At 39.3% G+C, this 72,089-nt stretch overlaps 3 protein-coding genes and 2 non-coding genes across 6 annotated transcripts; 4 read left to right on the top strand and 1 right to left on the bottom strand.

The window, feature by feature from the left end:
* The first annotated feature begins 23,490 nt into the window (after positions 1–23,490).
* On the top strand, positions 23,491–25,305 carry LOC106371597 (prostaglandin E synthase 2). Its single transcript, XM_013811677.3, has 6 exons — positions 23,491–23,934; positions 23,999–24,133; positions 24,205–24,283; positions 24,350–24,444; positions 24,635–24,802; positions 24,879–25,305. The coding sequence occupies exons 1-6, from the start codon at positions 23,631–23,633 to the stop codon at positions 25,037–25,039; spliced, it is 942 nt and encodes a 313-aa protein (XP_013667131.1). The 5' UTR covers positions 23,491–23,630; the 3' UTR covers positions 25,040–25,305.
* Positions 25,306–34,815: 9,510 nt separating this feature from the next.
* Positions 34,816–37,101, top strand: LOC125584438. The gene is made up of 2 exons (XM_048752913.1): positions 34,816–35,161; positions 35,234–37,101. Exons 1-2 carry the CDS (start codon positions 34,816–34,818, stop codon positions 37,099–37,101), a joined length of 2,214 nt encoding a protein of 737 aa, XP_048608870.1.
* On the bottom strand, positions 35,341–35,447 carry LOC125589461. The gene has a single exon (XR_007325653.1). It is a non-coding gene; the product is annotated as a small nucleolar RNA R71 (small nucleolar RNA).
* Positions 37,102–47,667: 10,566 nt separating the features above from the next.
* On the top strand, positions 47,668–53,123 carry LOC111213417 (GDSL esterase/lipase At5g42170-like). Of its 2 annotated transcripts, none has more exons than XM_022715168.2 (6): positions 47,668–48,018; positions 48,572–48,763; positions 48,860–48,990; positions 49,086–49,310; positions 50,372–50,624; positions 52,794–53,123. In XM_022715168.2, exons 1-6 carry the CDS (start codon positions 47,835–47,837, stop codon positions 52,985–52,987), a joined length of 1,179 nt encoding a protein of 392 aa, XP_022570889.1. In that variant the 5' UTR covers positions 47,668–47,834; the 3' UTR covers positions 52,988–53,123. The 2 variants fall into 2 exon arrangements, with proteins under 2 accessions (XP_022570889.1, XP_022570890.1); XM_022715169.2 differs by lacking the exon at positions 52,794–53,123 and adding an exon at positions 51,119–51,772.
* A 15,753-nt stretch (positions 53,124–68,876) lies between these two features.
* Positions 68,877–68,982, top strand: LOC125589561. Its single transcript, XR_007325731.1, has one exon. It is a non-coding gene; the product is annotated as a small nucleolar RNA R71 (small nucleolar RNA).
* Positions 68,983–72,089: the final 3,107 nt, after the last annotated feature.

Genomic DNA, 72,089 nt, shown 5'->3' with positions numbered 1-72,089 from the left:
GATATTCATGATAGATTTGTATTCATTGCTTGTTTTAGCCTTGCTAACTAGAACTTGATCATAGGATTGCATACTCAAGCACCCTTGTTATCCCATCTTGACATCTATCTGTCATAGTAGGACTGCTAGAGAGGGCTAACTGCCAATTTAGTATCTTAGTAGTGCATATCATACTCGCGCATAGGCCTAGCTAGAACCCGTCGATCGATATCCTCAACTGACAATCGATCGACGTTGGCAAAGGTGTATCGGTCGACGTCTTAATAGACCATCTATCGACACTCTCTCGTTGTCGACATACTAACCGTTGAGACACGAGATCTAGTCTGTTAACCAGTGAGACATGCGACAGCTGATCACTGAGTTAAGCGATTGAGCTCTAATATATCATGCATGCAACAAATAGGCATCTATAGGTATTATAATCTCCAACACCTGAATAGTGGCCCTGCATCTAATATCATTTCCAACCAAGTTACTTTATTATTTATTTCGCTTGTTACTATTGCTATTTCATTTAAACATTTACAACCCTTAGAATTAATAAACACTAGATTTAATTGTTCACTAGCTCCTTGTGGATTCGATCCCTAAGTACTACATCTGAACCTCTTTTGATGAGAGTAACACTCCTTAGGGTAATTTGAGTGGTATCAAATTTGGCGCCATTGCGGGGAGCTTTGATCGCCATTAGACTTAGTTTTATTGATTCTTATTCTTTTCTCTATCCCTTTTCTAATAATCTTTTTCTTGTCTTTTCAGGTGCATGCCCAGCGGTACCAGAAGCAACAAGGAGAAAGACTTGCTGTTCTCAGACGATCCTGCTCATTTGGAACGCACCATCTGTAGAGGCCAACGTTCCACATCGCTCGACGCAACAACTTCGTCGTCGATCGATATGCACAACAAACCGTCGACCGATACCAGACCGTCATCGTCGATCGATCCCAATCGTTCGACAACGATCGATACTACACCGTGTACGTCGATCAATACCGTGTCGTCAAAAATGGTAAACATTATTATTCTAACACAGGACGAGAACGAAAACCTGTATGACCAGGCCGGTCTTCTGCGTAATGCAACAGGTCAGAAAATAGATGCTCAGGGGACTGTAATCCATGATGCTGATGCTACAGGAGCTGCTCAACCTGTAGATGAGGACGCTCGATCGAAACCAATGGCCGACTACAATCGCCCAGATGAGTACTATTCCAACAGATCAGCTATTCGACTTTCGTAGATCCAGAAGCAGAATTTCGAGCTGAAGCCTCAATACTACACTCTCGTGTCGCAGATACTCTACTCTGGGTTACCGCACGAGCATCCTATGGACCATTTGGAACGGTTCGAGGATCTAATTGCTGCTATTCGGATGGAAGGAGTCCCCGAAGATTACCTGCTGTGCAAGCTCTTCAGATACACGCTGAATGGAGAAGCGATGCACTGGCTTATGCAGCAACCCACAGGATCTCTAACATCCTGGGCCGACATCAAGAATGCTTTATTACGAAACTTCTTCGATGAGGCGCGCGCTGAAGAACTTCGAAACAAATTTCCACATTCTCGCAGGAGGCTGGAGAGTCCTTCAAAGATGCGTGAATTAGATTTAGGTTCTTCCAGCGAGACTGTCCACACCACGGATTTAACGAAGTGCAGCTGTTAAGCACTTTCTTCCGAAGTCTCGCCTTACAGTATCAAATGGCCCTTGATACGGCGAGTGAAGGAAACTTCACTACTCGGAATCCGTTGGAAGCTGTGAGACTTATCGAAAACCTTGCTTACAGCAGCAGCACCAAAAACACTGACTATGAACGGAAGAAGTCTGTAGCCTCTATTGGGAAGTAACAGATGGATGAAGTAAGAGCTAAGTTAGATGTGGTGCACGAGCTTCTTAGGAAGCAAGTCTGTTTAGCTGAAGGAGAAGTAGCAGATACGGAAGGAGAAGAAAATGTGAACTACATCGGAGGTACCGGATTCCAGAAATTTGGAAACCAGCGCAGAAACAGAAACTTCTTTGGAAATGGTCAAAAAAATAACCAAAGTTCACAATTTCAAAAACCCTTCAACAACAGCAAGAGCTACTCAAACTCGTATTACCAAAATCCACCACCCTAGACTCAGGAAATCAAGATTGAAGAGATGCTTGATCGAGTACTGTTGGGACAACAACAAATCACCGTGGATTTCAACGGTAAAATAGACTCAGCCTACAACAATCTGAACACCAAAATCGAGACCTTAGGGACTCAGGTGAGAAAACTTGAAACGCAAGTAATTCAGACGGGCGAGACTATAAAGAGGCAAGAAGCTTTCGCTAGAGAGGTAGGAGCTGATAAAGGAAAACACCACGTAAATGCCATCATAGATGATGATTTCTGGCAACTGGTGAGAAATGAAAAGCTTGAGGAAGGAGACTTCGAAATCAAAAGCTCCATGAGTCTCGGCGGATCCCAATGGTGTCGACCGATGCCGATGAACTCGCATCGATCGACAGACCATGATGAAAATCGATGGACGGATTACTCCAGTCATCGATCGACGTCGTCCGCTGAATCGACTGATTGCAATGCGGTTCGAATTTAAACTCATGAAGAATTCGCAGCTAAGCATCCTCACCCACCCACCCCTTTCTATGATAAAATCGATCGATCGGTTGAGCCAACCATCGATCGACAGAGTGAGTCCGACGTCGATCGTCACAACACACTTCCCGTCGATCGACGGGCACCTCTGACATACCGAGTGCGGTTACCTTCAATCGATAATAATTACATCAATGCACTCAGACCACCACCTAAACCATTAGCTAACCCACCCGAACCAAAACCCAACCTTTTAAATAGTTCACCAGAACCAGTTCAAGAAAATCAGGAAACTGAAGGGAGAAGGTTTAGGAGAAGAAAGGAGAAAATTCCTAAGAACCTTAAGAGGGAAGCTAACGATAAGGAGATGGATGGTTTCACTAAAAGAGTCCTCAGAATCCCAATCGAAAAACCTTTTGATGAAGCTTACTTCACACACCGGTTGTGGATGTTCTTCAGGGAAACAAAGGTAACTGAGAAGGACATTAGGAGAATGTTTCATCAAGCAAGAGAGAAGATGAAACACATGATCACATTGACGAAGAAGAGTGATCCTGGGAAGTTCGCAATACCATGCGTCGTCAAGGGTGTTGAATTTCCCCATTCAATGTGTGACACAGGAGCATCAGTTAGTATCCTCCCTAGGATCATGGCAGACCAGCTTGGTTTGACCATTGAACCTGCAACAGAATCCTTCACCTTCGTGGATCTTTCAGAGAAACGATCAGGAGGAATCATAAGAGATCTGGAGGTACAGATTGGTAATGTCCTTGTCCCTGTAGATTTTCATGTCCTAGACATCGAGCTTAACTGGAACTCTTCAATTCTGCTTGGAAGATCTTTCCTAGCTACAGTAGGAGCTGTATGTGACATGAACAAAAACAAATTGTGTCTGACGCTCATAGACCCCAACATCCACTACGACCCCATCCGACCTAAGCGAAAGGTCATTAATTCTATGGATTACGGGAAAGAACTTGGCTTCATTTGGCGCATGCCATTGTGGAGCAGAGTACGAATCGGAGTACAAAACAGAGTACTCGGAATCGATCGACACCCCAACCTTTCCATCGATCGATTCCAATGAGTCAACGGTGACCGATGACCGCAACAACACGTCACTCGACGTTAGGCACCCAGTTGACCATTTCACTCCACGTAATCATTGTTACCAATACTTTGCCTTCCAACCTCCAAGCAAGAGAGGACATGATGATTATTCCATAGGCAGTTGGGCAAACAGTGGTTTCCATGAAAGTTTTGTAGTTGACACTGTAATTACTTCATCTAGCGAGGAATATACAGAGGAATACGATGAGGATTATTGGAAAGAACGTGCAATAGAAATGTCTTTGCAGGATGAAAGACTTGAAACACATAAGTTCACAAACAAGTTTCCAACATCGATCGACGCTGTGCACTCCACATCGGTCGATACCCACCCTCGTCCAGCAAAACAACCGCTCACATCGATCGACACCCATAAAGGAATATCGATTGATATTCGCGCCGCAGCGAAAATTCAGGAGCAGGAGAATATTCCCCCTCCAACTAGGTTTATAAATGCCTATATAAATCGTTTTGCACCCCCGAAACCACCTCCACACACCAGAGCAGACACACAAGCAAAAAAGATGAATACTCTTTGGCGCAGCATACGAACTGGATAATCAGCTCAACCAAGGGATTTAATAATCCTCCTTGGGACCTGCTTCGTTCAATCAAGGGATTCAAAGAATCACTTGAGACCGGCTTCCTGTTTTGATGAATTTAATCGAATCAAGAACAAGGGTTTCAGAGGAATCTCTCTAGAATTAAAATATATCAAAAGCTGTCTTACAAATTAGCCTAATGGCTTCTTAAATAGAAAACCTAAGCGAAAACCCTAACTTATCGAATAAGTTAATACCCGACAATAATTAGTAAAGCCCAAAAGAAAGCCCATAAATATGTTTCTTTAATAAACGTGTAGAAGACGTAAGATGCGCTGCATCAGGTCCCTCCGGGTTTAAAAGATTCGACCTCGAATCGAAAAGGGGATGGCTGCATCCAAACAAGAAAAGTGTCTCTTGTTGATACTCGTCTGTCTTTTTCCAACGATCTCCTGCTTTTTTTTTTTTGTTAATCTCCCATTACCTATTATGCATTCCCTTGAGTCACAATCAACATTATTCAGAGCAATAAATGTCGTGGAGTTGTAATTGCAACCCATTCGTTGTCTGCTGCCCACTGTAACTCCTAACTTAGAAACTCCAGACTGAAACTCACTTGAAAACAAGATTTGCATAGAGGGCGTAATGGATTTTAGCACTGACGTCTCTCTGTCCCTGCGAATTTGTTCCCGGTGAAGAAGATGAAATTGTTGGTCGTGATAAACAAACGTCACCTTGGTCACAAAACTAGAAACAAGGAAACCTGCAGTTGATTGTCTCACAGCCTGTAAAAGTATATGTTGACAAAGACTAGCTTGTCTCCTGTTCGCAAGAAATTGCGTAAAAATCTGGTCCACCTCAACTAGCATCATGATCTGTTCAACACTTGTTACTTGATGCAGTGCAGTTGCTTCCATTAACCTCTTGATAGGTATAACAAAGTCTTGAAAAGAATTCAACGCCACACTGATACGAAGACAACCACGGCTAAAATGTTGAAATACACAAAGTGGAGAGCCATAGTCCATGCTACTCTTTCTTGCAAGATAAGGCTTCATGGCTAACTGAAAAGCAACACCAATCACCATAACTGATCCAAAACAAGCCTTTTGGAGAATAAGAAATTTCGTGCCATTGTAATAAAATCCCATAAATATGAGATTAATAATACTTAGTCTCCTTGTACAAGCTTGACACAGTGATTCAAGTTGAAATCAATTTCCATGGAAGAACACAGACAACATCTTTGCAAACATAGAAAGGAGAGATGACACCTTCTTGTTAATCCACGGTGGCCAAACAAACTTAGACTTTGCATCGCCAGTTACGACATACGACATGAAAATGTCAAACAGAGACAGTAATCGTTGCAGAAACGAAAGAAAGTGATCAGTAGCCTTTTGGAATTTCACCAGGTTCACGACGAGAAGGTTCACAAAAATATCTGTCTTAGAAGCCACAATACTGAAGAAAAATTCAAATCTGAAGCAGATTTTGTACTTTCCTCTGATCACAAGAAAATCTGCGCACTTGTATATATCAAATACTTGATGACGGTGAGACGCTGGTACGTCCGTTTCGTCCCAAAAAATACTCGAGGTGGCTTGCAGAATGAAGTGATTGTTAAGAACACCTGATTCTACTTGTTTATAAAACCATTCAATGACCCACCGTTTTTGTGTGCCATCATCATCTATGTTTATTGTCATGATCCATGCGAAGATACGCAACCATAAGCACAACAGTTGTTGAAAAACAGAGACATCCATGTGAAAGTAGAAGTCAGAGCTAGAGACAAATAGCACACATGATGATACCATCTCTTCATGCACTTGTCGGAGATAAATGATGCTCAATGGGTCCGTCGGTGCGCAGGTCAAATGCATTTGTGCAAATAGACCTTGACTTGAAACACGCTTGTTACGTACAGGTTCTCTATTAGCAAAGATCACACTAGAGATGTATTTCTTCTGAAATTTGGGAAATACTAACCCCAGTGACACCCTTTTGAGTATAGATGACGTTTCTGATGAATGACGATGTTGAGTCCCCAAACCATGAGCGTTCATTGTGTTTTTCTTATCACTATCATCACAGGAATCTGCGCAAATGCCTTCCTCCAGATCTTCCTCATCACAATTCTTCTCATTTTCTTCTTGGGAGATTATTCTGCAAATAAGATTTAAGCTGCCAATGCTCTGTCCAAGGGATGCATCTCCATGGTTCTCATGAATATCAAAAGTGAATCTCCTCACTGACCGGCGATCTACATGATCCTGATGTTGAGGGAAACTTCTCTCGCAATAGCTAGTATGCACATCCGAGATGTTTAAAAGCGCCACGTTTTTTATAAACGTCTGGTACAATACTGTTTTGTCCACCTGACTTACCTCGAACAAAAACAGTTTGTAAACTAGTTGTATCTCCTTGATAACCGAGACCAGTTGTTGTCTTCTCTACTCTTCCCATGCTCAATATTTTGTCTAAAGTCGCGGATCCTTTGTTTAACATACGGATCTTCTTGTATATCTCATTCAACTCACGTTCCAGATTCATACTTTTCTCTTTCTCACACACAAGGGCCTCTTGAAGTTTAACTATCATGTTTTCCAATGTATGTTTCTTCGAAAGAGATACTTCACTCAAATAATCTCTTTGATCCTGCTTGATTTTCAGAATACGACCTCTGGTTTTCAACAAATCCATGTTCTCTTCAGCACATTCTGAGCCACTATTTGATGGAAGATTGTATCGTATAAAAGGATCTGCATATTCATGTACTGTGCTACGAAGACGATCCGGTGGTTTACGAACGATATGTCGATGACAATCTTTTCTCCATACACCATAACTCACATGTTGCTTCATCGCATGTACATATGTATTTTCGTCCTTAACATCCAAGACTAGAATACATTCTTGTTTAAGGTCTTCAAAGGAAGCTTCTTTTGTCGACAATTTGTTAATCCCAAAATAATTTTTGCTCTGGCCAGATGTTTCAGACATCGTTTGTAAGGGATAAGTTGTATCCTTGAGATCAAAGCTCTCTGTAATGCCTTTACTTTCCCCAAAATTTTCCTGCAAACATATGTTCGCCAAAATATGTTTGTTGCGAAGGCATCGTAGTGTCTGCATCATAAATTGGATTGTCGTAGAACACTACTGCATCAATTGCTCTTTCCACTCCCAATAGTTCTGGCTCGTCTTTGTCAATCACGTTAAAAATCGGATCACTTATCTGATTACTCAAATAGTCCTTATTGCCTTTGAAGACGTCTTCATCGCATACTTCATAACTCGGATCAATAATCTGCTCTGACAAATATTCTGCGTTTTCCTTTTTGTCGTATTCATCAAACACATCAAAAATTGGATCACCTATTTGATCGACGAAAGAGTACTCATTGCCTTTAAACTCATCTTCCTCAAAGAGGCTGCACCTTGGATTAACAATCTGTCCAGAAAAAAATTCCACGTTCTCTTCCAAGTCATCATCCTTATCATCATCAGTGTCATCTGAGTCTGTCTTTTCTTTATCAATTTTCACTATGAGAGGAGCAGCTTTCTGCAACACATTGTTGTTAATAAACGTTGTGAGTTGTTTCATCTGTTCTTGGAGATCTGCTATAGTCTGAGACAGCATCTCGCTCTCTGTTAACGGAGGGTTTCGTCGCTGTTTAGCCATCAAGAAGGAACGTCGCTCGGCTCTGATACCAACCTGGCGCAGCATACGAACTGGATAATCAGCTCAACCAAGGGATTTAATAATCCTCCTTGGGACCTGCTTCGCTCAATCAAGGGATTCAAAGAATCACTTGAGACCGGCTTCCTGTTTTGATGAATTTAATCGAATCAAGAACAAGGGTTTCAGAGGAATCTCTCTAGAATTAAAATATATCAAAAGCTGTCTTACAAATTAGCCTAATGGCTTCTTAAATAGAAAACCTAAGCGAAAACCCTAACTTATCGAATAAGTTAATACCCGACAATAATTAGTAAAGCCCAAAAGAAAGCCCATAAATATGTTTCTTTAATAAACGTGTAGAAGACGTAAGATGCGCTGCATCACTCTTCCTTCTACATCAACAGAAAAATCCATGAAGAGCAATCATCTCAAGAACACAAGTTCTGCAGAAATTACTCTGCCATCGATCGATGCAACTGTATCTACATCGATCGATACTACTCTAAACCCTAATCTTTCTAAATTAAAAGATTATGCAAAAATTGATTACGGTTTTCTAACACCTGATGAATTTGGTATTTTCAGGGACACAGATGGCAACGCACGTGCAATGGATGGAAGGATCTTACAAGTATCCAGAGCGGACATAGCAGATATCCTTCAAGTAGCCAATGGACCTGACAACCTATTCTCACAGCAACGTGGCACTCCAGACGTCATTCAAACAGATCCTAACAACCACGTAGGAGTCGCCACAACAGAAATCAATCCAGATCTATCACACCAACCAAAAGGGCAAGCATCGATCGACGGAACAACCGAGACATCAATCGACAGGGTAACACCAACGTCGATCGATAGGGATGAGCCGACGTCGATCGATAAACAGTATGAATTTGGGAACCGCGCTTTTGACATGTACGGAGACAGAAAGTTCACTTGGGAACAAAGGGACGAGTATGGAGTCTACAGAGATGAGTGTGGACACGCACGAGGCGTAGCTGGTGAGATGATACCTGTCACAAAGGACGACATCAGGAAATTACTGGAAAGAGCATCTCTTTTTGAAGAGAGCCACATCTGTCTTCCAGAACATGCCACTTCCTTCACACTCACAAGACTGGCACCAGAACTCTACACCAAAGATGAAATCAATGAGATGGTGTTTGGTATTTGTGGAGCTCAGGAGAAACTGGGAGATGAGCTCAAATCATTAGTAGAAGATACACATCAACCTTTGGATAGAGGCTACAATGAGCTTTTCAGAAGTATGGCAGAAATGAGGACAGAAATTGAGAGTTTACGTCAGCAACTTGAGAAGGAAGCTACGACCTCAACATCGATCGACGCACCACATGCACCATCGATCGACGTCAGTCTTCCTACAGCCCATATCGCTGCAGAACAGCAATGTTCAGCACAACACAAGGATGAATAGGAAGTCTCATACATCGACACAAGGATAAATGACGTGTACTACCCTCTCAACAACAACGTGGACTGGCTAAGCACTAAAATCGAGCTACTACAGCAAGATCTGGACACCATTCGCAAGAAGGACCAACAACCAGCCACATCGATCGACATGTGTACATTCACATCGCTCGGCGCTAAGGTCTCAGCCATGAATGAGAGGCTGAAGACTTACGAGGACATGCATGACCGTTTTATATCACCAGTCATGATAGATTTAAACAAATTGTCTAGTCAATTACTTCATGTCCAAAGGGATATTGATAACATTACTAATCAATGTTTTTTGCAGGCAAAATCAGCATCGATCGATAGGCTACGAGGACCTTGGATCGATGGCAAGAAACCTGTGGAGTTACTTCCTTACACAGCAGCAGAGGTTGACAAGATCACATCCAAGATCTACACTGCTATAGACACCATGGAGGAACGATTTGACAAACGCTGCGATGACATCTACTTTCCATTCGATAACAAAATCAGTGGACTAGACAACCACGCAGAATGGTTACAGAAAGAAGTCAAAGCCATTCAGAGGAAACTCGCAGCTCAACACCAGATATCAGCATCGATCGACAGGACACGAGCGAAATCGATCGATAGCAACTCGCCGAGATCGACCAATGAACACCTAATCGCATCGATCGACGCCGAGTCTACACCAATCGGCGACCAGCTGATACACAAGACAGTAGAGTCAATGCAAAAGGAACTGACAGAACTTTCAGCATACGCCTATGACAACATAGGCTGGCACCAGATCAGCATTGACAACGTTCAAGAAAGGCTACAGAACATCTCCAAAGTGCTTGAGAAGATGGATGACAAATGGACAAGAAATGATGAGGCCACAAGAAGCTTCATTGCATTTTGGTCCAGAATATGCAGAGATGACGTGGATGCTTGCTTTCCAACAAGCAGCTGCTTCTCCACCCAATAGCCTATCAATACCACAGTCAATCTAAATGACTATAACCAAGCGCTGAGTGGGAGGCAACCCACTATTAGGTGTTTTATTTAGGTTTTATTATCTAGCATTTATTTACTTTCGTTTTACTTCTTTCAGATTTAGGAGACCCAAGTAGGAGGACCTGAATATCGACCGCCGACGAGACGTCGACATCGCTCGACATAGACAACCACACGACGATCGATGTAACACTTACACATCGATCGATATCTAATCCGGTCAGATGTATCTTCCTTACTTGTTATATTTCGTACATCATGAAATAATTCATCATAACTCCGGCTGAGTTATACTGGGACAGTGTAACTTAAGTCTAGGGGGAGATTTACTGATATAATTTATTTTATTCTTATATAAAAAGGAATTTTAATAAATTATGCTTAGCTATTGAAAATAAGGACTATAACCTTATATTGATTTAAACTGAATATCTAACCAATCTTTAGCACCATTTTAGATTTACTGATTGCAGATAGCACTAAAGATGCTAAAGCAGATCAACCTATCAACTACACACTTGCCTTGAACCGTATGAAGTAACAAAAGCTGATTTCCAACACTAAACCTGATATAACCGCTTGTCTTGGGGCTTGGTATACATGGGATCGGATTCTTCAGACAGGTGTAAAAGGTAACGTCTGGTGTAGATTATTTATCACATTTTTTCTCTCTAAATTTCGACCCTAGATTAGTTAGTGAGTATTTAAAAAAATAAAAAATAAATAAATAAGATCTATTGTTTAATTAGGATGAGTCTGAACAGGACTTGGTGGCTAAAACTATTAAGGCTTGATTCATAAAGACTCCAATAAAATAGTTCAAAATGGGACTTGGAGGCGGCAATCTTCAAGGCTCGCTTTCGCAAAGAACTCTTGGATATAAGTCAAAAAGAAGTGAACAGAACTTGGTGGCAACCACCATTAAGTTTTGATTCATGGAAGTCCGTCCAATCTTGGTCACTGATCCTGCAATGGAAGCAGACTTTGACTCAAGAGAGAAAATTAGAGAGAGAAAAACTAGGAACTAACTTTTACCTGCAGCTCCAGATACCTGTCTGAAATCTTTGCGTCTTGTGATCGATACTCCCAAGGTAAAGCATTCACTTTATATTTATTCTAAGAAATGAAATCAGTAGAGGGGATGTAAGACGTGAATTGATGAGTTGTGTTATGTTAGAAATGGTTGCTAAGCTAGGATATTCCATAGCGTGCTTATGTGATTAGGACTTTTTAAATGTGGTTGCAAAATTGTTGAGGAAAAGATTTCTTGCTTTAAAATCTTAAGTCCCTAATATTTTCAAATCTCTTTCAGAGAGACTGCCTGTATGTTTTGCTTGAGGACAAGCAAAAGGGTAAGTCTGGGGGAGTTGATATACCTTTAATTTGACCCGTTTTCATCCATGGTATATAAGTATTTTACTATATATATCTATGTTTTCTACTCTTCTAGGTATGTTTTCAGGTTCAGGTGCATTTCGGAGTAAAGCTATGACTTTGGAGCATTTTGGAGCTTAAAGGACATTTCACCCGAGCTGACCACGTAGAGGTCGACGAGAGGAAGAACAATCGATCGATGCGCATCAGTGCTGACGATCGATACCAGGAGATGCCTCGATAGATGAAGATTTATATCGATCGATGTACACAAGTACCATCGATCGATGTCGAGACACCAGACACGCGACATTTTGGATTCAGCAGATTTAAAAACCAAGGCCAAGCCAAATTACCAAAATGCCCTGACGAGTTTTTAACCTAGTAGATTATATACTGCCTAAGTGTTTTGACGGCAGAAGAGAGCTTTTTGGTAGAGACCTTTTTGTAACAAGTTTTGGAGAGAAGATCACTTGTGATTGGAACTCCTTGTTATCATTTCTTTTCATCTATACTCTGAGTTTCTATTTCTTTATTGTTATGAATTGCTTTGCTATGTCTGAGTAGTTCAGTTATTAGATCCAGGGTTCAGATAGGTTTGTGGAATTAGTCCCAAACTATAGATCTGCCTTGTTGTGATATTCATGATAGATTTGTATTCATTGCTTGTTTTAGCCTTGCTAACTAGAACTTGATCATAGGATCATAGGGTTATCTTCTTCTTCATTTGTACTCTGTTTCATAGAGATTGTATTTTGATATGGTGAGAGACGTGAGTTAGGGTGGGTGAGTGAAGATCAAACTTGGTGATAGTATAAGTTCGATCGTGTCGTCTTGTATCATGTTTCTCATGAGGCGTACCTTGGCTTAGTTAACAGCCTTGGGAACTCTAACTTCTCTGTGTCTTTTACATTCCTGCACATAACACACAGAAAAAAACTAATCAATCATCAACCTAAAATGAGCTAGATAACGTAAGAAGCAAGTTTAAATCACTACAAGTGCTATCAGAGCCGTGTTATACGGTTCAGGGAGTTTCAGATATGTGGTGATCAGGGTTTTCTTTCATAGATCTGATCAGATTATGGAATCTCTTCCTGATCAGCTTTGTGTTAGGGTCACTAGTTTCAGATTTGAAAATCTGTGTGGTTGACTCTGGTGTTCGTTGGATTTCTGGTTTTCTTGGTTTTCTCTGCGGGATTCTTGTTGTGGTGGTCTTCTATTTTCTCGTGATTACAGGTCCTGATCAAGTTTGTGGTTGTTGAGCGATGGAACCTACCAAAGCGAGGTTCGAGGTGGAGAAGTTTGATGGTGAAGGTGACTTTGCGTTATGGAAGCACAAGTTGCTTGCTCAGCTGGAGATTCTCGGTTTAGATTATGTTCTACAACCGAAGGAGGAGGATGTGACAGGAAAGGGGGTTGAAGGGTCTGACTCAAAGGAAAAAACCGATCCTAAGTGGCTTGATAAAGATCGAAGGGTAAGGAATTTTATCACTATGAGCTTAAGTGATATGGTGCTAAGAAAGGTCATAAAAGCAAGGACTACTTTGGAAATGTGGACGGCACTAGAGTCCACGTACCAGATCAAGCCCCTACTAAACCGATTCTATCTCAAGCAACGGTTCTACAGCTATAAGATGGATGAAGAAAAGAATCTAGACAAGAATCTTGATGTCTTTACCAAGCTTGTACCAGATTTGGCTAGTCTGGATGTTGAGTTAAGTGAAGAGGATCAAGCGGTGATACTTCTAAACAGCTTACCACGAAGGTTTGAACCCTTAGTGCACACCCTCAAGTATGGTCGAGACCAGGACACTATCTCAATGAAGGACATTACTCGTGCTGCTTACTCCATTGAGTTAGATATGAAGGCAAAGGGTACTCAAGGGACATCAACTGGAAATGAGGGCTTGTATTTTCAGACACCTCGTGGTAGATCTGAGAAGAAGACTAATCCGAAAGGAAAGCAAGGAAACAAGAGCAGATCAAGACCTAAGACAATGAAGAGAACGTGCTAGGTCTGTGGTGCTGAGGGTCATTTCAAGATAGACTGCCCCAAGAGGAACCAACAACATAACTCGGTAAATGCAGAAGCAAGTATTGGAAAGGCACTAGACAATAAGCCTGTTATGCTGACTGCTTCAAATCAAGCAAATAGAGAAGGTTGGGTGTTGGATTCAGGATGTTCTTATCACATGACGTATCAGAAAGACATCATGTTTGATGTTGAAGAAATCAATGGAGGAAAGATCTTAATGGGAAACGATACCTATTGTGAAGTAACTGCTATTAGAAAAGTGAAGATTTTGAATCACAAAAAGGTTATTGTTACCCTGACTGAAGTGAGATACTCAGCTACTGCTAGGAGAAATTTGATCTCTCTTGGTCAGTTAGAATCTCTTGGCTGCTGGTTTAAATCAAAGGATTTTAGGCTGAATGTCTTTAAGGAGAACAACCAAGTTTTGGCAGCTGACTATCGAGACACCTTGTATTTTCTGGATGGAAACGTGATAGTTGCAGAGACAAATTCAGCAGAAGGGGTTTTGGATCAGACATCTTTGTGGCACAGCCGCCTTGGTCATATGAGCGTAAAGGGTTTAAGGCTTCTGGTGAAGAATGGTTTTCTGAAAGGGGTCGATGGGGAAGACAAGCAGGAGTGTGAACATTGCGTTCTTGGGAAGTTTCATCGACTGTCTTTCAAGAAAAGGAAACACAACTCAGAAGAGCCATTGGCTTATGTGCATTCTGATTTGTGGGGATCACCCAACGTCACACCCAGTTTATCGAAGTGTCAATACTACATCTTATTTGTGGATGACTTCTCGAGGAAAGTCTGGGTATATTTTCTGAAGACTAAGAATGAAGCATTCTCGAAGTTGTGGAATGGCTAACTCTTGTAGAAAATCAAAGTGGGAAGAACCTTAAAGTTCTAAGAACAGATAACAGTTTGGAATACTGCAACAAGACTTTTGATAAGTTCTGTAAAGGGAAAGGGATTCTTAGGCAAAAGACGTGTCCATACACTCCCCAACAGAACGGAGTAGCTGAGAGACTAAACTGTACGATTCTGGAAAAGGTTCGAAGTTTGTTGAGTGAGACTGGTTTGAGTGAGTCATTCTGGGCTGAGGCTTCATCAAATGTGGTATATATGATAAACATAACTCCTTCTATTCCATTGGAGTTAAAGGTTCCTGAAGAAGTCTGGTCAGGTAGAGTACCTGAGTATAGTCACATGAGAAGATTTGGTTGTCTAGTATACTATCATGCGGACCAAGGAAAGTTGAAACCTAGAGCGAAGAAGGGTGTTTTCTTGGGCTATCCTCAAGGAGTAAAGGGATACAGAATCTGGAGCTTGGAGGACAAGAAAATCATTGTGAGTAGGAATGTGGTGTTTCATGAAGCTGTGATGTTTAAAGACATTGAGAAGTCTGAAGAAAGTTCACTGAGGGTTCCTGATCCAGAAAAGGAAAAACAGAAGCGAGTTACGTTTGTACTCCAATTGATTCTGGTATAAAAAATCTTCCTGAATCTTCATCTTCAGGTGGAGTTTCCTCTTCAGATAGTAAGAATCAAGATGAGGCTGAACAAGAAATGGTGAATATTGAAATTTCAGATAGTCTTGAGACTTATGTTTTAGCTAGAGACAGACAAAGAAGAAACATAAAACCTCCAAGTAGGTTTGATGACAGTGATGTCGCAGCTTATGCCCTTGTTATGTTTGAGCTTATTGAAGAAGAGGAACCCTTGACCTATGGAGAAGCCATTCGTAGCAAGAACAAAAGGAAGTGGATAGCTGCTTCAGATGAAGAAATGGATTCGTTGGAAAAGAATGAAACTTGGTCTCTGATTGACAGACCTGAAGGAGAAAGGACGATTGGCTGTAAATGGATATATAAAATCAAACCAGGAATTCCGGGTGGAGAAGACAAAAGGTATAAGGGAAGAGTTGTAGCAAAGGGATATTCGCAAGTCGAAGGTATTGATTACAACGAGGTTTTCTCTCCTGTTGTTAAGCATGTCACTATCAGGCTGTTGTTATCTCTGGTGGTTCATCAAGATCTAGAACTAGAACAGTTGGATTTAAAAACATCATTTTTACATGGAAGCTTGGATGAAAGGATTTTGATGGAGCAACCCAAAGGTTATAAAAAGGGAAACAAGGTGTGTTGGTTGAAGAAGTCAATCTACGGATTGAAACAGTCTCGTAGACAATAGAACAAAAGATTTGATGAATTTATGAAGGCACAAGATTTTGAAAGGAGTTTGTATGATTCATGTGCCTACTTCAAATCCTATGGAAATGGAAAGGTGATTTATTTGCTTCTCTATGTTGACGACATGTTAGTTGCAGCAAAAGATTTAACTGAAGTGAAGAAGCTTAAGGAGTTGTTGAGTAGTGAATTTGAAATGAAGGATTTATGCTGTGCTAAGCGAATTCTTGGCATGAATATTCATCGCGACAGGAAGAAGGGAATGTTAACGTTATCTCAAGAGAATTATCTATGCAAAGTTTTGCGGAATTTTATGAAGGAGGAGTCTAAACCGGTCACTACTCCTATGGAGTCTCATTTCAAGTTGTCTAGTACTAAAGCTGAGCTAAGATCATAACTACAGAGAGTCATGGAGAGTGTACCTTATTCTAGCGCAGTGGAAAGTCTCATGTACTCGATGATTGGGTCTCATCCGGATATCGCCTATGATGTGGGTCTAGTTAGCCGTTTTATGAGTGCCCCTGACCAAGAACATTGGAATGCGGTTAAATGGCTGATGAGGTACATAAGAGGAACAACAGATTTGGTTTTAACATTCAAGCAAGGATATAAGTTTGAAGTTAAAGGTTATTGCGACAGTGACTATGCGTCTGACCTGGATCGCAGAAGATCGATTACGGGTTATGTGTTTCAAGTTGGTGGAAACAAGGTGAGCTGGCGGTCTGGTCTTCAACATATTGTAGCTCTATCTACAACTGAAGCCGAATATATGACGTTAGTTGAGGCAACAAAAGAAGGACTTTGGTTGAAAGGTATTACCTCTGAGTTCAGGATTGAACAGAAGAAGGTGGAGATCTTCTGTGATTCCCAAAGTGCTTTATCTTTGGCTCAGAACAGTGTAATTCACGAGCGAACTAAGCACATTGATGTCAGGCTTCATTTCATCAGAGATGTGGTTGTAGATGGATTGGTAGTTGTGTCGAAGATCGGGACTCTTGAGAATCCAGCTGATATTCTCACGAAGTCTGTACCGGTACAGAAGTTTGAGGAAGGAAGGAGTCGACTGAGAGTACTCAGTGGCTCGAGCTAGAACGGAAATCGATCTAAGGATTCTCTACCAACAAGGTAAATTGTTTGGAGAGGATAGAGAGAAGGAAACTGAAAGATGCTTTCTCGGTTTGGTAGGAAATAGAAAACCAAGGTGGAGATTTGTTGATTGTGGTTTACTATTTCCCGGTTAAGTTTGGACTAAAGATTGAATATTTGGGCCAAGACATAAGTTGAATGTGGAGGCCCAGAAGGAGGTTCATCTTCTGATAAGTCCAGGAAGTATACACCGCGTTTTGGCTGGTCATGCGGAGAGTGTGATGCATCGAACTGAGGAAAGGTTGTTGGAGATTCGTGAGCTGGACAAGTCAAGTGGTCAGTGAAACTATCCAAAGAAGCAGCATATAAAAGGAGAGCAGGATAAGGAGAGTCGGGACGGCACAAACCTATACGTCAGAAGATCTAAGAGGCTTATTGAGAGGGTGAGAGAAACACGTGAGGAACGGGGGGTTATCTTCTTCTTCATTTGTACTCTGTTTCATAAAGCTTGTATTTTGATCTGGTGAGAGACGTGAGTTAGGGTGGGTGAGTGAAGATCGAACTTGGTGATAGTATAAGTTCGATCGTGTCGTCTTGTATCTTGTTTCTCATGAGATGTACCTTGGCTTAGTTAACAACCTTGGGAACTCTAACTTCTCTGTGTTTTTTACATTCCTGCACATAACACATAGAAAACAACTAATCAATCATCAACCTAAAATGAGCTAGATAATGTAAGAAGCAAGTTTAAATCTCTACAGATATATAAACTAATATTGCATAACTATATAACAACTCCATTTTTTTTGGTACCAATAAAAATAAAAATAAATTCAAAAGTAATAGAAAACATACAACCCAAATTCATACTCTTATAGTTGTAATGTTTTCCCCGACACTTACGTCAACACATACACAAATATGTATAAAAAAGGCCAATTATATAGTGATGACAAGTTCCAAAATCCCTTCAATTAAGGTCGGTCTGACTAATAAAAAAAGGTCGGACTGACGAATAAAAAACCAAATTCAAACCGTCTACGTGGAACTCCACATGTTGTCACATGACCCTATTATTTAATACATAAACACCTTTCAAACAAATGAAACTCATACCTAATGAGATACCTTCTCACAGCAATAAAATTTAGCAACAGAAAATAAACAACTATCCTTTAAAACATTTGCATAAAATAAAGTAAAATACAACAAATAAATAAAACACATTCACGGAACCCCATGCGTAGCACGGACACATCCCTAATACAAATATACTCCCTCTGTTTTTATTTGTTGGTAGTTTTAGCAAAATAGATTTGTTTCACATTATAAGATATTACAGAATCCAAAGCAATAAAATAATATAATTAAAAAACATTTAACTAAATAGTGGTTACTTTTTCCAAAAAGTTGAACACAACTTACAATGAGTAAATTTTAAATTTAATAGGTAGTTAACTACTAATATTTACTAGTTACCAAAAATTGTGTCTTCTAAATTCACTATAAATAACAGATCTAACGTAACTGTTTTCTTATTCTATCAGAGTTTCTTTTGATTTGGCTCCATTGTAAAATTTGGAGTTTTTAGTTCAAATTAGTTATACAAAAATTGGCTCCAAAATTGTTTTGTAAAAATTGGCTCCAAGATTTTGTTGTAAAATTCTTAAAAGCTCAAAAGTGTGATTTTTGGTATTCTTGTTCACTTTTTTAATTTTTCTATTCTATTTATTCTTCTTAAGAATAGCAATAGACTCACTCTTTAATTAAATTTTTCAGACAAAATAAATGTGTTATAGTTAAAGCAACATGTGTTTTCATTGCTGATTTTTAAAAAGTTAAGAAGTCTTAATCTGCGTGCTTTTATATTAAACTACCTACAAATAAAAGCAGAGGGAGTAAAATATATTGTTAAACAATAATAAATATTTGATATTGTAAATTGACAAAACACCTGCGTGGACTGCGCATATCAAAGGCTAGTTTAAATTAAGAAAAAACAAACATACTTAAATATAGGTTCAATAAATATCTCAATAGCATGTCATCCCCTATATATTAAAAGAGAAGTCACTTTAATGATTTCTGGTGACGTGTCGTTCATAGGTGAAGTTTCAAGAAAATTGTTATAATTTGATTGGTCGATGATTTTTAATTTTTATTTATTTAATTTTGATCTAAAATTTAAGGTAAGTCTAAAATTATTTAACATCACTTGCCATATAATCTACAGAATAACAATTTATGGAAACTGATTCTCGAAATTATAGAAAGATTAATAATGTTTTATTTATTACTTTTAATATTTATAAACTATAAAATATAATGAATGAAATTTTATATAAGATAATTATAATTATTTTATACTCTACTTGATGAATTGTATTCGAATATAATTATATAATAATTAATTTAAATATTAAAAAAATCAAACATGTTTATTAATATTATTTTTAAATTATTTATCGTTGTTTAAAGTATAAATTTATCATAATTTAAAATAATTTACAGAATGTTATAAATTATTAATAAAATTAAATTTACTTTATATTGAATATTTATTTATTGTTAAATATTTTTTAGAATTTCTTTTTGATTTATTTTTTCCATCGACACTACTAAAAAGGAAAGCCCTCTAAATACTTACCTTATTTTGTAATTTCAATATATCAATTAATTCATCGATCCCACTATAATAGGAAAGTACCATTGAATACTAATTGCAAGGGAAAACATAATTTAATGACCAATTAACATCACTTTCCAAATGACTTACATAATATTATTAATAACTATTTATGATAACTAATTATCGAAAGTATGGTATATAAATCCATTTTATTAATTCAAATAAATATTTTGGATTCCAAATGACTTACATAATATTATTAATAACTATTTATGGTAACTAATTGTCGAAAGTATGGTATATAAAGTCATTTTATCAATTCAAGTAAATATTTTGGTTTATTATTTTATGTAGTCTATAGATATATTAGAATATAAAGTCATTTTATCAAATCAAATAATTTATTTTAATTCATCGATCCCCTATAAAAGGAAAGTAACATTGAATACTGATTGAAAAGGAAAAAATAATTTAATCCCTCTATTAATATTACTTGCGCAACAATATTAGTTAATACATGTAATAATTAGTTTCCTTATTACAAATGGAAAGAATTCTCTTGATTTTGTTGATTGATTTTTTAGAATTTCTTTTTCGATTCATTTTAATCATCGACACTACCAAAAATGAAATCACTTTAATACTTAACTTTTGTGTTTTCTCGATTCAAAGAACATCTTTTTACGATCATTTCTCTGTTTAATTCATTAAATACTCACTAAATATTTTAGATGTTAGAGAAACGAAATTAATTGACAAGATATTTTCTCTCCTAAAATCATGCATTTAAAACTTAATATTTATGGTGAGACTTGTCAACCAAAATTCTGGTGCAATTTATTCACGAGATGTTCTCCTTTAGCTTTATTAACAAAATATTCCAAAAATAATATTACCTTATAAGTATAAGATTTATTGAGAATTTATTAAAGAACATTCTACTTCTTAGCTTATCATACAAGCTAAATCAATGAGAAACGTCTACCAATTTACTATAAATAAGACATTCACAGTAGAAGAAACGAAATAATTGAACTTTGTATTCTGAACTTTTAATGTTAATAATGTTCTGAACTTTTTTTTTTCTTCTTATTTTAGAACATTAAGCTTTTATATTCCATGAGAGCTGATTTTTCTTTTGGTTTATAAGCAGATACCCTATTATGACGATTTCTCCACTGAAGCTATATATGATTTGATTGTACACCTCTTTGATATATCATTTCGATAACATCTTTGTTCCTCAATCTGGTATAAAAATTTTACTCAATTTGATAACATCTCTCAGCTAAATCATTTCAATAGCATCTTTTTGTGCTGCAAATATTTTTCTTTTTTTGATTTGTAGATTTATATTATTGTTTAGAATTATAAGCTTATATATACACATATTTGTTTTTTGGTTTGCTGATTGTGATTTTGTTTTATATTTTTTCAGAGATGATTTGAGAGAAGTGGTCATATTTCAGACCTATAAGAGTTTACCATTCCGATCCTGCAAAAGATGTGCACTTAGAATGATATTTTCTCTACTGTACATCAAAATTGGATAATCAATTATATTTTTAAAATATCTATAGTAGGATGGTATTTTCTCTACTGAAATAATATCTTATTTCCCAATCTCATGCTTTAATATTTAAACTTTAAGGACAAGATTTGTTAATTAAATCATTAGTGTAAACTACTCCCGAGATATTCTCCTTTTTATATTTAAAATATAATTTTATTAACAATATATTTCATAAATAATCCTAACTTATAGGTAGATACATTTTTAAAATTAATTTGAGAACATTCTATTACATAGCTTATTGTGAAAGCTAAATATTTTAGTAAAGTCTAGCATTTTACTTATCTTTTTTGTTTTTTCGATTCAAATAACATCTTTTTGAGATCATTTCTCTGTTTAATTCATTAAATACTCACTAAATATTTTAGATGTAGAGAAACGAAATTAATGACAAGATATTTTCTCTCCTAAAATCATGCATTTAAAACTTAATATTTATGGTGAGACTTGTCAACCAAAATTCTGGTGCAATCTATTCACGAGATGTTCTCATTTAGCTTTATTAACAAGATATTCCAAAAATAATATTACCTTATAAGTATAAGATTTATTGAGAATTTATTAAAGAATATTCTACTTCTTAGCTTATCATGTTTTTATAAAAAAAACGTCAGTAGATCAAATTAATTTTTACATGTTCTTTCAGGCTTGAGTTTATCAGAAGATCAAATTAAGAGTTTATCTTTGGCGGAGATTGAATCAATCATGCGTTTGAACGGAAGCTCATTTACATTGTTTAAGTTTTGAAACGTGTTATCAATAGTATACTCTTCTATTGGTTAAGATGTGGCTTTTGTTAGATTTTCTATTAATTAATTTTTTTGTTTTACTTTTGTGGAATTCGCGATATTGTAATGTTGTAAATCAATAATAAAGATATTTTTCTCACTATTAATAGGTGAGAGAGAGAGGGAGGGAGAGAGAGGGAGGGAGAGGGAGGGAGGGAGAGGGAGGGACGGAGAGAGAGAGGGAGGGAGGAGGGAGGAGGAGAGGGGAGAGAGAGTGGGAGAGAGGGAGAGAGAGGAGAGAGGGAGAGAGAGGAGAGAGGGAGAGAGAGAGAGAGATTAGTGTTTACGGTATATCCAAAAGTTTTGAGTTTATTGTTTATGATTTATCCGGTAAAGCCAAAGGGTTAGAGTATACTCAAGGGTTTAAGGTTTACCAAGAGTTTAGAGTTTAAAAATTAATGAATGTAATTTGTATATTTTACAATAAAAAATAAAAACTAACAGCAAAGTAGATTGCATTATATCTTGAATTAAATAATGTTAAGAAGATTTATAGTTTTCAACCACAAATAATGAATCATAACTATGTGATTATTATACATATAATATATATTATGCATATACATGTCATTGTATGTAAAAATTAACTAACCATGTAAAATTAAACTAATCATAATATTAATATCCGCATATGCGATAAAATATCCGCATATGCGATACAATATCCGCAGTCACTCCATAGGGAGCTGGATATTTAATCGCCGAGTTAATAGTTTTGATAAGCTGACAGAGTCTGATTCGAAAATCACCGGCTACAATTCGTATCTTCTCTTTGCTCAACCCATTTCTAACATTATTTATTCCATATCTATTACATATTTTGAAATTTTTATTCCATATTTTGAATTTTTATGTCCTTAATTACATTTTGAAATGGTAAAAGAGGGTTTCAATGGGAATGTAGTGATAATATAAAATATGTTACCTCTGAAACTATACACTATTTATTCCAGATTTTGAAAATAAAATATCTTCTTAAACATACAAATTATTTTGGAACGTTGCAATTATACGTACACACAATAAATACCTCTTGATACTGAAGTTACTTTGTTCCATCTCGTCCATGTAAAATATTGAGTACCAACATTTTTTTGTACCTGATGCTTTTTCACAAGGGCAGTGGTATTATGATATAAAATTCGTTACTTATAAAACTATGTACTACTTAGTTAATAATTTGAATATGTCTATGTTCGCACAGAGTGCGAGCCGGCCACCTAGTTATAAATAAGTGATAAAACTAAGGAGTAATCTAATTTTGTACTTCCTTTTTAATAGATTAGATTACACCCAATAACATAAAAAAACAAAAATTAAATAAGTAACCAAAAACACTCTCTCTCTCTCTCTCCGCTTTTCTGTTTTTATCTCTCTTTAGCATCTGTCTGAAAAAGTATTTTTTTTTGTTTATTTAAATAAGTTCTATTTAAAATATATGTTTTTTTTGGGTCAAAAATGTTTTAAATGTATATTTGCAAAGCATACAAAGAAACGAATAATCTGGATCGTGGACACATCTAAAACCCTAAAAACCCATTTGGTTGAATAACCCGCCTCCAAAGCGAACAATCAAAGATCTCATCTCATTTTCCCCCAGGAGCTATGAGGAGAGTTACCGGACTCGCTGCGCGCACCATCTCATCCTCCGTCGCCGTCCATCCACGCCTCGCTCATACCACAGCGATGATGACCACGATTCCTTCTTCGGAGCCTCCGTCCCCGAGATTTGGTGGTCTACCCACGCCGTCTTTTGCCGGCGGAGTCGCTGGGATTGTTTTCTTTTCCGCCGCTGCCGCATCGTCCCTTGGTCAGGAAGTCCACGCCAAGGAGATGTCCCATAAATTCAACCCTAAAGAGGTGGTTCTGTATCAGTACGAGGCTTGCCCTTTCTGCAATAAGGTCAAAGGTAATGAATGTTTAGATCCCGATCCAGTTTCATGGGTTCTCGTCTGATTGGTTATTCTCTGTAGCCTTCTTGGATTTCAACAAGATTCCATACAAGATTGTTGAAGTGAACCCTTTGTTTAAGAAAGAAATCAAATGGTCTGATTACAAGAAGGTGCCAATCCTTACTGTTGACGGTGAACAGTTGGTTGATTCTTCAGGTTTGTGCCCATCCTTACTAGGACCACATACATGCTTGCTCTGTTGAGTAATCTTTGTTTCTATTGTGCAGTGATTATCGATAGCTTATTCCAAAGGATGCACCCTGGAATTTCAAAGTCTGAAGATGATGAAGAGACGATATGGCGCAAGTATGATTCTTTTTCTTTCTAATTTTTGGTGACCAATGCAGCTGATAATGAATTTGCCTTTGATAGGTGGGTGGACAATCACCTTGTGCATATTTTGTCACCAAACATATACAGGAGTACTTCAGAGGCTCTAGAGTCCTTTGACTACATCACCACCCATGGTATGGTTACAGACTTACAGTCTTGTTTGCTTGCTCTTTTTGTATTTATATCCTTTTGGATTATAGGTATTGGTCAGTATGTTATAACCAGATGAGTTCTTGGGATTCCTGTTTTTATATGATCGTACAGCTTGTGTAGGAGAGTGTACATCTTGTCTAAGTCCTAATATATTGCCCTGGATAATTATAGGAAATTTCAGTTTCACGGAAAGATTAGTGGCAAAGTATGCAGGAGCAACGGCAATGTACTTTGTGTCAAAGAAACTGAAGAAGAAATATAACATAACAGATGAACGTGCAGCTCTTTATGATGCTGCTGAGACATGGGTCGATGCCTTGAATGGGCGTCCATTCCTCGGTATATCCAACTTTACAACGCAAATTCATAGTCCTCACTTTCTTGATTGGTCCATAATTGTAGCATTTATTTACAGGTGGTTCAAGACCAAACTTAGCCGATCTCGCAGTATTTGGTGTCTTGAGGCCTATAAGGTACCTTAGATCGGGTAAGGATATGGTGGACAACACGCGCATAGGTGAATGGTTTTCTCGTATGGAGAACACGGTCGGAGAGCCTTCTGGGATCAAAGAGTAAAGGAGTTTGCTTTGATTTATATATCTCTAATAAGAAAATGAATTGCATAATATTTCGCGTATTTCATGGCCTAATAATATCTTACGTTTTAGAACTAGAGAAAGAAACCAAAGTAAAAAACTTCTCTTGTGAATGGGGATTTAAAGTACTGTGACATGCATGGTTTTGTCATTCTTGCTTTTGCTAAAAAGTCGTTTGTTGGATTTTCTCTTATTGAACTGTTGAATCAGTAATACAACATTTATATTACAAAAATTTATACTGAACTATTGAAAACCAAAAAAGATTTGTGATTTTGTGTGGAAGCGAAATTTTTTTTTTCTTGTATTTTTCAATTGCTTTTGATGTGTTTTAATCTATATCCCATAATGTAATAATATTATTTCTCAACTCTCAACGATTCGACAACATTCGAGAATGGGAATATGGAAAATTGGCTCTAAAAGGCAAAGTGGGGGTTTACTTCTCCCAATAGACCAATACTCGAAAATTAGTTAACCAATACTGGGAATATGGAAAATTGGTGAAATTTTTACATTATAAAACACATTATGTCTTTTATTTTACAGGATCAGACATTTTGCACATGCCGTCCACTTTATCTATGTGCAATATCTCACATACCTTCAAAACTAATCTAACCAGAGACTCCATTTTCCAGTATCTAACTATAGTTAACCCACCCCCAACAACACATGTCTTAAATTAGAATGTCAAAAAAAAAAAACAAAACCACAATCTCTTTCCCTACGATTTTTGAAAGCAGATCATTGCGGTGGAGACCATGGCTTGACTGTATCCTAAACTCAGCAACTAGAAGTTTGTGTTCTCAACTATGTATTCTAATGTTTGTCTTATCCATCTATCTGTGTATCCAAACTCAGCACCTTATGCTTTGTCACCACTCATGATGTTGCTCTTAACTATGTCTTCTAAATTATGTTTTTTTGGTCATTTATCTCTATTTGTTGTCCAAACTCAGCACCTTCGGCTTTGTCTCTACCAATGCAGTTAATCTTAACTATTTCCTACAACTCGTGTTAATACTGTTGACCAAACTCAGAACCTTGATGTTTAGTCTTTCCAACAAAACTTCTTTTAATATATTTTCTACCAAAACATTTATACACCCTTTCCCGTCCACATCCAAAGTAACCACAAAATCTTTGTCATATTTTACATTTCCAAAATCTATATACCACATAAACCATCTATATTATTCTCTTCGGTTATTTATTAACTAATATTGTCTCTTGTATTATAGTTTTTCTTAACCTTCATATCCTTAGCTTCCGAATGATTAAAACATCATCTCCAAAAAAACTCCTAAAAACATCCATGTTTTAGTTTCAATTACGCAGTTCAAAATAACAGAAGAATAAAACATCCTTCCAAAACAAACAAGAACGTTTCAGAAACAAACATCATTCCAAAACAAACAAGGACGAAAAAACATCCTTCAGCTCTCCCATTCCAATAGAAAAGACACCCTCCATGCACGACCTTATATGGGGACTGCGCAGTTTGTTCGGTTATGTCCTTCACACCTGCACCTTCCACATTTGTTCTTCACAAGTTTCTTCTTAGCCTCCTGCAAACCCCATCAAAACCACAATACCAGTCTAAGTCAAGTACAATATTACTTTAGCTACTTACTTAGAAATTACTAACACTCACCCATATTTCCCCTGTCGATGGTATACGTGTTTTCCTGCGCCTTCCTGGTTGTCTCTTCGTATTAGGAGGATACAGAATCATACTGCTGACTTCTTCAGGTATATCAACGTCCCTTGCATCACCCTGGGGGCTGATAACACCTGAGTATATCTCCCTCCACATACTCGTTTTATACCAATGTCCACACAATGTGTCGTGAGACACACCAAGACCATCAGCTGCAAGCATAGCATGCCCACAAGGTATTTTGATATTATCAAAATACTTACAACTACATTTCCTCTCAGCTAGCATTACCTTGTCTGATCTGCCAAACTTTCCCAAAATCTGGCTGCTCCAGCTACTCACTGCATTTATCTTGCTGCCTCTAATAGTGGCCATGTTTTTCGTCATCTGTTTGTCAACTTCCACGCTCACCAAACCTCTGTGTCTCTCTGCCTTCTTACTTCTCGCACTGAACCACCTGGTCATCATTCTTTGAATGAATGTTACCAACTCCATTATAGCAGCTCCCCTACCCTCCAACAACGCCTTGTTAAGTTGTTCAGCTATATTGCTCGTCATGATGTTAAACCTCTCACCTGGGAAATTCGCTCTAGACCAACACTGAACTCCAATTTGACCCAAATAAACCCCACAAGCACTGTTAGTCGCTATTATTTTAGCATAATAATTTCTGAATTCCCCTAGACTGTGCACCATTCCTGCGGATGTAACCATCTTCGCTAGGTTCTTTCTTGAGAACCGGGAGTTAACATTCCTAGCAAGATGAACAATGCAAGCTCCATGCTTAGCCTGAGGATAAATCTTGCTCACCGCATCAGATATGCACACCGCCCTGTCAGAAATTATCGCTAAACTAGGTGAGTCCCCAAGAATTCTCTCTAGCTTCTGCAAAAACCATGTCCATGCATCCTCATCCTCACTGTCCACAACCGCAAATGCAAGGGGGAAGATCTGGAAATTAGCATCTTGCCCACTTGCGGTTAACAACACTCCTTTGTACTTCCCATTAAGGTGTGTGCCATCTACCACCAATACATGTCGCAGCTTTCGAAAACCACTTATCGACGCCCCAAATGCTAGAAATAAATATAGAAACCGTTCGTCCCCGTCTTTGTCCACATCTGTTTCCAAATCAGCAATAGTCCATGGATTTGCCAGTTTCAACATATACAAATACTCGGGCAGGTTCAAGTAAGAGTCCTCATCAGAACTACGCAACCCCAAAACTGCTTTCTCCTTTGCCCTATAACACTTCATGTATGACGCATTCACCCGCAGATCCTCCAAAACAAGTTTTTGCAAATCCCTAGCTACCAAAAGCTTACCCATATCTCCAAACTTCGCTTTGTAACCCGCAGCAATCACATGTGAGGTCGCTTTATTCTTGTACCCATTCCTAAACTCTATTGGACAGCTATGATCTAGTTGTGCCTTCTTTATCTCATAGTAACCACATCCCCTAACTTTATGGGCCGTTACTCTCCAATCACACCGGCTATCAGGACACTCAACAACAAAAGAATTTATCTTTGTCTGTGTCTGAGTGAACTTGAACTGCTTCTTTATCGCATATATGGCTAAAGCAATCTGACAATCCTCTTTGCTTCCAAACACCTTACCAACTTCTATCCTACTGTCAAACTCATCCACATCCATGTCTGGTATTTCAGCAGCATCCCATTCGGTATCATCAAAAAGCGGTGGGATGTCAAACTCTTCATCATCGATGTCCTCAAGTTTTCGTTTTGGCACTTCACCCCTGTTAACATCCACCCCTGCCTTAGTACGACCTCCCATCCAAGGATTATTGTAATCATGTGGTTCCTCCACTTTCGCTTCTCCTCCACTACCACCTCCTCCACTACCACCACCTCCCTCTACGTAGTGGTCAAAACAGCTTCCTGTATCACAGAAGTAAGTGCGCGGTCCTTTCTTTTTGGTCAGCCCCTCAACAATCTCATCCTCGTTAAAAACTACATTCACCGCATCAGAACCCCCGAAATCACCCTTCAGTAATGGACTCCAGAACTCCTTATCATAACCTCTTGGCCTCAGTGGAATCTCGTCCATCTCCAAGTTCTCTTCTTCATCTGTTGCCAAATTGCAACTGTTATCTTCTTCTGTTTTGCTGCTTTCTCCTTTCCCACTTTCACCTATGAGTTTCTCCTCAACTCTCTCAACTTGCCGCACAAACTCGTCGTCGTCGACAATGTTAATTACTCGAGTCTTCGACGCAGCGGATGTCACGTTGCCTTTCCTCGAAGCATAACCAACATCCTTTCTCCCCAAAAACCTCGACTCTTCTGCGACACAAATCCCATTCCAGAGTCATCCACAAATTCGTCGTCCACGCAAGCAGCTTTGAGTTCAAACTTCGCAAACAGATTCATCCCCTCTTTCACTTTCTGATGTTCACAAAAAAACTTCACAGCCCCCGAGTTTGTTATCAAAACAGGTGGAGTTCTAATCCCCGTTGCAAGTTTGAAGCTTGTTGGTGGCCAGTAGCTTAAAGACACACGGTGACGGGCCTCATATACTCTGAACTCACGCAGTACATTCCCCTCCAGCTCCTTCACCCCAATACCCTCGTACATCTGAACCGTACGACCCATACGATTCTTCTCGAAGATAAAATCCCATTTCCCTCCTTCGCCACAAACCCAATCGCCACTCAAAACCAAACATTGCTCCTCCATCTAATACCCCTGCAACAATTATGGTAAACACTTTAACTAACATTGTGTTTAAGCTAAAGACAAATGGCTGATAAAAAAGCTTACAAGAACTAGCGACTATCAGAGCTCGGAGTTTCAAAAACAACCGATGAAGGCTGCATTTATTATAAAACCTACTTTCCAAACAGCATACAACACAAACCATTGGATTCAATCTCATTTGACGGTTGTAAATTGTCCCCATTATCCTGAAACCAAACGTAATAACTCTTCCTAGGCACAGAAAACACAACGTTGTTGTAAAGTCGTTTTCAACTTTAGAATAAAAATATTATATTCACTAACTCACCTCTTTGTCTCAGTTAAGGAAACTGAGGACACTTTGGTCCGGAATAACCACACAAACTAGATAAAGTGTCACAAATGCAACTTGTGCCTGATCTTGTTAAAAAAGACAAAAAGTGTCCCAACCCGTAATGCACTCAAAATTGGTTAACCAATACACGAAAATTATATTTTATCAATGGAAAACAGTATTTATTTTTGAAAAACGTAAATACATAAAATATATAGAAAACAACAAAATCATATGATCAAATGTGTATTTTTTTCGTAACCGTTTTTTAAATACACTAACTTTTACCCTATATATTTTTTGTATGGTACAATATTTATTATAATGTTTGATGTATGTATGCTCTACCAAGAGATGGAATACTTTTGCTTTTGTCCTATAATTTGCTCTTTTTTGTACCGACTGATTAATATAAAAAATATTACATAAATGATTATACATCCGACAATTTTACATTTTTAATGATTCATAAGAATTTACGTCTAGTTGCACAATTCTGAATCGTCTTATAAGATCTACACTTGAAAATACTCTTTCCACGGGAAAACGGCCAATTCATACATCAACAGTTCAATACATGAATTTTGGGCCTGTGCAAAAACATACATCAACATAATTTCTATTCAAAATTCATACATCAACTAACACTCTTAGGTCAATACATACATGAACCATGTTTCCGTTAACTTTATTCTAACGGTGTATTATGTGGACTTAAACGTGGGTTACGTGGATAAAATGAGTTAATTACGTGGATTATCAAACCGAAAGGAATAGAAACGATGTCATTGTGGGCTTTGGAAAACGACGTCGTTTTGTGTTTTCTGGAACAAAATTTTGAAGTCGCGAGAAGAAGAAAAGAATCAGAGTTTCAGAGAGAGAGGAGAGTAAAACGTGATTGAGAGAGAACCACTAATGTCTACCACATCGAACCCTAATTCCTCATATGGTACATGTAAACAATCGTTTTTGTTATTAATCAAGTTTTGGGTCTATATATAGGATGTTTAATTGAGTTATCATTGAGCAGCTATGAGCGAAAATTGGAGGCAAAATTGGGTCTATATATAGAATGTTTAATTGAGTTATCATTGAGCAGCTATGAGCGAAAATTGGAGACCAACGTCCAACTTCTAGGCTGTCTTGTTCTTGAAAATACGATACCAAAAGAAATGATCCATAATAATAACATTCCTTAATAACCTGAGACCTGAAAAAGAGCCAAAATTCATGTTAGAAGATTATCACAAGACCAATGCTGTTAGAAGATTATCACAAGACCAATAAAATATAATAGGAGAGCAAACCTGAATTTAGGTTGTTGGCTGACTTTCTCCCTGATATACCTTGGATTTGACCCGTTTTCATCCATGGTATATAGGTGTTTTACTATATATATATATCTATGTTTTTTACTCTTCTAGGTATGTTTTCAGGTTCAGGTGCATTTCGGAGTAAAGCTATGACTTTGGAGCATTTTGGAGCTTAAAGGACATTTCACCCGAGCTGACCACGTAGAGGTCGACGAGAGGAAGAACAATCGATCGATGCGCATCAGTGCTGACGATCGATACCAGGAGATACCTCGACAAATGAAGATTAATATCGATCGATGTACACAAGTACCATCGATCGATGTCGAGACATCAGACACGAGACATTTTGGATTCAGCAGACTTAAAACCCAAGACCAAGCCAAATTACGAAAATACCCTGACGAGTTTTTAACCAAGTAGATTATATACGGCCTAAGGTTTTTGACGGCAGAGAGACCTTTTTTGGTTACAAGTTTTACTTTGAGAGAAAAGAGAGTTTTGGAGAGAAGATCACTTATGCTTGGAACTCCTTGTTATCATTTCTTTTCATCTATACTATGAGTTTCTATTTCTTCATTGTTATGAATTGCTTTGCTATGTCTGAGTAGTTCAATTATTAGATCCATGGTTCAGATAGGTTTGTGGGATTAGCCCCAAACTATAGATCTGCCTTGTTGTGATATTCATGATAGATTTGTATTCATTGCTTGTTTTAGCCTTGCTAACTAGAACTTGATCATAGGATTGCATATTCAAGCACCCTTGTTATCTCATCCTGACATCTATCTATCATATTAGGACTGCTAGAAAGGGCTAACTGCCAATTTAGTATCTTAGTAGGGCATATCATACTCGCGCATAGGCCTGGCTAGAACCCGTCGATCGATGTCCTCAACTGACTATCGATCGACGTTGGCAAAGGTGTATCGGTCGACGTTCTAATAGGACCATCGATCGACACTTTTTCGTTGTCGACATACTAACCGTTGAGATACGAGATCTAGTCTGTTAACCAGTTATTATATATACAGGCGTAGATGGTTTCTAACTGTCCGAAAAAGGTTTGAACAAAAGACGCAGAGACCATTTATTAACATAGAAAATTTGATAGAAGAACCAGAAAACACATACAAAATTTGATAAAAGACCTAAGTAATAAAAAAAAAAAATGAAAGGAATTTTGACCAAAAAAAAAAAAAGAAAGGAATCAGAAAGTGAAAAGTAAACTAATTAGCGTTTAAGCATGCTACCATGAAATCACGTTGCTACTTCCTTGTGTTGTAAACATTTTTTTCTTTCTCGGCGGTGCAATCTACACATCAAGCTACCGTACGTCGTTCTCAACACAAACTTTCTCACCGCAACATAGCCTCCTCGCAAAACTTACAAATGTAAACATGAAAATCAGCGTTTCTTTGACTATATACTTATACGAATCTACATACGTATAAATATATGTTCCATCCATCCTATAGATGGAACATATATTAACATTTATATATATTTATTCTCCCACATACGCATCTTTTATTCAAGTTGGTATCAACATGATTTTGGAAAGATTTTACCTACTTCCATTGAATATCAGATCTCTTATAAATATATGTTCCATCCATCCTATAGATTTTTCAAAACTAAAATCGCCAAAAGATTTGTGTTTTTTTTTTCAATTACCTTTATTTATGTTTTTTTTTCCTCTTCCTGAACGGTCACATTAGATTATCAATATTTCAAAAGGGGCTGGATGAGGATATGTGATTATTTTGTGGATCATGAGAGCTCAACTTAATTCACAATTTTTTTGGGCTTCACCGTGTAATATAACTGGCTGATATCAAAGCCTAATTTAATTTCCTTTCAAAACCACTTTAATTAGTATGTTTTATGTAATTATGTGTCAAAAATGTGATGTAGTTCTTTAACACCAAACAAACATCAAACATGCAGCATAGATAAGAAATACTGAATTTTGTATTTTTGTTTTGCTAATTATATTAAAAAATCTGAACATCAAACATATTATATGTTTATTCTAAATTTATTGACAAGAAAATTTATCCTACTTAGCTAAATTTAAGTCTTGCATCAATTCCAAGTTCAGCTTTACAAACACTATTCAATATATTTAGCAAAACAAAAAAAATCTATAATTAACATCTGTCCATTTTACAAAACACTATATATTAAAACTTCAAATGATCTTATATCTAATCAAAACAAAAAACTTTATGCAATATTTATAGAAATAAATATCAAAAATATCTAGTGAAGTGTTTTTAAAACCGGACCGACCAGATTGTTGAACCAGGTTCGACTATGAACCGGTTATATAGTCAGGTTTGGTCTAATAACTGGTTCGACCATGGACCGGTGATATGTGGTGTTTTTAATACCAATACATGTGCACTTTGAGCTCATTTTCAGTCCTAATTCGTGTTTAATTTACATCATTCCAGGTTGGGAACAGGTGAAAGAGTAAAGGAGAGAGTTTCACGAAGTCAGATGCTGTTTTGAAGGATTCAACGTGGAACAGTCATTTAGAACAACCCAAGGGTTGCTCCAGAAGAGATCAAGCATTAGACTGTTCCCGATCGTTAAGGAAACTTCCTATTCTGGAGTTTGCCCTAGTTTCGACTTTCTCTTTCTCTTATTCCCCTATCACCAGCGCCCCCCTATAAAAAGGGGAGGCTATCGTTTTCTTAAGATTACACTAGTTTTTACAAAGAAACCTAGATTGCTTTTTTGGATTCTACGCAACTTGTAAGGGAGAAGGCTCCATCTCTCATTCTCACGAGAAGATTACCCTGAACCCTTTGTCTTCTTACTTATTTTATATGCAGTATTATTCAGAAATCTTGTCTGTGTCATCCTGCTTTATGATTGAGTAGTAGGCTAAGCTTGCTTAGGGTTGTAGGGTGTTAGCCGCATGAACTGAACACAAATAAGTGATCTCAAATATCTTCATTCATATTGATCTTACTGCCTGCATTGAACTGATCACTTAATGTTGGATCTATGATTTAATCCTCTAGCTAACCGTTAGGAGATGAGTCGACCTATATTGAATGAGCTTAGTATCCCTAATCAGCGAGAGTAGATATTAGGGTATTAAGTGAACTAATCAGATCTCGCATCTAAAGCTTGCTTTCGCGTCTTGTTCCAAGCGAGAGTTTAGGATTCAAGACCGACACGCATAGGGAACAAGATCACGATAGTGAGTTGTTCCAGCTGAGTGATCTGAGTTCTAGACCGCATTTCATCGCACTTGAATAGTTGTTCAGTTCTGCAATTAACATCCGATCATTGACCCTAAGCTAGCTTCATTTAAATTGAATTCAAATTACCTAGGCATTCTTGTTACTTTTGTCGCAATTAATTCTCAAAACCCACTTGTTTCTCAGCTTGATATTAAACTCATAAGAGTAAAGAGTAAACTGGTCCTCTGGATTGAATCTCAAATACTATAATTACCACTGTTAACTTGACAGTAGCAAGGATTCATTTTTAGTGTATCAAGTTTTGGCGCCGTTGCGACGGGGACTAAGCTTTTACCTTTATTTTTCGGTTTAATATTTAGTCTGAGATATCTAACTTGCTTTACTTCTTTGTTGGAACAGATGATCCAAGTGCATGACCAGTAGACATACTCGGAGCAACGCACAAGGACCACTACATCAGCTGACTAACGAAGAACTCGCAAGATTAGAAAGACAGAACCGTCAACAGCCAAGAACAACCGACACCAACATGGGTGATCATGGCAATATGGATGACCTCACTGCTGCATTGGCACTCATTCAACAACAAATGCAGAATCAGCAACAGCAGATGCAGCAAACCATCCAGAATCAGCAACAAGCTGCACAAGAGCAAGCAGCCGAGAACGCTGCGCGAGAGGAGCGTGGTGCTCTTATTGGGGAGCGAAACCTTCCGAGGAATTTTGCTACTAACCGCTCTCCCATCAACCCTCCACCCTGTACTCGACAGGATTATGAGATCAAACCTGCACTGATTGGTCTAGTACAGAAGAGCACATTCAGTGGCCTCACTTCAGACATACCAATGGACCACATAGAGGCCTTTGAGAGGATCTGCAATTTCTCTCGCTCAAATGGAGTGCCACCGGATTACGTCAAATGAACGCTGTTCCCATTTTCTCTTGAAGGGAAAGCTGCACGTTGGCTGCAATCTCTCCCAACCGGTTCTCTAACCTCATGGGACCAGGTTCGATCAGCATTCCTGAGCCACTTCTACACAAAATCCAAAACCGCGGCTCTAAGGCATAGAATCTCCAACTTCAAGCAGAAATCTGATGAACCCTTTTATGAAGCTTGGGAGAGGTATAAAGAGTACCAGAGGGAATGTCCACACCACGGGTTTGATGACGATTACATATTGGAGGTGTTCTACGATGGAGTGAGCTATGAGTACCGGAACACCCTTGATTCCTCTAGTAACAGAGACTTCATGACTCAGACCACTCCTGGTGCATTCGCGCTGATTGAGAACATGGCTTCTAGTTCACTCAACAAGAACAAGGAGCATGATCGCTCTAAAAGTGTGAACAGCATAGACGATATAGCGGCGAAGATGGACCAACTGCTGAAGGGAAACCAGAGCCAGGTCTTCATAATGGAAGAAGCAACTCCTGAGAAGAATGCGGGGGATAAGGCGTTTGAAGCTGAGCAGGCAGGAGACGATCAGCAGGAAGTGAGTTACGTAAATGGACAAGGGTGGCAGCTGAAGAATTATCACCCAAACCCTAACGTAAGGAACAATCCACAACTCTTCTGGCCTAAGCAGGACAAACAAGTTGATCCGGCGCAGAACAACAAAGGCCAGTATTCGGGATATCAGAAGAACTATCAGCCCCGAACATATGTTCTAAGCCAACCGCAGAGCAATCAGCCTCAAATACAGAACCACCAGAACACTCAAGTCGCTACCTCCACCCCTGTCGCTGTTCCGCAAGATGAAACTAAAACCATGCTGCAGCAACTCCTCCAAGGACAACAGCTCCAAGGGAAAGCGCTGAACCAGGTCACCACTGAGATCAATACTAGGATGAACCATATGTTCGGAGACCTGAGCACCAAATATGATAATGTCGCAAGCCATATGAGACAGATGGACATTCAGATAGCTCAGACTGCCGAGAGTGTCAAGAGACAGCAAGGTACTCTACCTGGTAAAACAGACAAAAACCCTAAGGAGTGCAACGCGGTTCAGCTAAGAAGCGGGAAGCAACTTTCCGAGCCAGAAAGGAGAAGGTTCACCGCGGCTGAGAAAGGCAAGCAGAAAGAGTTAGAACAACCTCCAGCCGACCAAGCAGATGAGGGGAATACAGAGCCGGTAGTTGAAACAGTCTCGCCAGGCTCAGAACAACCGTCTGAAGCAGTGCGCCCGATTCCAGAGGCTGTTCCTCCTCGCGAATACATTCCAAAAGTCCCTTACCCTGTTCCAGCGAAGGTCACTCGTAAGGACAAGGAGGAAATAAAATGCAGGAAGATGCTGGAAGATCTAACCGTCCGACTTCCCTTGATGGATGCGATTCAGATGATGCCCTCCATGCGTAGCTTTATGAAGGGGTTGATCTCAGGCAAAATATCAGAGGAGAGTGAGTTCATGACAGTTTCCAAGGAGTGCAGCGCAGTGCTTCAGAACAGGCAGATTAAAAAACGAGGAGATCCCGGCAAATTTGTCCTCTCTATCCAGATTGGGAAGACAGTTTTCGCCTGCTCCTTGGTGGATCTTGGGTCCAGCGTGAATCTCATGCCGTACTCTGTAGCTCTACGACTCGGATACACGCATTTCAAACCAACTAAGATGTCCTTGGTTTTCGCAGACAGATCAGTCAAATCCCCTGTTGGTATTCTAGAGGATCTCCAAGTGAAAGTAGGGAACACCACTGTTCCAGCAGACTTCGTTGTTCTGGAATTGGAAGAAGAGTCTAAGGACCCCCTCATCTTGGGAAGACCATTCTTATGTACTGTCGGAGCTATCATTGATGTGCGACAGGGAAGATTGATCTGAATCTTGGGGACATAGTTATGCAATTGAAATGGATGAGTTGCTAAAGAAGCCGATGTTGGATGGCCAAACCTTTGAGGTCAATGAAGGATTGATCCGCTCCAACCACAAGAAGGAATGATAGAGGAGATTCTTACCGAAGATCCACTGGAACTTGCACTAGTGCGTGCTGAAGCCGAGCAGAGTATGGTGAACATTGATGCTGATGGATATGCCAAGATGCTTGACTCCGCAAGGAGTATGGGGAGAATGGTAGCGAGTCTAAGTCTGGGGGAGGATATCAGCAGGTGCGAGACCACTCCATCTGGAGCGACCCCTAAACCGGACCAACCAGAGGATCCCTGGAGCGAGCTCAAGGCTCCCAAGTTGAGCTAAAACCCCTTCCCAAAGGGCTCAGGTACGCTTTCTTAGGTCCGAATTCCACATATCCTGTCATTGTGAATGCTGAGCTGAATAATGTGGAAACTGCATTGCTTTTATGCGAGCTTAGAAAATATCGTAAGGCATTAGGATATTCGCTAGCTGACATCCCTGGTATTTCGCCTGATTTATGCATGCATAGAATCCACTTGGAAGATGAATCAATGACTTCTGTCGAACATCAGAGGAGGTTAAACCCGAATCTAAAAGATGTCGTTAAGAAAGAGATAATGAAACTTCTTGAAGCAGGTGTGATCTATGCGATTTCTGATAGTAAATGGGTCAGTCCTGTTCATGTCGTACCTAAGAAAGGTGGGATCACTGTTATCACAAATGAAAAAGATGAATTGATCCCTACTAGGACAGTGACAGGACATCGCATGTGCATAGATTTCAGGAAATTAAATGCAGCAACTCGAAAGGATCACTTCCCACTCCCTTTTATTGATCAAATGCTTGAGAGATTGGCTAACCACCCATATTACTGCTTTTTAGATGGTTATTCAGGTCTCTTTCAGATTCCCATCCATCCAGACGATCAGGAGAAGACGACGTTCACATGTCCCTACGGAACGTACGCTTACAGGAGAATGCCATTCGGCTTGTGCAATGCGCCAGCAACATTCCAGCGCTGCATGATGTCGATCTTTACTGACCTGATTGAAGACATTATGGAAGTTTTCATGGAAGATTTCAGCATCTATGGAAGCTCCTTTAATGCCTGTTTGTCAAACTTGTGCAGGGTTCTTAAAAGGTGTGAGGAGAAACACCTCGTACTCAACTGGGAGAAATGCCACTTCATGGTCACAGACGGGATTGTTCTAGGGCACAAGATCTCCGAGAAAGGAATTGAGGTGGATAAGGCAAAGATCGAAGTGATGATGAGTTTGCAACCACCAACAAACGTGAAGGCCATCAGGAGTTTCTTGGGTCACGCTGGGTTTTACCGACGGTTTATCCAGGACTTCTCGAGGATAGCAAGACCACTCACCAGACTGCTCTGTAAGGAGATCAAATTTTATTTCGACAGTGAGTGTCTAGCTGCTTTCCACACCATCAAGGGAGCTCTAGTCAGCGCACCTGTTGTGCAACCACCAGACTGGGACCTACCCTTTGAAATCATGACTGATGCAAGCGATTTTGCAGTTGGAGCAGTACTTGGGCAGCGTAAGGACAAGAAACTTCATGTGATCTATTACGCTGGCAAAACTATGGATGAAGCTCAGTGCAGATATGCTACAACTGAGAAAGAGCTTCTGGCTATTGTTTTTGCTTTCGAAAAATTTAGGTCCTACCTAGTGGGATCTAAAGTGATTGTGCACACAGACCATGCTGCTCTTAAGTACCTGCTCACAAAGAAAGATGCGAAACCAAGGTTGTTAAGGTGGATTCTTCTTCTCCAAGAATTTGATCTAGAGATAAAAGACAAGAGAGGTGTCGAGAATGGGGTCGCTGACCATCTATCCAGAATGAAGATTGAGGACGACACAACTCTTGATGAGGAACACCCAGTTGAACACGTCAACGCGATTGGTCTGTGTTACGCGGAACAATCTATAAGAACCGCATCAGACTGCTCCAGCATCGCGGAACAACCTCCGAGGAAGGCGCCCGATTGTTCTCACATCTCGAAACATCCTGTCGCCTTGATCCAAAAGCAATATCCTCACCTCCCATGGTTTGCTGAGATTGCTAACTATCTAGCTGCTGAAAAGCCACCACTTAAGTTTACAGGAAACGATAAGAGGAAATTCCTGAGAGAGGCTAGGCGTTATGTTTGGGATGAACCGTTCTTGTACAGACAAGGCAAGGATGGTTTGTTCAGAAGGTGTGTTCCAGAGGCAGATATCCCAGGAATTCTGCACCACTGCCATGGTTCATCTTACGCAGGTCATTTTGCTGCCTTCAAAACGGTTTCTAAGGTCCTCCAAGCAGGATTCTGGTGGCCGACTATGTTCAGGGATGCTCAAGCCTACGTAGCCAGGTGCGATGCATGCCAGCGACTTGGAAACATCAGCAAGAGGAATGAGATGCCTCAGAATTACATTCTAGAGGTTGAGGTATTCGACTGTTGGGGAGTCGATTTCATGGGACCATTCCCTGCGTCCTTCAAGAACGAGTACATCCTTGTCGCCGTTGACTACGTGTCTAAGTGGGTAGAAGCAGTAGCAAGCCCTACGAACGATGCAAAAGTGGCGACTAAGATGTTCAGCTCAATCATATTCCCAAGGTTCGGAGTGCCTAGGGTCGTAATCAGCGATGGTGGAACACACTTCATCAACAAGGCATTTCAGGGCCTTTTAAAGAAGAATGGAGTGAACCACAAAGTGGCAACCGCTTACCATCCACAGACGAGCGGACAGGTTGAGGTGTCCAACAGGGAGATCAAAAGCATCCTGCAGAAAACTGTCAACACTTCGCGAAAGGACTGGTCGCTTAAGCTGGACGATGCGCTATGGGCCTACAGAACAGCCTACAAGACGCCGCTAGGAACGACCCCCTACCACCTTGTGTATGGTAAAGCATGTCACCTCCCCGTCGAGCTTGAATACAAAGCCGCATGGGCAGTCAAGCTACTGAATTTTGACATCAAGCCAGCGACCGAGAGACGCACGATCCAGATTCATGAACTGGAGGAGATAAGGCACCTCGCCTATGAAAGCTCCAAAATCTACAAAGAGAAAACCAAGGCCTACCATGACAAGAGGATCATTGCCAGACAATTCGAACCCAACGATAAGGTCTTGCTTTTCAATTCAAGGCTGAGACTGTTCCCAGGGAAGTTGAAGTCTAGATGGTCCGGGACTTTCACTGTTAAGGAAGTTCGACCCTACGGAGCAGTTGTGCTATTAGACAGAAAATGGGACGAGTTTGTAGTGAATGGACAGCGCGTCAAGCACTACCTTGCTGACTCCACTATCGCAGAGGGAGAAGAGATTCCCCTAAGCGAGCCCCCATCAGCCTGATCGATTGATCCAAGTCGAGCTAATGACTTTAAACAAGCGCTTGGTGGGAGGCAACCCACTGGTCAGTACATACATTGTCTACATAGTCTGTTCTTTTCCTTTTCTAATTTATTTTGCAGGTAAAAATCGGACTTTTCACTCAGAACAACCAACGGACTGTTCTTCTGTTAGAACAACCCATCGACTGTTCCAGGTAAGTGTTCCGAACAAAAAAAAATATATAAAAAAAAAAATAAAGAGGATAATTTCGGGAACAGTTAGGGTTTTGCCTATTTAAGGCTTCACCCTTCACTTTCCCCTTCAGTCCGCCGTACACTGATCCCCCACTTGCGATTTTCTCTAAACAAACCACCAAATCTTTGATTCTCAACCGATTTAAGTGGTTTTGCTTCTCATTCGTTTGGAATCTCGAGTTCTCTCTGTTTTTGCAGATCACTTCACCAGTTTCCACAGGTAAAAGGCCCGACAATCCCAACCAAATCGCAACAAACTCGGTTTGCAAGTTCATTTCTAACCGCTTTCATAGATCGATTCTTGTTTAACCACTTGATTTCGATCTCCCCTCGTGCTGTTAGGGTTGATTTAGAATATGAACACTCTCCTATTTTCACGATTGCGATTTGAGTTTGATTTGGTTGAAATTTGTTGAAGTAAACAGCGGTTTGCAGTTCGCACAAGGAGAGATGGGAATACCTCGATTCCATTTCTTCTGTGTGACATAATAGAACTAATGCTTGATCTTGTTTGCCTTGTAGATGGCAAGAACTAAGCAATCCGCCAAGAGAACGAGAGCCATGTGCAGCACGCCACCCCCGCAAGTGCAGCAACAAACGTCCGCCTCCTACCCATGGCCCCGTGAGCAAGAGGGTGAACTGATTGATCTCGACAGCCCATTGCTCCTGGACTTCAATTGCGAGGGGTGGGATAAGGGGACAGCAGCGCGTTACAACGCCCTCCTCCGAGTCGACATGCTACCCACTCGTTTCTGCCACGCGGAAACTTTGGCTGATCTTGGGATCGACGAGGATGTATTCGAGACGCTGCACGCCATAGGGATTGCTCCTCTGTGCTACACAACGCACGGGCTCTACCCAGACCTTGTTCGCCAGATGCTCGCCACAGCCACGATCACCTACGAGGATTCCGACGCACCCTCCTACGCCAACTGCTCGCTCTCTTTCATGGCAGATGGAGAGTACTGCTCCTTGTCCCTCGACAAGCTCAATGAAATCTATGAGATGGCCACTGAACCGAAGGGGGTAGCGGTGGCGAAAAAGTTCTCTCCCTCTAACGCCTTTTGGGACTGCATTGCAAATGGGAACTTCACAGCCGGAAAGGTCTACCAGTCGCAGATTCGGAACCCCGCGCTTCGTGTCATCGCGAAGATCATCTCAAACCTCCTGTTCGCTAAGGATCTGACCTCGAAGGTCACCAACGGGGAGCTGCAAACCCTGTACACTGGTATTGAGGATGAAATTCGCGCTTCTGGATCCGGAATTCCCATTCAAAAAGGTTAAGACGAATCCCGGTTTCAACTTCATGACCATGATATGCGAGCGGCGACAGTGCCTTATGCACGGCTCGAAGAAGAAAGACAGGAGCGGCAGCCTGCTCACACCGCTTTTCAAGCATTTCGGCATTGATCTCACCAAATACAGCGTCAACAAGGAGGTCCAGTACCTCGACATTAGGTACCTAATGGCGTGCCACATCATGCGAGATGAAGAGACCTACAGCTTTTTCGATAAAGCCGGTACTCAACTATTCACCAAACTGCCTCACCCCGAGATCACCAGGTTCAGTGTGTTTGAGAACATACGGTTTCTTCCTCCCCCCGAGCTCCTTTGCACTGATCCACGTGCTGCAGTCCCTGATGAAAACATGGATGATGTTGAGGACATCACCCCTGAAGCCGACCCATCGTACGACCTCGGAGAGCTCGCTGATGTAACCGATGATCACGCTTACAGACGCTGGATGGTGGACTCGCAGCGAAAGAACAACAGTCTCATGCGGAGGATACTCCACCTCATCACTGGGGGATGCATTGGAGGGAGCGACCAGCGCCAGTCCACGACAGATCGCCCGCCGAGATCTCACCGTCCCGGCAAGGAACCCATGGGAACTGGTCCTTCTTCAGAAGAGGTTCATCGCTCGCGCAACAGGCGATCCCTTGACCCAGCCGAGAGCGGCGAGTCCGACTGAGTCCGCAAGGACTATCCTCTATCCATTGTTCTATCCATCTGAACTTGTTATTTTTATTTTTAATGTTTTATGCTGTGTTGCTTTTTGGCTGACCTCAGCTTCATATCCACCAGGGATGGTGTCGATTAAGTCTGGGGGAAGCACTGTGTGCTGAAACTCTATTTCTTTGTTTCTTTGTTTTTGAGTCAGTCCTTGCGTCATTTGGATGTTTTATCGAGTCAGTTTAGGATCGAGTCAGTTAAAACTCTTGTGGGAATGAGGACCTTGTGATATATTCTTTTAACCACCTCGTGCTCTAACATTCTTATCCAGTGACCTTAGCAGTGATGAAAGAGCCCATACTTGGACCTGGAACACCCTTCGACCCATCTCATTTGACTCTCCAGAAGCTTTCATCCGATCAGGTTACACTGGGTAGACTCAACTCCTCCTAACTTGAACCTAATCTTGACTGAAATTCTTCTTGTTATGGGCACTAGATCAGGGAAACGAGACCAACGCTCAGGACTTCTTATTCTTTTTACCAATCTTGCTGATCCTGAGCGGCTAGCTCATTTTTAGCTAGTTCCAACCTTCTACCTAAGCCTTTATTTTCACCCTCATGCACTCTGTTTTTCAAAGTCATATGTGCAGATATGTGCAAAAAGGCCGGAGAGGATAGGATTGACACAGCCCCTTACTCGTTGACGCCTGACACTCAGAGCAGTCTACAAGATCAATCCTAAAAGAAAGGAACAGTCAAAAGCGCATGAGAACAGTCGACAAGATCAATCCTTAAAGAGAGGAACAGTCGAAAGCGCATGGAACAATGGCACCCCGTGAGAAACAGAGGATAGACCCCCAGCGGCTGCAAATCATTCGTCCCGATACCTCTCTCCATCTCTATTCAAAAAAAAAAAAAAAAAAAAAATGCTTTAATTTATTTATGATGGAGAGGGAAGATTCGAGATGCATGCTGCTGGAAAAGGGTGAGCAAGAAGTGGGTGCAGATTTTGGAGGAATGAAAAGAAGTCAAGAGCTGGAGAACAGTGGCACGATTGATCCACATTGTAGAACAACCTAAGGCAGAGATGAGTAAGGGTTGTGGGCTTCAACAGATCCGTCCTCTCTTGCTATTTTGCGCGATATCCTGCATGCACTCAAACACGGTAACCACCAAACACTCTCAGCTCCACCGTAAAACAGCCTATTCCTTATCAACCCGTCTACCCTGAATAGTGCTTGTAATGAGAAGCTCACGCTGTTCTTAAATGATTCTTAAAGGAGTTTTGTCTCGATAGTGCAACCTTTTCAGGTATGAGATATAGAGTACGGAGCTGATCTTCGAACAGCAATCGTGGGGTGTTCTGGTAAGGGTGTGCGATCTGATTCTACAGCTTGTATGGTTCAGAGATGTGTGGTAAGGGCATGGTTATTTAGACAAAGCGAGTTCCCGCTCCTTCAAACCTTTCTCCCTGCTCTTGAGGCTTGGTCTTGTTCGAGGACAAACAAGGATCTAAGTCTGGGGGAATTGATATGTGGTGTTTTTAATACCAATACATGTGCACTTTGAGCTCATTTTCAGTCCTAATTCGTGTTTAATTTACATCATTTCAGGTTGGGAACAGGTGAAAGAGTAAAGGAGAGAGTTTCAGGAAGTCAGATGCTGTTTTGAAGGATTCAACGTGGAACAATCATTTAGAACAACCCAAGGGTTGCTCCAGAAGAGATCAAGCATTAGACTGTTCCCGATCGTTAAGGAAACTTCCTATTCTGGAGTTTGCCCTAGTTTCGACTTTCTCTTTCTCTTATTCCCCTATCACCAGCGCCCCCCTATAAAAAGGGGAGGCTATCGTTTTCTTAAGATTACACTAGTTTTTACAAAGAAACCTAGATTGCTTTTTTGGATTCTACGCAACTTGTAAGGGAGAAGGCTCCATCTCTCATTCTCACGAGAAGATTACCCTGAACCCTTTGTCTTCTTACTTATTTTATATGCAGTATTATTCAGAAATCTTGTCTGTGTCATCCTGCTTTATGATTGAGTAGTAGGCTAAGCTTGCTTAGGGTTGTAGGGTGTTAGCCGCATGAACTGAACACAAATAAGTGATCTCAAATATCTTCATTCATATTGATCTTACTGCCTGCATTGAACTGATCACTTAATGTTGGATCTATGATTTAATCCTCTAGCTAACCGTTAGGAGATGAGTCGACCTATATTGAATGAGCTTAGTATCCCTAATCAGCGAGAGTAGGAATGGCAATCAAGGACCTGGACCGCGGGCCTGGCCCGTAAAGGCTTGCTGCGGGGCGGGATTAGGCCTCTATTTAGTAAGCCCGCAAAATTGCGGGCCTCGCGGGACGGGTTCAAAGCGGGACGGGTCAAAAGCGGGACGGGTCGAAAGCAGGACGGGCCTAACCCGCGGGATTTTGAAGACCCGCAACCCTAAGTCCCCATTTCTGCTTTCGCCTAAAACATTGAGAGAGAGAGAGATAGAGAGAGAGAGAGAGAGAGAGAGAGAGAGAGAGAGAGAGAGAGAGAGAGAGAGAGAGAGAGAGAGAGAGAGAAAATGATTCTTGTGACTTTTTCCCCATAAAACATAAGGAGTTCCGGTGATGGCATGATTCGAGCTCCGGTGATGATGATTCGAGCTCCGGCGATGACGACTCCAGCTCCAGCGATGACGATTCGAGCTCTTGTGTTGTTTTGATTTGGTTTTCTCTTTTTATTACACACAACTATGAATTGTTTTATTACAATGTGATATTTCTTGTTTAAGTTGATTGGTTTTGTTTTCAGTATTGTGAAGTGGTGTTTTTCTTAAATTAAATTTGGTTACAGTGGTGTTGTTTAGGAGAAAAGTTAGTTGTATTAAACGCCACTTGTATAATTTGGTAAAGTGATTCACGATTTTCTTTACAATCCAAATAATTAAAAAGAGAGATGGTTTGATGAAGACATAAAACACTTGAGCCAACTTATTACAAAGATAACAACTCAATCAGATTCAAACTCAACAAAAGCTTATGCTGATAACAAAAGAAGGCTTTTAACTCAAGAACGCAAGCACAAACGGAGCTTTGTGGCATTGATTTTGATAAGTCTTTAGTGAAGCTAAATGAGCTCTATTCAACTCTCTTGCACAACTCTTATACTTGAGCATTCATGAAAAAAAACTGTAGTAGGTGGTTTGATAAGGAGGCATCCCGCGGGCGGCCCGCGAAGGCCTATATATTTTGCGGTACGGGTTTGGGCCGGCATTTTGAAGACCGCAGCCCGCGCGGGACAGGCCCGCTGTAACCCGCTCGACGACTAACCCGCTGCGGTACGGGACGGAACGGGATGGGTAAACCTGTTTGACATCTCTAAGCGAGAGTAGATATTAGGGTATTAAGTGAACTAATCAGATCTCGCATCTAAAGCTTGCTTTCGCGTCTTGTTCCAAGCGAGAGTTTAGGATTCAAGACCGACACGCATAGGGAACAAGATCACGATAGTGAGTTGTTCCAGCTGAGTGATCTGAGTTCTAGACCGCATTTCATCGCACTTGAATAGTTGTTCAGTTCTGCAATTAACATCCGATCATTGACCCTAAGCTAGCTTCATTTAAATTGAATTCAAATTACCTAGGCATTCTTGTTACTTTTGTCGCAATTAATTCTCAAAACCCACTTGTTTCTCAGCTTGATATTAAACTCATAAGAGTAAAGAGTAAACTGGTCCTCTGGATTGAATCTCAAATACTATAATTACCACTGTTAACTTGACAGTAGCAAGGATTCATTTTTAGTGTATCAACCGGTCACATAGCCGGATTGGATCTCAGAGTTATTAAATTGATAAAAACTATCAAACATTTATAAAAACATAAAACTTGTTTATATTTATAATATTTTATGCTTTAAATTCATTTATATTTTAACTATGTATCATATTTACTAACATTACTTTTAAATTTATATACTAAAATATATTCGACGAGATTATTGAACCAGGTTTGACCCGGTCAAAACATATTGTACCGTGACTCAAAAACTATCCGGTTCAGCTTCCGTTCTGGTTTAAAAAATACTGAGTGAATGATATTAAAACTCTAAACATCCACCTAGGGGTAGACATTTTACCCGATACCCGAACCCGTATCCAAACCTATCCGAAAATCCGATCCGAAATCTGAACCGAATTAGCAAGATAACCGAACGGGTATTGAATTAGAAGAGATTAGATATCCGAACCCGAACGAATATCCGAAGATAACCGAACATATGTATTACTAACCCTATATTTGTAGTTTATATCTTTCATTTTATTTAAAGTATTGATAGTACACATATTTTAAGTTCGTATAATATGCATATAATTACAGAGGAAATGATTTGCTACTTAACTAAAATGCATGCCAATTTTTTTTGTTTCAAGAATTAACAAAAGTTACATCCGAAATTTTAAAACAATAACCAAATTAGTGTCTTTTTAGTTTTAAAATGTTATGTCCAGATCTATTAATCATTCAATCTATTAAAAAATAAAAAATCAGTTAAGTGAAAGTTATATTTTTAAATACAAGAAACTTGAAAAATAAATTTTTAAATTTTTTCTTTCAAAATCTAAATATACGAACCCGATCCGAAACAACCGAATCCGAACTAAAAATACTCGTACCCGATCCGAAGTACATAAATACCCGAACAGGTTCTACACCTCTATACCAAAAATCTGAAATATCCAAAATATCCTACCCGAACCCGAACGGATATCCGAACACCCACCGCTACATCCACCTTTGGAAACATTTTCTCGATTACTAATTAGTCCTTTAGAAGTTGAATATGTCAAACGCTAGAATAAAAGAAAGCAAAATAATCGGAACAAGGATGATTTTAAGGGACATGCATACATTTAGAGAAAACATGAGTAAGTTCCAAAAATATTCCGTGCTATTTTTGGAAGCGCAACAGAAGTCTCATCTCTATATAACCATGTTTCCATCGTTCAAATTTCTTTAAGCCCGCTGCTCTAGAGTTCACTATCATGCTTTAGGAATTTCCTTTTTTTTTTCATTTTGGAAAAAAAAACAAAAAAAAAAACAAAAACAGTCTGTTACTATTCGTTTTTATTACTTCATTCCCACGAAAGTGGAAAAAAACAAAACTAATTCTATAATGTCACGTTTAGTATACTTAGTCTTCTTGCTAGCAGTGGCAAAAGCTAGCAGGAACACTTTACAGGAAAAGACTGAAGTCGACGCAGGAAAGCCCAAGTTAGCAGGTATCATAGTAAAAGCTAGCAGGAAGACTTTACCCCAAAATACTAAAGTCGACGCAAAAAAAGAGTCCACGTTAGAAGGTATCATACATTAATATATACATACGCTCTACACCATTTCATCCATATTTTTCTTTCTAAGCTTACTGTGAATTTATAAAAGGTTGATAATATGTAGGAGTTATAACAGTATTTTTTTTTCTAGAGAATAAGCTTTTAAATATCTGATTTAATGTATATAGAATAATAATTGATTTGTCACAGAAAATTGTTTTTTCTTTTTTGGTAAATTTGTTAAAAAAGTCACAGAAAATTGTTTTTTATACTTTACTAGTTAGGTTCAGATTATATACTTCAGTTACAAGATGCTCCATTTTTTTAATGCAAGGCCTACTTTACGATAATTTAATTGATTTTAAAAAATAAAAGTGTTTAAATTATCTGTTCAACTGGACTATGATTGTAAAATTGATACGAAATTCCGTTTTGTTTTATTTTCGAAGATTTAAACGCATTCAACGTTAGTGATTTTTTGTTTTTTTTTGACAACAACGTTAGTGATTAATTAATAGATTATAAAAGTATACATATATTGTTTAATAGTAATATATATTATATTTTTTTGATGAAAAAGTCACAATAAAGCTACCAAGGAATGTAACCATTCCGGGAGTCATAGCATTTGGGGATTCAATAGTGGATAGTGGAAACAATAACAATCTCCGTACAATATTGAAATCTAACTTCCCTCCGTACGGTCAAGATTTTCGGGGTAAATTTGCTACCGGAAGATTTACTGATGGAAGAGTTCCATCTGATTTCGTGGGTTAGTATAGTCTCATCTCATTTTATTTTTAGTGAAAAGTCTCATCTCATTTTAATTCTCTATTAGTTTCCTTTTTTTAACTCTGATGTGTGGCAGCCGAAAGGTTAGGAATAGCTAAAACAATACCAGCATACTTAGATCCTGCGCTGAAAGGCAAGGATCTTCTAAAGGGTATAAATTTTGCTTCGGGTGGTTCTGGTTACGATCCTTTGACAGCTAAAATAGTGGTACTTAGTTAAACTAAAGTTTTTGTTTCGATAATTTGTATATTTTGGACTTTTGCAACTTTTAATTCATTTTGTTTATTTTCGCAATGTTTCAGAGAGTGGTATCCTTAGAGGATCAATTAAAATATTTTCAAGAGTATAAAGAAAAAATAAAAGCAATAGTTGGGGAGGAGAAAGCTAAATTTATGGTGGAAAACAGCCTTTATCTCGTCGTTGCCAGCAGTAATGATTTAGCTCATACCTATATCGCACGTTCTCTCAGATATAACAGCACTGAATATCCTGATTATTTGGCTGATATGTCTTCTAAATTTGTGAAAGTAAGTCTAACATATAATTTGTTTAGCTCCTTATGTAGCTACCTTTTCTTTAAAATTTCATAATTTAGGTATAAAAAAATAGTCATACTTCATGTTTACGACTTTTCCCTTTTATTTTTTAATGCACAAATTCTTCTATGAGTATATCTTTTTGTTTTATTTATTTTATTAAAATAGAAGTACAAATATAGATTTATTCTTAAAATTACAACTTATTTATAAGTCAATGCCACTGAAAAACCACATAGTTCTAATTTTTAACATTTATTGTCTTTTTGTCAATTAAAGCAATCATAAAACATACAAAAATTGAGTTTTAAACTAATTAGTGTTAAAATATAAATTTAAATAACTAATTAATAAACATTACAAAAACTATTAATGCTATATTGATTTAGGTAACCAACAATAAAACCACTTTGATATATAAATGATATATTATTAATAACTAATTAATAAACATGACAGAAATAACCATAAAGCAATATTAAAGTATCCATTTACTAAATTTAGAGCAATAGTGTTTTAAATTTATGCAATTATATTTCTAATTATTTATTATTAATGATAAAAATCCAAATAAAAGGATCATTTATATAATACATAAATAAAATATAAATTGATATGTAAATATATTATTTATGTATATTTTCATATAAATAATAGCACAATATAAATCCAGTTTGAGAAATTTTGAAAATCATCAAATTTTAAATAGCATATAAACAAATTTTATCATACTTTAAAAAAAATTTCATTAAAAAAATAAATTTGTGCAACGGGTTATAGTTTAAAATATGAGTGATACAGTTGACGATTTAAAAAGAAAAATTACGTAATTATATATTACCGTTTATACAAAATAAATATTTATTTATAAGAAAATTAAAAACAACCATCCGTGTTGGATGCGCGGATCAAGTTGTAATTTATTTTTAAAACTACATTTAACCAATCCTCGATCAGTTTATCATTACATTTATAATTAATCATTTATAGCAACATTTGACCAAACCATTTGAGATTGATAAATGATAAGCAATGTTTATGTCATGATATAGAAGCTATATGGACTTGGAGCCCGAAGAATTGCAGTATTTAGTGCAGTTCCGGTTGGATGTTTACCATCACGCAGAACTCTTAATGGAGTAAAGAGAAAATGCTCGGAAAACCTAAACAAGATGGCTCTTCAGTTCAATGCAAAACTATCTCCAGCATTGGTGGCTTTACGAAAAAAGTCACCGGGGAGTAAAATTGTACTTGTTGACGTATATGACATTCTTCATAACATGATTGAAAATCCTAAAAAATATGGTATGTATATCAAACACTGCATCTTTTCTCACAATTTATTTTTACTTTATTTATTTTGGTAAAATATTTGCTTGCGGAAGATATCAAATGTGATTTCCTATAAAACATGAAAGACAAAAAGGTTAACATTCAAGTTTCTTGCGTATCGTCGTATATGTAGAAATTGCACATATTTATATACGGTTCTAGATCCGTAAGTTCAAAAAATAATATATATATATATATGTCAAAATCTGTTAAAAGTAAATAGCTAATTTGGGTAAAACAGAACAAGAGTGTGGATCTCACGATCGCTCTCAAATCTCTCTCTAGCTTCACTTTCGTCTCTTCGGCTTGAGGAGGTCTTCTCCGCTCTAGGTCTCCGGCTTCACGTCGGACCGTGAGATGTTCTCCACTCCTTGTTTCGTTTTCTTTTTGGAATCTGGTCATTACCATTGGAAAACTCGCGTTGTTTCTGATGGTACATGGAAACGTTTCTCTTTTTCATTTCCCAGCTCCGTTAAGGTCGCTGGTGAGGCGGACCTCCATGACAGCTCTGGATCCTGGTGACTCGTCGGAATTGATGGTGGTTTCCGTCTACCTGAGGACTATGGAGGCTCGCTAGAGACTGTACAAGTTAGTTTTTGGGATTTAGGTTTTTGATAATTGGCGGTTTTGGGGTGCCCTGGCGACATCGAATCTACCAATGAAGATGGCGGTTCCTCGGGGTTAGCATCCTCTTTGTCGTGGGTTTCCCCTCGACTAGATTGAAGCTGGGCGGCACCCTATTGTGGAGATCTAGTGACGACGGAGACACAAACCGAAGGAAACATTGGGTTAGAGAGTCGGTTCTTCTTCGTGATACCGACATTGTTGGCCGCATGACTCCTCGGATAGCGGCACACTGACTATTAACTGGGTCTGGATCCACCGGTCAGCTTTGGACACACTGACCGTCGAGAAAGACCCTAGACAATTAAGTAGATGTTGCTTGTGTCCATTAGAGTTTGGAGCCTTGGGCTTCATCGGACTTGCTCCGGTATGGTTACGAGTCGTCTTTTCCTCATCTTTTTATCCTCCTTTCAAGATTTAATTTTTGTAGTCTCTTAATCTCTGTTTATCTCACGGTGGATGTTTCTTCTGGTACCGGAAAACTTTATATTCTCGGATATGGGCTTGCGTTTCTTCTTTTTATGGGCATTAATATAAGTATCTTAGGTTATTTTAGAAAAAGATAATGTTTTTTTTTGTCGAATGTCTTTTATTACTATAAAAGGCCCAATGGGCAGTACACATTAAAATTTGTATCGATGCATAGATGAAATCCAATAAAGCAAAATTAGTAAATAAAGCCTATTAAAAGAAATTTTCATATACAAGAAATTTTAAAATAACACATAATTTTTTTTTGTCAACAAATAACACATAATCTAAAATTTTACTACCATTTAATACCCCATTTTTATTAATTTTATCATTATTATTTTAATATTAGTACACTGAAATTAACATAAATTAACTCTATGTTAAGTTAATATATTAAAAGAGTACAAATTTAAAATTGGAGTGTTATTATGAAAGTTTTTTATTTGTTTTTTTTAAATTTTTTTAAATTTTTTTAAATTTTTTTTTTGATAACCTTAGTGTGATCCTAAATGTTTCTAGACCCAAAAAATAATCACCAAGAGACTCATTGAAATCTAGATTTTTTTGCCATTTAAAGCGTCTATTCAATGTAAAATTTAGATTAGCTATATTTTGGATTTGAAAAAGTACGTGTGTTAAATTGTAGTAAAAATAAGTTGGTGTATTAGTATAAAGTTTTATTTAATAGTCAGTATACTGAAATAACAATTTACTGGTGTATTTCTGGATATAAAAATTGTATATTAAAATGGCAATAATATAGTTAATTAAATTATACTGAAATTTTTCCTACTTTCACCACTTAATATATATATATGTAATTAAAAGTATATTTGATTTTTTGACGATAATGAAAACCTAGGTATGTTTTATGTTTGGGTGATCCAAATGTGGATATGTTTTATATAGATCCATGAATTTTCTAACCGGATCCGTTTTTCTAACATCTAATATCTTTAGAGCAAACTAGATTAGATTTCAAATATTCCGTTGGAAATTATTTACTATCCACCAACTACGATTTAAATTATATCTTATTTATAGGATTTGAAGTGGCAAACAGAGGGTGCTGTGGAACAGGACTATTTGAAGTCTTAATACTGTGCAACAAAATCAATCCTTTTACATGCAAAAATGCATCTTCGTATGTTTTCTGGGACAGTTACCATCCAACTGAAAAAGCTTACCAAGTAATTGTTGATAAGTTGTTAGGCATATACATTCCGCAACTAGTTTAACTATAGTCATTTTGTAATATACTGTACTAGATATCTGTCTAGCACACTGCAGAAATATAAGAAACAAAATAATGTTTTTGATAATATGTAAAATTTCGTTTGAAACAATATTTTTAGCAGTTTTTTAAGAGAGTTCGCACATATAAAGAAAATATGATTTAGAACTTAAATAAAAAAAATTGATGGAGTCAACTCTTTAATCTGAATTTGGCACATATCAGAAGTAGGCACAAATTCGATGGTAAATTACTTGAAAGATGTTTATTAAGAGATCAATTGATTACAATAGAAAAGAGTAAGAATTCGTAAAAGCTATGATCTCTCGGATAGAATGATAAAGCTATGTAAACTTAGTTCTTGTGCCGACCTTTCGTTCGGGAAGTATCATGTGATGTCAAAGTTGACCAATACAAACCAGATCACCGAACTTGGGCACCCTTTGGGTTTGACTCCCTTAAGTTTTTGAGTGGCTTCAATGATCTAATTTATCTTTGACTTATCGTTTCTAAGTCATGCAACCCATTTTCATTTTGTTTCTATTGTTGGCCGTTGTACATTGACCTCTTTGAAGAATCATCTTATCGTAATGTTAACTATATCATTCATAACTTTCCCTAAGAAAACGTAAACATATCATCTCGTAGGATAGAAATACGAAAGTATGTTACGTTTACATATTTTCATATTTCCAAATGTTAAATTGTTGTTGGAGCGATAGTATTAACATAATGCATTTTTGTGGTATTATGGATTTCACGTCTGTTTGTTCCATGAACTTTTGCTGCATTCTGACCCATAGTTGATGTAGTAGTTGTGTATCTTTTAATTTGGATCCTTTGTTATATGTGTATCCAGTTCTTCGTGAGTTTTTTTTTCAACTTTCTGGTTTCAAATGGATGTTTTAACTAGGTTCTTTTGTAGGTTTCTGTTTTTCTGCGATAAAACCTTCATCTCTTCCTAGTTGATGATCAAAAGTGATGCTTGATGGAGAAAATCCTGAAACATACAAGGGTTTTGTAGTGCAACCAATTCATGAACTTTGCTTCGTACCAAAGCGATTTCTTCAAAGTATCAATGGCTGCTTTGTCACTTTAGCCATCGACTCTTGACATCACCGTTTCAGATCTCATCATTAAGTTTCGTAAATACTATGTGGGTCCTTGTGGCAAAGCGCATAGATCAGCGTTAGAAGATTCTCTGTCCATGAACGCAGTTTTTTTGAGAAAAGTTAACGATACTTTCTGAAATTAATTGATCAAGATCTGTTCGAAACACAAAACCATTTGTATGTTGATCCTCTGAAATTCTCCATGAAGAAGAGGGAAATGCCAGAATCTCTTTCGCGTTCTCCTAGTCTGGCATGGCCCATTACGAGTTGGAAGGATCACAAGTGTGCTTTAGGGTCGGTGTCTCATTGTAAAATGAGATTTTGATCTTATTCAGATCTGGGATCCTTGTTTCTGTGATCGAGCGGTCAGGGGGTTCTTTGCATTTCTTCCAACAATCAGCATATTTCAAGCGTTTTGGTAGTTGCATTCTTCATCTGAGACTTGATGACTCTCATCTATGTCAAAGTTTTAACAAGGGAGTCGCATAGATCGTCATATTTACCGTGAGTGGATTTTCAAACTTTTATGAGCACACTCCAATGAGTTTTTGTTACTCTTCAGCAAGTTTTTCTTGTTCCACCTATAATATGTTTTCTTTTACTATCATGGGTCGGATCATCAAGGAACCTAGCCGGTTTGATATACTTGTTATTGCAGAATTTGGACTTTGTCACCTGTGATAGTTTTTCTTGGTCGTTAGTATCTTAGAGAAAAGTGGAGACCATGTTTCTGAGTTCAGCCAGTACTGCAGCATTTTGTCTCCGTTAACTGTAGCATTTTCTGCTGCTGGATTATTGTTGCCATTTTTGTTGACAACATTAACGATATTCACTTGTTCGTCTGATACATATGCACTTCCATGATGATGAGATGGCAAGGGAAGACTTTGCTATTGCTGAGCTGGACAACCAAAAAGAAAGATGGCATTTAGAGAGAAGAATATTGGTGGAGTGTAAATAGGATGATTTACCTTTCCTGTTGCCCATCGATTGTTTAGAATCTGATCCTTAGGCTTGTTGAGATCATCTCTTCAAGAGGCAGTTTCAAGAGCTTGTTCTTGATTCTGAAGGATCATTTCCATCACATTGGTGGATTTGATATTTTTCTTCCTTGTTAATTGATCATACGTAGTTGATTGCTTAACTAATTAGTGCGGTGACTTGACCGTAGTACGCGGCGACGATCGGCGGGCGAGATGTGATAGCGATTTGGATGTGATTTACAATAGCATCAGCGAATTGAAGAAACTAGTGGAGGTGATTCAAGGTGGTTGGGCGACATTGGCAAAATCGAATGACGATATTTCTTCATGAATTGGAAGATCTCTCAGACATTTGCGAGAATTGAATTGATTAAGAAAGCAAATGGAGACGAGGTACTATTGCGAACAACGATTTCATGAGCAACCTCAAACTCGACTATATCAATAGAGTTACCTGACTTTGAGATGAATATCGAGTTAACACCAAGTTCAATGACATATTCATATTCATATCTGGTATCAGAACCGACTGAGGTGAAAAAAACAGGTATCTTTTTCTTCATCTATGGAACCTTGCCATAGTAGCATTAAGTTAAGGATTCGTGAATCAACGTTGGTGATGGGAGAAAATGATTGTTTGGTCATGCAATTACAGATGCCTGAATTAAGTGGAAATCATCCACATCTATGGATTTCAAGAATGGAACGATTTTGTTCTGCTAACAAACATACTAATGATGAGAAATTAAATATGATTCCACGGAGTATGCATGGCGATGCTATCATTTGGTATACATAGGAGATAAGCACAGATGCACTCTTAGACTGGAGTGACTTTAAAAGAAGTTTGGTTGCTCGGTTTCAATTAGACAACAATAGCTCTCCAACAAATTATTTCGAAGAAAGACTCAGTTTTAGGGAAGTTTCAAGAGTCAGAATCGTTATATGTATCTGAATTGAGTTGTGATAGTCAATCAGTGGTGACAATAAAGCTTCAAGATGAAGAAATGGTTCACAGGGCTGATTATGTTCAAGAAGAGGAATCATGAAAAGCAAAAATATCAAACTTAACAATTTTTGTGTGTGTTTCAGACGTAGAATTAATGATGCTGATGACAAAATCAAGCTGTGAGTATCTCCTAGAAGAGTCTTGGAGTTGTGCCATTGACTCAATAAATAGAGCTCTATCACGTATTGATATTGGTAGTGATGTGTTGTTGATGGAAGTTGATCATCTGTCTTCTAAGTAAAAACACAAGAGACGTACGCATGAAAAAAGAAAGTGGTTAAAACCTTGTAATTAAAGTTTAAATTGAAGAAGAGGGTTAACGAGTGCGGAGGTTTAAAGAATCAACATATTCAGCCATTTTATAAGCATGGATTTGAAAATACAAATACGTTATCAAAATGACATCACTCAAATTACCCTAAGGAGTGACTTTACTCTCTCAAAAAATGTTTAGTTGTAGTACTTAGAGATTGAATCCACAAGCAGCGTGGACACACAATAAACTCAAATAGTCATGATTAAGCTAGGTAAATATATGAAAGCAGTAAATATAGCTATGCAGTTGAACAAGGTAGTTGTTCGATTGATTGATTGATGAGTTGTTTGATGGAAGGAGGGTTGCTAGAGTTAGGATTTCATTTAGGTTACCAGAACTCAATCTATAGATGCTAAGAGTTGATCCTAGAACTCGAATTCATATAAGCAAGTAAACCAGCTCTCGCATGCGCTTACTAATCAGATGCCTAGAGTCATGTGATTCCATCTCTTGCATGCAAATTTATGAACGAGTGTCGATAGATACCAATGGTTAAGTATCGATCAATACTCCTTCGAGACAAGCGTTAAGAACTAATTTGTTTTGTTCACTAAGTTAACTAAACCAGATTTTGCATGCATCTAATAACCTAGCTCATCAGTATTTAATTCACGTAATATACCATGATGTCGTGTGTGCCTAACTATCCTATGATCAGGTTTCTGGTTAATTACTCTATAAACAAGAAATAAGAACAATCATGTGAAGGATACAATAAATCACCCTAGCAGATTTATAATCAGAAGAACATCAAAACCTTAGAAAACCTAAACCTAGCAGGTGAATCTTTTCAGACATGATGTTTGTCACCAAAATCATAAATGAATAGATATAAATATTAACAAACCAAAAGAAATGGAGTTCCAAAAGAACTCAGAAGGAGTTCCTCTCTTCTCTCCAACCATAAAACTAAGAACAATGAATAGAATAAAGCGTAGCCGCCAACATCGGCTTAGAAAACATATAAATATGGTTTTAGGTCGTCCAAGGGTTTTCTGGTAATTTGTGGTGCTTTATGGGCTTAATTCGATCATGAAATAGGCTCGTCCTGTCTTCTGGAATCACCGTCGGCCGACACAAAGGGTCTGTCGTCGATCGGCATTCCTTCATCTCTTCGACAGCTTCCTCTCGTGAGGTAGACATACCACACTTTAGTAAAACAAGCATAACTTCTCTGCTACAGGATGCTGACTGACCTCAAACCGGTGGCTTTGGAAATATAACTCAAATCTATATCTTGTGTAAAAAGATCGGATCAATCTCATTGTAGGAAGGACTTTAACCATAGCTAAACATCTGACGCATATGTGGAGTTCTGCACCTCAAAAGGCCCTAGAATCATCAAAATTCTCCAAAACATACATGAACCTGCAAACACTCTAAAACATACTCCGAACCCATATAATAGACTCTAAAAAAATCATATACCATTGCATAAAAATTGTGGGAACCGAAATTCGCACTGTCGATTTTTGTTTAAATTAGGAAAGTCAAGAAACCCTAACTTTCCCAGAGGTCCCGGATTTTCTGCGAGAGCCAACGATAAATAACCAAATAAATGCCAAAAATATGTAAAGACAATAAAGCGAGTTTAGGAAGAGTTGATCTTATTTTGAATCAGCATAAGTGCGTTGTGATCATTATAAAAGATTACAAAAGCTTCGGCCGCAAGAGCTGTCAGCGAGTTCCCTAGTTCTTACGACCAATAACCTTAAACCTAGTTGAGTCGCAGCTCGATAACAACAAACGAAAAAAGATATGAAAAAATGTTTTGATTTGATTTCAGACTGAACATTATGGAAGGCTGCCTATGTACCCCTTTCGAGGATCAAGCCGAACGTAGTTCAATTGAAAGAGTAGAACACGAGATCGAACTGCCTGGGCGAGTTTGTCTAGTAATCGGGTGCCAGTCATAGAAACAGAGCATGTCGAGAATAACGCCTAAAAGTTTCTAAGTGCAGAGAGTTCTAAGAGTAAAAAGAATTGGCCCCTTGCCTCTTCAACCTAGACGTCCTAATATACTCCTCCTAGAGGCGGTTTGCTCTTTCCCTTTCTGCCTTTGGTCGAGTTTATCGCTTCGCGGAAATATTCCATTTTCCTTCGATCTTTGTGTTTATCTTTGGAAACTTCACATTTATCCTCCGAACTTGATATTTTTCTTCTCTTGCATAACAAACGATAAACTGTCATAGCGATTGGGTTTGATTTGGTATAAAATCATAAGTGGGCTCTTAGCCTTTTGGGACCTTTCAGGCCGTTTTCCGACTTAGGCGTTTTTACAAGTTTATAAAAAGAGCGCTTTCGAAACGACGTTGATTCCGAAGAACATCCAAATTCCTCGTATAGCATAGGCAATTCGAGGTGTTCAGCTAACCGTTGCCGTTTTATATGATCAATCCGAATGTTCTTCAAGAGAACGAGTTCTTGTGATTTTTAAATCGTAAAGTTCCAATGGTGACTCCGATCAAGATGAAACAAGAGTAGGTTCGTTCTAATCCCGAAGGGGGGGGGGAGCTGCGAGGACGAGATGAAGACAGCACGATCGTTCCAGCTCGGCCATCTGCTGAACTGGTTTAGTCCAGCTCGGCGGATGGCCGAAATGGTCGCGTGTTCGATCCAGCTCGGCCATCCGCCGAACTGAGCTGGTCGTTTGGTACATCAAGCTCGGCCATCCGCCGAGCTGGATGGTGTCCTCTGTCCACCCTTCAATAAAACGGGCATAACTTATGCTACATGATGATGATTGATCTCAGAACGGTGGCATTGTAAAGCTAACTCAAAGCTCTATAATGTGTCAAAATATGGCTCAATCAAACCATGGGAAGATCTTCATTCATAGCTGAACGTTTGACGCGTCTATGCAGTTCTGCACCTCAAAAGGGCCGAACGAACGAGTTGGACTGCTTGTTTGGTTCCGTGATCCATTTCTCTCGAGTCTTTTGCTCAAGAACTTTTGTCGAGAGTGTGTCGAGAAAGATTTTGTACAGAAACACAATTGTGGGACGTTTATTTTGAGATATCAATTTTTTGACCCTAACAATCTTTGCTTCTTATTGTCGATTTAATAATTCTAGAACGCCGTACAACCTTTTCAATAAAAACTATACGAAATTTATATTGCGAGAAATATTTTCCGGGGAATTTTAGACATTGATTCCGTCGTGACCGATTTAGACCCCAATAGTTAGCCCCCAGCTCGTTAGAATTATGAGCTTTTAGCGTGAGGTTCTAACGAGTGGCTTGGCATGTTTGGCAAGTTAGGGAAGTTAGGCGGAATTAATGGTTGAAAAGATCCGTCGTAAGTGGTCTTCTCATTCTTCTGAGAGTGTAATGGAATAAGATTGGGGCTGCGCCTTATGATGGCTGCCTACGTACCCTTGTTGAAGGGATCAAGCCTTTCGTAGTTTGTCTTGGAGTTAAGATTCTTATGACCTATTTTCCAGGGAGACCTTTACGGTCTAAGGTCTCGTTTATATGTCGTGTAGATGTTATCATGGATGTTGCTGCAGATGGCATTTTATATGGGTGTAGAGGGAAGATTACGAGTTGTCATCTAGTAATCTAACTCTGTGTGAACTGCTATATCCCCAATCTGTTTCGAGAGTTTTCCGCAGTGCGTAAACTTGCGGGATTTCTGAAGACGCTCGAATATTAAAGTCCGCAATATGTTCTCGGCTTACGTGACTTGTATGGTAGGAATCGAGAATCTCTTTGAGGACAATTTTTAAGTTTCCCGAAAGTGCTGACCAAAATTACAGATTTTTTTTAATGTAGCGCTATTACCCTTGTGTCGGGTGTTCGAGGGCTATCTCTATGAGATGGCTTAGTCGGTTTAGAACGTTTAGAGTTTGTTGTGATTAGTAACAAACTTATCGGTAGATATTACCGTTTTTGACTCTTCGCGAAGGATACATGGTTGAGAAGATGTTAGTGCGTATGACTGTTTGGTCTTCCAAGAAAGTGTTTTTATCGAGAAAGGTATTTTTGTCGAAAAAACTTATTCTTCAAGCGTCTGCGACGTCTCGCGATACTGAAGGTTTGTTTTTCTTTTGCATGCCGCGTTTCGTGGTTGAAATATTTGCGGGCTTGAAGATGTTTCGCGGTGCTGCAAGAGTTTAGTCTTAACCCTACGTCGGAGAAACATTTTTTGTTTGTCTACGGATGTTCGCAGCGAAAACTGTTATTGCTGTTTGGATGCTAATAGTGTGATTTGCGATCGAGGAATTAGGACTGAGGGGTCGCGTAAATTTGTCCATGAGAAGAAGCGTTTTCCTACATAGTGCTTTGTGAAGTGTTGGCCTTTCAAGATCTATTTCGTGCATTTTTGAGGATGTTTCATATAGGTCTAGGAGCTTTGTTACGATTTTTTCCTTACATGCCGTGTATTATGGGTAAAACATAGCGGGTTTTAAATTTAATGGTGGAGCGTATTGAACCTGGTCCATTGTCGACAAGTTTAGATTTTCTGTTAACCGTTTGGTTGTTAGGACTTAGTTTTGTTACGAAGAATTTATCATATGATTTCCGACTATGGGTTATACGATAATTGTTCTCTTAATAGTCACATGACATTTTTAAACAAATCGCAGATTGTCGTTTAGGCATTAAGTGATGGAGCCATGGTTGCTCAAATACTCTGGCTTGGCCTGAAGGATGTGTTCACTCAGATAGCCAAGGAAGTTGTAGGTCAAGGATTAGACCATGGTATTTTCGTGTTAACATGAAGATCATGTTAGTTTAGATTGTCCTTTAAGAGGATTCCGAATTCTAGTTCAAACTTTTACTGGAAGGTGTAGTTGACCGAGGGCCAAAGAGCGCTTGTCCAGATTGATAGGCCAAGTTTGCCAGGGTTATTTGTCTTAAGATGACCGATAGTCGTAGAAAACGATTCTCCGCTCTAGGTTTCAATTAGACAACAAATGTTTCGTATAATGTTACCTATAGGCTTATGAAAATTGATTCTTTTTTTGTCTGAGGAAGACGAAGTCTAAGAGGTTTAATACAGAACCAGTGCGGAGTCAGCTGTGGGATTGCCTTCTCGGATGTGGCCGAGGGAAAAGAAAGGCAGAAGTCAGCAAGCCGCAGGGCCAAAAAATAAGATCTATTAGATCGTAATGCGAAGAGATAAAGTTTTGAATGATCATCCAAAGTCAGATCTTACAGGTTTGTGTTTGCCATACAAAAAATACTTCTTCTTAAAACCAATTATTTTTACATTCGAAAGTTTCTTCGTAAGACTTGATCTGATTGTACAAAAGATTTTTCGTGTAAGTAATGGGACCTAATACCACTCAAATTACCCTAAGGAGTGTTACTCTCATCAAAAGAGATTCAGATGTAGTACTTAGGGATCAAATCCACAAGGAGCTAGGGAACAATTAAATCTAGTGTTTATTAATTCTAAAGGTTGTAAATGTTTAAATGAAATAGCAATAGTAACAATGCGAGTAAATAATAAATGTAACTTGGTTGGAAATGATATTAGATGTTGGGCCACTATTCAGGTGTTGGAGATTATAATACCTATAGATGCCTAACTGTTGCATGCATGATATATTAGAGCTCATTCGCTTAACTCAGTGATCAGCTGTCGCATGTACCACTGGTTAACAGACTAGATCTCGTGTATCAACGGTTAGTATGCAGACAACGAGAGAGTGTCGATCGATAGTCTATTAAGACGTCGACCGATACACATTTGCCAACGTCGATCGATTGGCAGTTGGGGACATCGATCGACGGGTTCTAGCCAGGCCTATGCGCGAGTATGAAATGCCCTACTAAGATTCTAAATTGGCGGTTAGCCCTCTCTAGCAATCCTAATATGATAGATAGATGTCAGGATGGGATAACAAGGGTGTTTGAATATGCAATCCTATGATCAAGTTCTAGTTAGCAAGGCTAAAACAAGCAATGAATACAAATCTATCATGAATATCACAACAAGGCAGATCTATAGTTTGGGGCTAATCCCACAAACCTATCTGAACCCTGGATCTAACAGTTGAACTACTCAGACATAGCAAAGCAATTCATATCAATAGAGAAATAGAAACTCATAGAATAGATGAAAAGAAATAGAAACAAGGAGTTCCAATCACAAGTGATCTTCTCTCCCAAATGAAACTTGTAACAAAACTAGGTCTAGAAAAAGCTCTCTTCTTCTCCTGTCAAAAACTTAGGCAGTATATATTCTACTAGGATAAAAAATCGTCAGGGCATTTTGGTAATTTGGCTTGGCCTTGGTTTTTAAGTCTGCTGAATCCAAAATGTCGCGTCTGGTGTATCGACATCGATCGATGGTACTTGTGTACATCGATCGATATTAATCTTCATCTGTCGAGGTATTTCCTGATATCGATCGTCAGCACTGATGCACATCGATCGATTATTCTTCCTCTCGTCGACCTCTAAGTGGTCAGCTCGGGTGAAATGTCCTTTAAGCTCTAAAATGCTCCAAAGTCGTAGCTTTACTCTGAAACGCACCTGAACCTGAAAACATACCTAGAAGAGTAGAAAACACAGATATATATATATAGTAAAATACTTATATACCATGGATAAAAATGGGTCAAATCCAAGGTATATCAACTCCCCCAGACTTACCCTTTTGCTTGTCCTCAAGCAAAACATACATGCAGTCTCTCTGAAAGAGGTTTGAAAATATTTGGGAATTTAAGATTTTAAAACATAGAAATCTTTCCTTAACAATTTTGCAACCACATTTGAAAAGTCCTAATCACAAAAGCACACCATGCAATATCCTAGCTTAGCAACCATTTCTAAGATAACACAACTTATCAATTCACGTCTGACATCCCCTCTACTGATTTCATTTCTTAGCATAAATATAAAGAGAATGCTTTACCTTGGGAGTATCGATCATAGGATGCAAGGATTTTAGACAGGTATGTGGAGGTGCAGGTAAAAGTTAGTTCCTAGTTTCTCTCTCTCTAAATTTCTCTCTTGAGTCAAAGTCTGCTTCCATTGCAGGATCAGTGACCAAGATTGGACAGGCTTCCATGAATCAAAACTTAGTGGTGGTTGCCACCAAGTTTTGTTCACTTCTTTTTGACCTATATCCAAGAGTTCTTTGCGAAACCGAGCCTTGAAGATTGCCGCCTCCAAGTCCCGTTTCGAACTCTTTTATTTGAGTCTTTATGAATCAAGCCTTAATGGTTTTAGCCACTAAGTCCTGTTCAGACTCATCCTAATTAAACAATAGATCTTATTTATATATATATATATATATATTTTTTTTTTGTTTATTTTATTATTATTATTATTATATTATTTTTTTTAATACTCACTAACTAATCTAAGGTCGAAATGTAGAGAGATAAATTGTGATAAATAATCTAAACCAGGCGTTACCTTCCAGACCTCTTTGAAGAATCCGATCCCATGTATACCAAGCCCCAAGACAAGCGTTTATGTCAGGTTTAGTGTTGGAAATCAGCTTTGGTTACTTCATACGGTCCAAGGCAAGTGTGTAGTTGATAGGTTGATCCGCTTTAGCATCTTTAGTGCTATCTGCAATCAGTAAATCTAAAATGGTGCTAAAGATTGGTTAGATATTCATGTTTAAATCAATATAAGATTATAGTCCCTATTTTCAATAGCTAAGCATAATTTATTTGAAATTCCTTTTTACATAAGAATAAAATAAATTATATCAGTAAATCTCCCCCCAGACTTAAATTACACTGTCTCAGTGTAACTCAGCCGGAGTTATGATGACTAGTTTATGATGTACGAAATGTAACAAGTAAGGAAGATACATCTGACCGGATTAGATATCGATCGATGGGTAAGTGTTACATCGATAGTCGTGTGGTTGCCTATGTCGAACGATGTCGACGTCTCGTCGTCGGTCGATATTCAGGTCCTCCTACTCTTGGTCTCCTAAATCTGAAAGAAATAAAACGAAAGAAATTAAATGCTAGCTAATAAAACCAAAGTAAAATACCTAATAGTGGGTTGCCTCCCACTCAGCGCTTGGTTATAGTCTTTTAGCTTGTCTGTGGTAGTGATTGGCTATTGGGTGGAGAAGCAGCTGCTTGTTGGAAAGCAAGCATCCACGTCATCTGTACGCATTCTGGACCAAGATGCAATGAAACTTCTTGTGGCCTCATCATTTCTTGTCCATTTGTCATCCATCTTCTCAAGTACTTTGGAGATGTTCTGTAGCCTTTCTTGAATGTTGTCAATGCTGACCTGGTGCCAGCCTATGTTGTCATAGGCGTATGCTGAAAGATCTGCCAGTTCCTTTTGCATTGACTCTACCGTCTTGTGTATCAGCTGCTCGCCGATTGGTGTAGACTCGGCGTCGATCGATGCGATTATGTGTTCGTTGGTCGATCTCGGCGAGTTACCATCGATCGATTTCGCTAGTGTCGTATCGATCAATGCTGATATCTGGTGTTGAGCTGCGAGTTGCCTCTGAATGGCTTTGACTTCTTTCTGTAGCCATTCTGCGTGGTTGTCTAGTCCACTGATTTTGTTGTCGAATGGAAAGTAGATGTCATCGCAGCGTTTGTCAAGTCTTTTTAGGCATGAAGTAATTGACTAGACAATTTGTTTAAATCTATCATGACTGGTGATATAAAGCGGTCATGAATATCCTCGTAAGTCCTCAGCCTCTCATTCATGGCTGAGACTTTAGCGTCAAGCGATGTGAAGGTACACATGTCGATCGATGTGGCTGGTTGTTGGTCCTTCTTGCGAATGGTGTCCAGATCTTGCTGTAGTAGCCCGATTTTAGTGCTTAGCCAGTCCACGTTGTTGTTGAGAGGGCAGTAAACATCGTTTATCCTCGTGTCGATGTATGAGACTTCCCATTCATCCCTGTGTTGTGTTGAACATTGCGGTTCTGCAGGGATCTGAGCTGTAGGAAGACTGACGTCGATCGATGTTGCACGTGGTGCATCGATCGATGCTGAGGTCGTAGCTTCCTTCTCAAGTTGCTGACGTAAACTCTCAATTTCTGTCCTCATTTCTGCCATACATCTGAAAAGCTCATTGTAGCCTCTATCCAAAGGCTGATGTGTATCTTCGACCAATGTTTTGAGCTCCTCTCCCAGTTTCTCCTGAGCTCCACAAATACCAAACACCATCTCATTGATTTCATCTTTGGTGTAGAGTTCTGGTGCCAGTCTTGTGAGTGTGAAGGAAGTGGCATGTTCTGGAAGACAGATGTGGCTCTCTTCAAAAAGAGATGCTCTTTCCAGTATTTTCCTGATGTTGTCCTTTGTGACAGGTATCATCTCACCAGCTACGCCTCGTGCGTGTCCACGCTCATCTCTGTAGACTCCATACTCGTCCCTTTGTTCCCAAGTGAACTTTCTGGCTCCGTACATGTCGAAAGCGCGGTTCCCACATTCATACCGTCTGTCGATCGACGTCGGTTATGCCTATCGATCGACGTTGGTGTCACCCTGTCGATCGATGTCTCCGTTGTACCATCGATCGATGTCTCCGTTGTACCGTCGATCGATGCTTGCCCTTTTGGTTGGCGTGATAGATCTGGGTTGATCTCTGTTGTGGCGACTCCTTCGTGGTTGTTAGGATCTGTTTGAATGACGTCTGGAGTGCCACGTTGCTGTGAGAATAGATTTTCAGGTCCATTGGCTACTTGAAGGATGTCTGCTATGTCCTCTCTGGACACTTGTAAAATCCTTCCATCCATTGCACGTGCGTTGCCATCTGGGTCCCTGAAAATACCAAATTCATCAGGTGTTAGAAAACCGTAATCAATGTTTGCATAATCATTCAATTTAGAAATAGAAAGATTAGGGTTTAGAGTAGTATCGATCGATGTAGATACAGTTGCATCGATCGATGGCAGAGTAATTTCTGCAGAACTTGTGTTCTTGAGATGATTGCTCTTCATGGATTTTTCTGTTGATGTAGAAGGAAGAGTGTTCATCTTTTTTACTTGTGTGTTTGCTCTGATGTGTGTAGGTGGTTTCGGAGGTGCAAAACGATTTATATAGGTATCTATAAACCTAGTTGGGGAGGGAATATTCTCCTGCTCCTGAATTTTTGCTGCGGCGCGAATATCGATCGATGTTTCTTTACGGGTGTCGATCGATTGTTTTGCTGGACGAGGGTGGGTATCGACCGATGTGGAGTGCACAGCGTCGAACGATGTTGGAAGCGTGTTGGTGAACTTGTGTGTTTCAAGTCTTTCATCCTGCAAAGACATTTCTATTGCACGTTCTTTCCAATAATCCTCATCGTATTCCTCCGTATGTTCCTCATTAGGTGAAGTAATTACAGTGTCAACTGCAAAACTTTCATGGGAACCACTGTCTGCCCAACTGCCTATGGAATAATCATCATGTCCTCTCTTGCTTGGAGGTTGGAAGGCAAAATGTTGGTAACAATGATTAGGTGAAGCGAAATGGTCAACTGGGTGCATTACGTCGAGTGACGTGTTGTTGCGGTCATCGGTCACCGTTGACACATTGGAATCGATCGATGGAAAGGTTGGGGTGTCGATCGATTCCGAGTACTCTGTTTCGTACTCCGATTCATACTCTGCTCCACAATGGCATGCGCCAATGAAGCCGAGTTCTTTTCCATAATCCACAGAATTAATGACCTTTCTCTTAGGTCGGATGGGGTCGTAGTGGATGTTTGGGTCTATGAGCGTTAGACACAATTTGTTTTTGTTCATGTCACATACGGCTCCTACTGTAGCTAGGAAAGATCTTCCAAGCAGAAGTGAAGAGTTCCAGTTAAGCTCGATGTCTAGGACATGAAAATCTACAGGGACAAGGGCATTACCAATCTGTACCTCCAGATCTCTTATGATACCTCCTGATCGTTTCTCTGAAAGATCCACGAAGGTGAAGGATTCCGTTGAGGGTTCGATGGTCAAACCAAGCTGGTCTGCCATGATCCTAGGGAGGATACTAACTGATGCTCCTGTGTCACACATTGAATGGGGAAATTCAACACCCTTGACTACGCATGGTATTGCAAACTTCCCAGGATCACTCTTCTTCGTCAATGTGATTCTGTGCTTCATCTTCTCTCTGACTTGATGAAACATTCTCCTAATGTCCTCCTCGGTTACCTTTGTTTCTCTGAAGAACATCCACAACCGCTGTGTGAAGTAAGCTTCATCAACAGGTTTTTCGATTGGGATTCTGAGGACTCGTTTAGTGAAACCATCCATCTCCTTATCGTTAGCTTCCCTCTTAAGGTTTTTAGGAATCTTCTCCTTTCTTTTCCTTAACCTTCTCCCTTCAGATTCTTGTTCTTCTTGAACTGATTCTGGTGAACTATTTAAAGGGTTGGGTTTGCTAATGGTTTAGGTGGTGGTCTGAGTGCGTTGATGTAATCATTATCGATTGAGGGTAACCGCACTCGGTATGTCAGAGGTGCTTGTCGATCGATGGGAGGTGTGTTGTGACGATCGACGTCGGACTTACTCTGTCGATCGATGGTTGGCTTAACCGATCGATCGATTTTTTCATAGAAAGGGGAGGGTGGGTGAGGATGCTTAGCTGCAAATTCTTCATGAGTTAGAATTCGAACCGCATTGCATTCAGTCGATTCGGCAGACGACATCGATCGATGACTGGAGTAATCCATCCATCGATCTTCATCATGGTCTGTCGATCGATGCGAGTTCATCGACATCGGTCGACACCATTGGGATCCGCCGAGACTCATGGAGCTTTCGATTTCGAAATCTCCTTCCTCAAGCTTTTCATTTCTCACCACTTGCCAGAAATCATCATCTATGATGGCATTTGCGTGGTGTTTTCCTTTGTCGGCTCCTGCCTCTCTAGCGAAAGCTTCTTGCCTCTTTATAGTCTCGCCCGTCTGAATTACTTGGGTTTCAAGTTTTCTCACCTGAGTCCCTAAGGTCTCGATTTTGGTGTTCAGATTGTTGTAGGCGGAGTCTATCTTACCGTTGAAATCCACGGTGATTTGTTGTTGTCCCAACAGTACTCGATCAAGCATCTCTTCGATCTTGCTTTCCTGAGTCTGGGTGGTGGATTTTGGTAGTAAGAGTTCGAGTAGCTCTTGTGTTGTTGAAGGGTTTTTGAAATTGTGAATTTTGGTTACTTCTTTGGCCATTTCCAAAGAAGTTTCTGTTTCCGCCCTGGTTTCCAAATTTCTGGAATCCGGTACCTCCGATGTAGTTCACATTTTCTTCTCCTTCCGTATCTGCTACTTCTCCTTCAGCTGAACAGACTTGCTTCCTAAGAAGCTCGTGCACCACATCTAACTTAGCTCTTACTTCGTCCATCTGTTCCTTCCCGATAGAGGCTACAGACTTCTTCCGTTCAGAGTCAGTGTTTTTGGTGCTGCTGCTGTTAGCAAGGTTTTCGATAAGTCTCACAGCTTCCAACGGATTCCGAGTAGTGAAGTTTCCTTCACTCGCCGTATCAAGGGCCATTTGATACTGTAAGGCGAGACCTCGGAAGAAAGTGCTTAGCAGCTGCACTTCGTTAAATCCGTGGTGTGGACAGTCTCGCTGGAAGAACCTAAATCTAATCCACGCATCTTTGAAGGACTCTCCAGCCTTCTGCGAGAATGTGGAAATTTTGTTCCGAAGTTCTTCAGCGCGCGCCTCATCGAAGAAGTTTCGTAAGAAAGCATTCTTGATGTCGCTCCAGGATGTTAAAGATCCTGTGGGTTGCTGCCTAAGCCAGTGCATCGCTTCTCCATTCAGCGTGTATCTGAAGAGCTTGCACAGCAGGTAATCTTCGGGGACTCCTTCCATCCGAATAGCAGCGATTAGATCCTCGAACCGTTCCAAATGGTCCATAGGATGCTCGTGCGGTAACCCAGAGTAGGGTATCTGCGACACGAGAGTGTAGTATTGAGGCTTCAGCTCGAAATTCTGCTTCTGGATCTCCGGAAGTCGAATAGCTGATCTGTTGGAATAGTACTCATCTGGGCGATTGTAGTCGGCCAGTGGTTTCGATCGAGCGTCCTCATCTACAGGTTGAGCAGCTCCTGTAGCATCAGCATCAGGGATTACAGTTCCCTGAGCATCTATTTTCTGACCTGTTGCATTACGCAGATGACCGGCCTGGTCATACAGGTTTCCGTTCTCGTCCTGAGTTAGAATAATAATGTTTACCATTTTTGACGACACGGTATCGATCGACGTACGCGGTGTAGTATCGATCGTTGTCGAACGATTGGGATCGATCGACGATGATGGTCTGGTGTCGGTCGACGGTTGGTTGTGCGTATCGATCGACGACGAAGTGGTTGCGTCGAGCGATGTGGAACGTTGACCTCTACGGATGGTGCGTTCCAAATGAGCAGGATCGTCTGAGAACATCAAGTCTTTCTCCTTGTTGCTTCTGGTACCGCTGGGCATGCACCTGAAAAGACAAGAAAAAGATTATTAGAAAGGGGGTAAAGAAAAGAAAAAGAATTAATATAACTAAATCTAATGGCGATCAAAGCTCCCCGGCAACGGCGCCAAATTTGATACCACTCAAATTACCCTAAGGAGTGTTACTCTCATCAAAAGAGGTTCAGATGTAGTACTTAGGGATCGAATCCACAAGGAGCTAGGGAACAATTAAATCTAGTGTTTATTAATTCTAAAGGTTGTAAATGTTTAAATGAAATAGTAATAGTAACAAGCGAGTAAATAATAAATATAACTTGGTTGGAAATGATATTAGATGCAGGGCCACTATTCAGGTGTTGGAGATTAAAATACCTATAGATGCCTAACTGTTGCATGCATGATATATTAGAACCCTTAATCCGTCATAGCATAAAATGGAGATATTCCTCTTTTTCCGATCTTCGTAATTATCCTCAAAATTTCGTATTTATCCGCGGAAACTTGACATTTATCCTTCCTTGCGCGCCAAGCATAAACCGTGCTACGGTATACGGGCTTTTGTCTGAGAACAGCAAGTCTTTCTCCTTGTTGCTTCTGGTACCGCTGGGTATGCACCTGAAAAGACAAGAAAAAGATTATGTTAGAAAGGGGGTAGAGAAAAGAATAAGTATCAATAAAACTAAATCTAATGGAGATCAAAGCTCCCCGGCAACGGCGCCAAATTTGATACCACTCAAATTACCCTAAGGAGTGTTACTCTCATCAAAAGAGGTTCAGATGTAGTACTTAGGGATCGAATCCACAAGGAGCTAGGGAACAATTAAATCTAGTGTTTATTAATTCTAAGAGTTGTAAATGTTTAAATGAAATAGCAATAGTAACAAGCGAAGCAAATAGTAAATGTAACTTGGTTGGAAATGATATTAGATGCAGGGCCACTATTCAGGTGTTGGAGATTTTAATATCTATATATGCCTATTTGTTGCATGCATGATATGTTAGAGCTCAACCGCTTAACTCAGTGATCAGCTGTCGCATGTTTCACTGGTTAACAGGCTAGACCTCGTGTCTTAACGGTTATTATGTTGACAACGAAAGAGTGTCGATTGACGGTCCTATTGGGACGTCGACCGATGCTGACTGATACTCTTGTGTTGCACAATGTATGTGGGAATTCAATACCCTTCACCGTGCATGGTACTGCAAACTTCCCAGAATCACTCTTCTTCTTTAGTGTAATCCTCTTCTTCATCTTTTCTCTGGTCTCACAGAACATTCACAATCTATGGATAAAATAAGCCTCGTCAAATGGTTTTTCTAAAGGAATCCTGAAGACTCTCTTTTGAAAACTTTCCATCTCCTTCTCATTAGCTTCCCTTTTCAGATGTTTAGCAACTTTTCCATTTCTCTTCCTCAAGGTTATCCCCATAGAAACATTATCAACCTCCATAGGCTATGCTGCATCATTTGAATGTGGAATGGTGTCCTCTGGTGGTTTATCTGAAGGTTTGGGTCATGGCCTGAGTGCGTTGAGACGGGCGACGTATATCTTTGGCATTTGCACTCAGTATGTGAAAGGTGCGTGTCGATCGATGGGCGCTGGAGGTTGTCGATCGATGGCAGTTTCTCTCTGTCGATTGATGGAGGGAATTGTCTGTTGATCAATTTTGACATAAACAAGACTGGGCTGATGTGGGTGTCTTGCTGCGAACTACTCGTGAGTCAGGATCCTCACAGCATTGCAAGATGCGGGTGACTCTGTGGTGTCATTGATCTATGCGCTGGAGAGCCTGTCGATCAGTTTTGATTGAAGTCTGTCGATCGATGTTCGAGGTTCCGCGTCGATCAACACCAATGCGATCCGCCGAAACTCATCGAGCTTTCTACTCTGAAATCTCCTTCTTACAGCTTCTCCTTCTTCACCACTTGCCAGAAATCATCATCTATGATGGCATTCACGTGGTGCTTCATTACATCATCTCCTACCCCTCTTGTTAAGGCTTCTGGCCTCTTAAAAGCTTCTCATGTCTGAACAACCTGCATCTCCAGCTTCTTTACATGAGTGTTCAAAGTTTCAAACTTTGTGTTCAGGTTGGTGCAGACAGAATCAATCTTCCCATTGAAGTCCACCGTCATACTCTGCTGTCCCTCAAGAACCTTATCAATCATGGCTTCAATCTTTCTCTTTTGAGTAGGTGGTGGTGGCTTCTTGTTGAAAGAGTTTCCATAACTCATGTTGTTGCTGTAGTTGTTGTTGTAGGGTTTCTCTGCTGCGAGCTCTGATTGAAATTACTTCTCTGTCTATAGAAGTTTCCATTCTTGTTTCCAGACCTCTGAAATCCAATTCCTCCAA

The sequence above is a fragment of the Brassica napus genome, chromosome A2 (genome assembly GCF_020379485.1).
Source record: "Brassica napus cultivar Da-Ae chromosome A2, Da-Ae, whole genome shotgun sequence".
NCBI lineage: Eukaryota > Viridiplantae > Streptophyta > Magnoliopsida > Brassicales > Brassicaceae > Brassica > Brassica napus.
This window is presented reverse-complemented; position numbering and strand designations above follow the sequence as displayed.

Coding starts and splice junctions, on each gene's coding strand:
- LOC106371597 (XM_013811677.3), top strand. CDS start 23,631: ATGAGGAGAGTTACCGGACTCGCTGCGCGCACCATCTCATCCTCCGTC. Junction 23,935..23,998: donor TTTCTGCAATAAGGTCAAAG/GTAATGAATGTT, acceptor TATTCTCTGTAG/CCTTCTTGGATTTCAACAAG. Junction 24,445..24,634: donor TGACTACATCACCACCCATG/GTATGGTTACAG, acceptor GGATAATTATAG/GAAATTTCAGTTTCACGGAA.
- LOC125584438 (XM_048752913.1), top strand. CDS start 34,816: ATGGGTGATCATGGCAATATGGATGACCTCACTGCTGCATTGGCACTC. Junction 35,162..35,233: donor AGAGGCCTTTGAGAGGATCT/GCAATTTCTCTC, acceptor TTTCTCTTGAAG/GGAAAGCTGCACGTTGGCTG.
- LOC111213417 (XM_022715168.2), top strand. CDS start 47,835: ATGTCACGTTTAGTATACTTAGTCTTCTTGCTAGCAGTGGCAAAAGCT. Junction 48,019..48,571: donor AAAAGAGTCCACGTTAGAAG/GTATCATACATT, acceptor TTGATGAAAAAG/TCACAATAAAGCTACCAAGG. Junction 50,625..52,793: donor TGAAAATCCTAAAAAATATG/GTATGTATATCA, acceptor TCTTATTTATAG/GATTTGAAGTGGCAAACAGA.